Source organism: Eubalaena glacialis, chromosome 2 (genome assembly GCF_028564815.1).
Source record: "Eubalaena glacialis isolate mEubGla1 chromosome 2, mEubGla1.1.hap2.+ XY, whole genome shotgun sequence".
In the NCBI taxonomy this organism is placed as follows: Eukaryota; Metazoa; Chordata; class Mammalia; order Artiodactyla; family Balaenidae; genus Eubalaena; species Eubalaena glacialis.
The window spans coordinates 83118467-83190555 of NC_083717.1; the positions used below are offsets into that span (position 1 = coordinate 83118467).

A 72089-nucleotide genomic window follows, 5' to 3' on the forward strand; every position below is an offset into this window, starting at 1 on the left:
GTTTATATACCATTTTAACAAAGGGTGATAAATTGTGGAGATATGACTAAACAAAGAAAAGGGGTTTGGGCTTCCAGGGGTGGTATATTGTGGGACAGTGACTAGGAAATATATGGGGGAAGCTAATGGAAGATGAGGATTATTTTAGTAAAATTAATGGAGCTTCATCTTGGTATTAACTCCCATCGCCAGTGATAAGAGTGTTCTCCCCTTCCTGGTACAAGAAGGCACCTTTCTCACAGGAAATTTATGGCCTGCTTTTAGGCAGAAAGGGGTCAGAGAGCCCTTCCTATATATGCTATTTCTCAGTTGCCTTCAGCTAAAATAATCAATATGCCAAAGTGGCATATTTGGGGGTAACATGTTCTGATCCCCTTCAGTGGTTAACAGTGAACACAGTTATTCTAGTGCCCGCTGGAATCTGCGTCCATCTGTCCTTTTGGAGCCCACACAGACCCAACCAAGCTTGCTAGCAGCCAGGGGAAAAGCACCTGTGAAGACAAGAAGCCAGCCCAGATCTGTTTCAGCAACATCTTCATGGCCAAAGCTGTTGCTGATGCTATTAGATCAAGACTTGGACCAAAAGGAATGGATAAAATGATTCAAGATGGAAGAGGTGATGTGACCATTACAAATGGTGCTACCATTCTGAAACAAACACAGGCGTTACATCCAACAGCCAGAATGCCGGTAGAGCTAAGGCTCAAGAGAAAGAAGGAAATGGCACCACATCAGCGGTCATCGTTGCTGGCTCTCTCTTTGATTCCTGTAGCGGGTTTTTTCAGAAATGGATTCATCATTTCCAGATCACTTTAGAAGGATTTGGAAAGGGTATTGAAATCTTGACATGCCGTGACCTGTGGAACCGAGTGACAGAGAAGTGTTGTTAAACAATGCAGCCACTTCATTGAGCTCAGCAGTTGTCTCTCAGTATTCAAGTCTTTCTCTTACATGAGTGTAAATGCAGGGAGGAAAGTGATTGATCCAGCCACAGCTACTGGTGTAGATCTCAGAGATGTCAGAATAGTTAAGAAACCTGCTAATGCCCTCGAGGGTATAATGCTAAGTGAAATAAATCAGACAGAAAGACAAATACTGTGTGATCTCTCTTACAGGTGGAATCTAAACAAAAAACAAAAAACAAGCTCATAGATAGAACAGGTTGGTGGTTTCCAGAGGTGGGGGTAGAGGGGTGAGAGAAATGGGTGGGTAAACTGTTCTTGTTTTTGTGCTTGTTTTTAGTTTAAATAAACTGTCATTTAAAAAAAAAAAAAAAAGGAAACTTGGTGGGACAATTGATGATTTTGTGTTGGTGGAAGGGCTGGTTCTCACCCAAAAGGTGGCCAATTCTGACATATCCAGAGTTGAAAAGATTAAGATTGGGCTTAAAAACAGATCATGATAATCAAACAGTTTCTGATATGCCCACGTGGATGGAGCCCTGAGGAAAGACAGACTATATTCTAAATTTAACAAAGCAAATTTTAAAAACGGATGCATTTTCCTTCTCATACAGAAGTCTCTTCTTAAGACATGCTCTTAGTGATCTTGTATTAAATTTCCTGATCAAAATGAAGATTGTGGTAGTTAAGGACATTGAAAGAGAAAATATTGGAACCAAGCCAATTGCTCATACTGACCAACTTAACTGCTGACATGCTGGGTTTGGCTGAATGAGCTGAGGGGGTCAATTTACATGGTTGTGGCACACTGCTCAAGATTACAGGCTATATTATCGCAGGAAAAAGTTACATCTGTTGTTCCTGGTTGTAACACATTGGTGATGGAAGAAGCCGGGCCCTCAGTTCATGATGCCCTATGTGTTATTCATTGTTTAGTAAAGCAGAGAGCTCTTATTGCAGGAGGTAGCACTCCAGAGATAGAGTGGGCCCTGTGGTTAACCGGATATTCACGAACATTGAGTGGTATGAAATCCTACTGCATTCATGCCTTTGCAGATGTTACGGAGCTCATTCCATCTACACTAGCTGAAACTGCTGGACTGAATCCCATGTCTACAGTCACAGAACTAAGAAAACCGGCATGCCGAGGAGAAAAACTATAGGCATTAATGTCCAAAAGGATGGTATTTCCAACATTATGGAGGAACTGGTTATTCAGCCTTTGTTGGTTTCAGTCAGTCTACTGACTCTAGCAACTGAAACTGTGTGGCCCTGCAATAAACCTTTCTCTGCTCCAAACTCTGATGTTTCAGTTTGTTTGTCTTCACTGTATGTGGGACACATGAACTTGCATTTGGTAACAGTATGAAGTAGGACTCACTTCTTATAAAAGAAGAGTTAGGGTGGGTATTTCAGCACTGTTTATAGATGGTCCGTTTTTTCCCAGCTAATTTGAATGTTTTCTCTAGTTTGTTGACTATCTTTTCCTCTATTAATAGCACTCTGTCTCAATTACTATATGTTTATGACATGTTTAAACATCTGGTGTTATAGTCTAATCTACCCCACCATTCTTCTTTTTCAAAAAATAAAAAATATCCTTGGCCATTTCTGTGAATTGTTTAAGTTGAATTCTAAAAACCAGTTTATAAAGAATCCATTAAGACATTGCTTTAGGATTTTGAATAGAATGGGATTGGATTATAAATCAATTTGGAAATAAGTAGTAACTTTACAATATTGTGTCTTCCCTTCTAAGAACATAACTCCTGTTCCACTTATTTAGGTCTCTTACGGTTTTCTTCATACAGGTCCTGTGTTTTTGCCAGGAGTATTCCAACTCTTTGAGTTCTTTTGCCACTGGGAATAGAATCTGGAGAGGATGTTTTGCCTTCCCAGCGGGAGCCTGCCTTGAAGAGAAGAGCTCACAGGACAGAGGTCAGAGATTGGGGGTGGGATGGAGTGTGGAGAAACAGTTTTGATGACATGACTGAAATCTCACAATTTGGCTGTGCCTAAAGCTAGCTGGAGCTCAATAAATTTCCTTTTCTGCTTAAACTGATTTTTAAAAAACTTTTATTTTATATTGGAGTATAGTTGGCTAACAATGCTCTGTTAGTCTCAGGTGTACAGCAAAGTGATTCAGTTATATACATATACATGTATCTACTCTTTTTCAAATTATTTTCCCATTTACATTGTTACATAATATTGAGCAGAGTTCGCTGTGCTATACAGTAGGTCCTTTTTGGGGATCTATTTTATATATAGCAGTGTATACATGTCAATCCCAAACTCCTAATTATCCCTCCCCTCCCCCCACCCTTCCCCTCTGGTAACCATAAATTTGTTCTCTAAGTCTGTGAGTCTGTTTCTGTTTTGTAAATAAGTTCATTTGTATCATTTTTTTAAGATTCCTTATATAAGTGATATCATACGATATTTGTCTTTCCCTGTCTGACTTACTTCACTTAGTACGATAATCTCCAGGTCCATCCATGTTGCTGCAAATGGCATTATTTCATTCTTGTTAATGGCTGAGTAATATTCCATTGTTTATATATACCATATCTTCTTTTTTTTTTTAACATCTTTATTGGAGTATAATTGCTTTAGAATGGTGTGTCAGTTTCTGCTTTATCACAAAGTGAATCAGTTATACGTATACATATGTCCCCATATCTCTTCCCTCTTGCATCTCCCTCCCCCCCACCCTCCCTATCCCACACCTCTAGGTGGTCACAAAGCACCGAGCTGATCTCCCTGTGCTATGCGGCTGCTTCCCACTGGCTATCTATTTTATGTTTGGTAGTGTATATATGTCCATACCACTCTCTCACTTTGTCCCAGCTTACCCTTCCCCCTCCCCATATCCTCAAGTGCATTCTCTAGTAGGTCTGCATCTTTATTCCCGTCTTGCCCCTAGGTTCTTCTGACCATTTTTTTTTCTTTTTTTTTTGATTCCATATATATGTGTTAGCATACGGTATTTGTATTTCTCTTTCTGACTTACTTCACTCTGTATGACAGTCTCTAGGCCCATCCACCTCACTACAAATAACTCAGTTTCGTTCCTTTTTAAGGCTGAGTAATATTCCATTATGTATATGTGCCACATCTTCTTTATCCATTCATCTGTCGATGGACACTTAGGTTGCTTCCATGTCCTGGCTATCGTAAATAGAGCTGCAATGAACATTTTGGTACATGACTCTTTTTGAATTATGGTTTTCTCAGGGTATATGCCCAGTAGTGGGATTGCTGGGTCGTATGGTAGTTCTATTTTTAGATTTTTCAGGAACCTCCATATTATTCTCCATAGTGGCTGTATCAATTTACATTCCCACCAACAGTGCAAGAGGGTTCCCTTTTCTCCACACCCTCTCCAGCATTTATTGTTTGTAGATTTTTTGATGATGGCCATTCTGACAAGTGTGAGATGATATCTCATTGTAGTTTTGATTTGCATTTCTCTAATGATTAATGATGTTGAACATTCTTTCATGTGTTTGTTGGCAATCTGTATATCTTCTTTGGAGAAATGTCTGTTTAGGTCTTCTGCCCATTTTTGGATTGGGTTGTTTCTTTTTTTGTTACTGAGCTGCATGAGCTGCTTGTAAACTTTGGAGATTAATCCTTTGTCAGTTGCTTCATTTGCAAATATTTTCTCCCATTCTGAGGGTTGTCTTTTGGTCTTGTTTATGGTTTCCTTTGCTGTGCAAAAGCTTTTAAGTTTCATCAGGTCCCGTTTGCTTATTTTTGCTTTTATTTCCATTTCTCTAGGAGCTGGGTCAAAAAGGATCTTGCTGTGATTTATGTCATAGAGTGTCCTGCCTATGTTTTCCTCTAAGAGTTTGATACTGTCTGGCCTTACATTTAGGTCTTTAATCCATTTTGAGTTTATTTTTGTGTATGGTGTTAGGGAATGTTCTAATTTCATACTTTTACATGTACCTGTCCAGTTTTCCCAGCACCACTTATTGAAGAGGCTGTCTTTTCTCCACTGTATATTCTTGCCTCCTTTATCAAAGATGAGGTGACCATATGTGCGTGAGTTTATCTCTGGGCTTTCTATCCTGTTCCATTGATCTATATTGCTGTTTTTGTGCCAGTACCATACTGTCTTGATTACTGTAACTTTGTAGTATAGTCTGAAGTCAGGGAGCCTGATTCCTCCAGCTCCATTTTTCGTTCTCGAGATTTCTTTGGCTATTCGGGGTCTTTTGTGTTTCCATACAAATTGTGAAATTTTTTGTTCTAGTTCTGTGAAAAATGCCAGTGGTAGTTTGATAGGGACTGCATTGAATCTGTAGATTGCTTTGGGTAGTAGAGTCATTTTCACAATGTTGATTCTTCCAATCCAAGAACATGGTATAGCTCTCCATCTGTTTGTATCATCTTTAATTTCTTTCATCAGTGTCTTATAATTTTCTTCATACAGGTCTTTTGTCTCCTTAGGTAGGTTTATTCCTAGATATTTTATTCTTTTTGTTGCAATGGTAAATGGGAGTGTTTTCCTAATTTCACTTTCAGATTTTTCATAATTAGCATATAGGAATGCAAGAGATTTCTGTGCATTAATTTTGTATCCTGCTACTTTACCAAATTCATTGATTAGCTCTAGTAGTTTTCTGGTAGCATCTTTAGGATTCTCTATGTATAGTATCATGTCATCTGCAAACAGTGACAGCTTTACTTCTTTTCTGAATTGGATTCCTTTTATTTCTTTTTCTTCTCTGATTGCTGTGGCTAAAACTTCCAAAACTCTGATGAATAATAGTGGTGAGAGTGGGCAACTTTGTCTTGTTCCTGATCTTAGTGGAAATGGTTTCAGTTTTTCACCATTGAGGACGATGTTGGCTGTGGGTTTGTCATATATGGCCTTTATTATGTTGAGGAAAGTTCCCTCTGTGCCTACTTTCTGCAGGGCTTTTATCATAAATGGGTGTTGAATTTTGTCGAAAGGTTTCTCTGCATCTATTGAGATGATCATATGGTTTTTCTCCTTCAATTTGTTAATATGGTGTATCACGTTGATTGATTTGCGTATATTGAAGAATCCTTGCATTCCTGGGATAAACCCCACTTGATCATAGTGTATGATCCTTTTAATGTGCTGTTGGATTGTGTTTGCTAGTATTTTGTTGAGGATTTTTGCATCTATGTTCATCAGTGATATTGGCCTGTAGTTTTCTTTCTTTGTGACATCTTTGGTTTTGGTATCAGAGTGATGGTGGCCTTGTAGAATGAGTCTGGGAGTGTTCCTCCCTCTGCAATATTTTGGAAGAGTTTGAGAAGGACAGGTGTTAGCTCTTCTCTAAATGTTTGATAGAATTCGCCTGTGAAGCCATCTTGTCCTGGGCTTTTGTTTTTTGGAAGATTTTTAATTACAGTTTCAAATTCAGTACTTGTGATTGGTCTGTTCATATTTTCTATTTCTTCCTGGTTCAGTCTTGGAAGGTTGTGCATTTCTAAGAATTTGTCCATTTCTTCCAGGTTGTCTATTTTATTGGCATACAGTTGCTTGTAGTTATCTCTCATGATCCTTTGTATTTCTGCAGTGTCAGTTGTTACTTCTCCTTTTTCATTTCTAATTCTATTGTTTGAGTCTTCTCCCTTTTTTTCTTGATGAGTCTGGCTAATGGTTTATCAATTTTATTTATCTTCTTAAAGAACCAGCTTTTAGCTTTATTGATCTTTGCTATCGTTTCCTTCATTTCTTTTTCATTTATTTCTGATCTGATCTTTATGATTTCTTTCCTTCTGCTAACTTTGGGGTTTTTTTGTTCTTCTTTCTCTAATTGCTTTAGGTGTAAGGTTAGGTTGTTCATTTGAGATGTTTCTTGTTTCTTAAGGTAGGCTTGTATAGCTATAAACTTCCCTCTTAGAACTGCTTTTGCTGCATCCCATAGGTTATGGGTCATCGTGTTTTCATTGTCATTTGTTTCTAGGTATTTTTTTATTTCCTATTTGATTTCTTCAGTGATCTCTTGGTTATTAAGTAGTGTGTTGTTTAGCCTCCATGTGTTTGCATTTCTTACAGATTTTTTCCTGTAATTGATATATAGTCTCATAGTGTTGTGGTTGGAAAAGATACTTGATATCATTTCAATTTTCTTAAGTTTATCAAGGTTTGATTTGTGACCCAAGTTATGATCTATCCTGGAGAATGTTCCGTGAGCACTTGAGAAGAGCATGTATTCTGTTGTTTTTGGATGGAATGTCCTATAAATATCAATTAAGTCCATCTTGTTTAATGTATCATTTAAAGCTTGTGTTTCCTTATTTATTTTCATTTTGGATGATCTGTCCATTGGTGAAAGTGGGGTGTTAAAGTCCCCTACTATGATTGTGTTGCTGTCGATTTCCCCTTTTATGGCTGTCAGTATTTGCCTTATGTATTGAGGTGCTCCTATGTTGGGTGCATAAATATTTACAATTGTTGTATCTTCTTCTTGGATTGATCCCTTGATCATTATGTAGTGTCCTTCTTTGTCTCTTGTAATAGTCTTTGTTTTAAAGTCTATTTTGTCTGATATGAGAATTGTTACTCCAGCTTTCTTTTGATTTCCATTTGCATGGAATATCTTTTTCCATCCCCTCACTTTCAGTCTGTATGTGTCCCTAGGTCTGAAGTGGGTCTCTTGTAGACAGCATATATATGGGTCTTGTTTTTGTATCCATTCAGGAGTCTATATCTTTTGGTGGGAGCATTTAATCCATTTACATTTAAAGTAATTATCGATATATATGTTCCTATGACCATTTTCTTAATTGTTTTGGGTTTATTATTGTAAGTCTTTTCCTTCTCTTGTGTTTCCTGCCTAGGGAAGTTCCTTTAGCATTTGTTGTAAAGCTTGTTTGGTGGTGCTGAATTCTCTTAGCTTTTGCTTTTCTGTAAAGCTTTTAATTTCTCCATCAAATCTGAATGAGATCCTTGCTGGGTAGATTAATCTTGTTTGTAGGTTTTTCTCTTTCATCACTTTAAATATGTCCTGCCACTCCCTTCTGGCTTGGAGAGTTTCTGCTAAAAGATCAGCTGTCAACCTTCTGGGGATTCCCTTATGCGTTCCTTGTTGTTTTTCCCTTGCTGCTTTTAATATTTGTTCTTTGTATTTAATTTTTGATAGTTTGATTAATATGTGTCTTGGCGTGTTTCTCCTTGGATTTATCCTGTATGGGACTCTCTGTGCTTCCTGGACTTGATTAACTATTTCCTTTCCCATATTAGGGAAGTTTTCAACTATAATGTCTTGAAATAGTTTCTCAGTCCCTTTCTTTTTCTTTTCTTCTTCTGGGACCCCTATAATTCGAATGTTGGTGTGTTTAATGTTGTCCCAGAGGTCTCTGAGACTGTCCTCAATTCTTTTCATTCTTTTTTCTTTATTTTGCTCTGCAGTAGTTATTTCCACTATTTTATCTTCCAGGTCACTTATCCGTTCTTCTGCCTCCATTATTCAGCTATTGTTCCCTTCTAGAGAATTTTTAATTTCATTTATTGTGTTGTTCATCTCTGTTTGCTCTTTAGTTCTTCTAGGTCCTTGTTAAACGTTTCTTTTATTTTCTCCATTCTATTTCCAAGATTTTGGATCATCTTTAGTATCATTATTCTGAATTCTTTTTCCAGTAGACTGCCTATTTCCTCTTCAGTTTTTAGGTCTGGTGGGTTTTTGCCTTGCTCCTTTATCTGGTATGTGTTTCTCTGTCTTCTCATTTGCTTAACTTACTGTGTTTGGGGTCTCCTTTTCGCAGGCTGCAGGTTTGTTGTTTCTGTTGTTTTTGGTGTCTGTCCCCAGTGGCTAAGGTTGGTTCAGGGGGTTGTGTAGGCTTCCTGGTGGAGGGGACTTGTGCCTGTGTTCTGGTGGATGAGGCTAGATCTTGTCTTTCTGCTGGGCAGGTCCACGTCTGGCGGTGTGTTTTGGGTTGTCTGTGGCCTTATTATGATTTTAGGCAGCCTGTCTGCTAATGGATGGTGTTGTGTTCCTGTCTTGCTAGTTGTTTGGCATAGGGTGTCCTGCACTGTTGCTTGCTGGTCATTGAGTGAAGCTGGGTCTTGGCATTGAGATGGAGATCTCTGGGAGATTTTCACCGTTTGGTATTACGTGGAGCTGGGAGGTCTCTTGTGGACCAGTGTCCTGAACTTGGCTCTCCCACCTCAGTTGCACAGCCCTGACACCTGGCTGGAGCACCAAGAGCCTGTCCTCCTCACGGCTCAGAATAAAAGGGAGGAAAAAAAGAAGGAAAGAAAGAAAGAAGAAGATGAAATAAAATAAAATAAAATAGTTAAAATAAAAAATAATTAAGAAAAAAATTTTTAAGTCATAAAAAATAAAATAAAATAACGCAGAGACAGAACCCTAGGACATATGGTAAAAGCAAAGCTATACAGACAAAATCACACAGAGAAGCATACACATACACACTCACAATAAGAGAAAAAGGGAAAAAAATATATATATCGTTGCTCCCAAAGTCCACCTCCTCAATTTGGGATGATTTGTTGTCTATTCTGGTATTCCACAGATGCAGGGTACATCAAGTTGCTTGTGGAGGTTTAATCCACTGCTCCTGAGGCTTCTGGGAGAGACTTCCCTTCCTCTTCTTTGTTCGCACAGCTCCCGGGGTTCAGCTTTGGATTTGGAATCGCCTTTGCGTGTAGGTCTCCTGAGGGCGTCTGTTCTTTGCTCAAACAGGACAGGGTTAAAGGAGCAGGTGATTCGGGGGCTCTGGCTCACTCAGGCCGGGGAGAGGGAGGGGTACAGATGCAGGGCGTGCCTGCAGTGGCAGAGGCCAGCGTGACGTTGCACCAGCCTGAGGCGCGCCGTTTGTTCTCCCGGGGAAGTTGTCCCTGGATCACGGGACCCTGGCAGTGGCGGGCTGCACAGGCTCCCGGGAGAGGAGGTGTGGAGAGTGACCTGTGCTTGCACACAGGCTTCTTGGTGGCTGCAGCAGCAGCGTTAGCGTCTCATGCCCGTCTCTGGGGTTCGCACTGATAGCCGCGGCTCACGCCCATCTCTGGAGCTCCTTTAAGCAGCACTCTTAATCCCCTCTCCTCGCGCACCAGGAAACAAACAGGGAAGAAAAACTCTCTTGTCTCTTCGGCAGGTCCAGACTTTTTCCCGGACTCCCTCCCGGCTACCTGTGTTGACCCCTTCAAGCTGTGTTCACGCCGCCAACCCCAGTCCTCTCCCTGCGATCTGACGGAAGCCCGAGCCTCAGCTCCCAGCTCCCGCCCGTCCCGGCGGGTCAGCAGAGAAGCCTCTCAGGCTGGTGAGTGCTGGTCGGCACCGATCCTCTGTGCGGGAATCTCTCCGCTTTGCCCTCCGCACCCCTGTTGCTGCGCTCTCCTCAGTGGCTCCGAAGCTCCCCCGCTCCGCCACCTGCAGTCTCCGCCTGCGAAAGGGCTTCCTAGTGTGTGGAAACCTTTCCTCCTTCACAGCTCCCTCCCACTTGTGCAGGTCCCGTCCCTATTCTTTGCCTCTGTTTTTTCTTTTTTCTTTTTTCTTTTACCGTCCCTAGGTACGTGGGGAGTTTTTTGCCTTTTGGGAGGTCTGAGGTCTTCTGCCAGCGTTCAGTAGGTGTTCTGTAGGAGTTGTTCCACATGTAGATGTATTTCTGATGTATCTGTGCGGAGGAAGGTGATCTCCGCGTCTTACTCTTCCGCCATCTTGAAGCTCCTCCACAACAGATTTCTGTGTATTAATTTCGTAACCTGCAACTTTACCGAATTCATTGATGAGCTCTAATAGTTTTCTGTCATCTGAAAACAGTGACAGTTTAACTTCTTCTTTTCCAGTTTGGATTCCTTTTATTTCTTTTTCTTCTCTGATTGCCATAGCTAGGACTCCCAAAACTATGTTGAATAAAAGTGGTGAGAGTGGACGTCCTTGACTTGTTCCTGATCTTAGAGGAAATGCTTTCAGCTTTTCATTGTTGAGTATGATGTTAGCTGTAGGTTTGTCATAAATGGCCTTTATTAAGTTGAGGTATGTTCCCTTTATACCCACTTTCTGGAGAGTTTTTATCATAAATCGGTGTTGAATTTTGTCAAAAGCTTTTTCGGCATCTATTGAGATGATCATATGGTTTTTATTCTTCAGTTTGTTGATGTGGTGTATCACAGTGCTTGATTTGCAGATATTAAGAAATCCTTGCATCCCTGGGATAAATCGCACTTGATCAGGGTGTGTGATCCTTTTGATGTATTGTTGGATTCAGATTGCTAGTATTTTGTTGAGAATTTTTGTGTCTATGTTCATCAGTGATATTGCCCTGTAATTTTCTCTTTTTTTGTTATCTTTGTCTGGTTTTGGTATCAGGGTGATGGTGGCCTCATAGAATGAGTTTGGGAGTGTTCCTTCCTCTGCAATTTTTTGGAACATTTTCAGAAGGATAGGTGTAACTCTTCTCTAAATGTTTCATAGAATTCGCCTGTGAAGGTATCTGATCCTGGACTTTTTTTTGTTGGGAGTTTTTTCCACCCCAATTTCAATTTCAGTACTTGTGATTGGTCTGTTGTTATTTTCCATTTCTTCCTGGTTCAGTCTTGGGAGACTGTACCTTTGTAAGAATTTGTCCATTTCTTCCAGGTTTTCCATTTTATTGGCATACAGTTGCTTGTAGTAGTCTCTTATGATCCTTTGTATTTTTGTGGTGTCAGTTGTAACTTCTCCTTTTTTTCATTTGTAATTTTATTGATTTGAGTCCTCTCGCTCTTTTTCTTGATGAGTCTTGCTAAAGGTTTATCAATCTTGTTTATCTTTTTAAAGAACCAGCTTTTAGTTTCATTGATCTTTGCTATTATTTTGTCTCTATTTCCTTTATTTCTGCTCTGATCTTTATGATTTCTTCTACTAACTTTGAGTTTTATTTGTTCTTTCTCTAGTTGCTTTAGGTGTAAGGTTAGGTTGTTTATTTGAGAATTTTCTTGTTTCTTGAGGTAAGATTGTATTGCTATAAACTTCCCTCTTAGAACTTCTTTTGCTGCTTCCCATAGATTTTGGATCATTGTCCTTTTGTTTTCATGTGCCTCTAGGTATTTTTTGATTTCCTCTTTGATTTCTTCAGTGATCCATTGGTTGTTTAACAGCATATTGTTTAGCCTTCACGTGTTTGTGTTTTTTACAGTTTTTTTCTTGTAGTTTATTTCTAATCTCATAGCATTGTGGTCGGAAAAGATGCTTGATATGATTTCAGTTTTCTTAAATTAAATGAGGCTCACTTTGTGGCCCAGCATGTGGTCAGTCCTGGAGAACATTCCATGTGTATTTGAAAAGAATGTGTATTCTCTTGTTTTGGGATAGAATGTCCTATAGATATCTGTTAAGTCCAACTGGTCTACTGTGTCATTTAAGACCACTGTTGCCTTATTGATTTTCTGTCTGGATGATCTGTCCATTTGATGAAAGTGGGGTGTTAAAGTCCCCCATTATTATTGTGTTACTGTCAATTTCTCCATTTTGGCTGTTAGTATTTGCCTTATATATTGAGGTGCTCGTATGTTGAGTGCATATATATTTACAATTGTTATATCTTCTTCTTGGATTGATCCCTTGATCATTATGCAGTGTCCTTCTTTATCTCTTATAACAGCCTTTAAAGTCTATTTTGTCTGATATGAGTATTGCTACTCAGCTTTCTTTTGATTTCCACTTGTGTGGAATACCTTTTTCCAACCCCTCACTTTCAGTCTGTAAGTGTCCCTAAGTCTGAAGTGGGTCTCTTGTAGACAGCATATATACGGGTCTTGTTTTTGTGTCTATTCAGCCAGTCTGTCTTTTGGTTGGATCATTTAATCCATTTACATTTAAGGTAACTATTGATATGTATGTTCCTATTGCCATTTTCTTAATTGTTTTGGGTTTGTTTTTGTAGGTCTTTTTTCTTCCCTTCCTCTTCTTTTCTCTTCTCTTGTGGTTTGATGACCATCTATAGTGTTGTGTTTGGGTTGCTTTGTGTGTGTGTGTGTGTGTGTGTGTGTGTGTGTGTGTGTGTATGTATCTATTGTAGTTTTCGGGTTTGCTGTTCCCGTGAGGTTTTGATATAGCAGTCTATATATGTACAAGGTTGTTTTAAGTTGCTGGTCTCATTCCTGCCCAGAGAAGTTCCTTTAGCATTTGTTGCAAAGCTGGTCTGGTGGTGCTGAATTCTCTTAGCTTTTGGTTGTCTGTAAAGCTTTTGCTTTCTCTGTCAAATCTGAATGAGAGCCTTGCTGGGTAGAGTATTCTTGGTTGTAGTTTCTTCCCTTTCATCACTTTAAATATATTATGCCACTCCCTTCTGACCTGAAGTTTCTACTGAGAAATCATCTGATAACCTTATGGGAGTTCCCTTTTATGTTATTTGTCATTTGTTCCTTGTTGCTTTAATATTTTTTCTTTGTCTTTAATTTTTGTCAATTTGATTACTGTGTGTCTCAGAGTGTTCCTCCTTAGGTTTATCCATGCCTGGGACTCTCTTCCTGGACTTGGGTGACTGTTTCCTTTCCCATGTTAGGGAAGTTTTCAGCTATTGTCTCTTCAAATATTTTCTCAGGTCATTTCTCTTTCTCTTCTCCTTCTGGAACCCCTATAATGTGAATGTTGGTGCATTTAATGTTGTCCTAAAAGTCTCTTAGACTGTCTTGATGTCTTTTTCCTTTTTTTAAAATTCTGTTTCATGGCAGTGATTTCCACCATTATGTCTTCCAGGTCACTTATTTGTTCTTCTGCCTCAGTTATTCTGCTATTGATTCCTTCTAGTGTACTTTTCATTTCAGTTATTGTATTCTTCATTTCTGTTTGTTCTTTAGTTCTTCTAGGTCTTTGTTAAACATTTCTTGCATATTCTTGATCCTTGCCTCCATTATTTTTCTGAGATCTTGGATCATCTTCACTATCATTATTCTGAATCCTTTTTCCAGTAGGTTGGCTATCTCCACTTCACTTAGTTGTTCTTCTGGGGTTTCATCTTGTTCCTTCATCTGGGACGTATTCCTCTACCATCTAATTTTGACTAACTTTCTGTGATTGCAGTGTCTGTTCCACAGGCTGCAAGATTGTAGCTCTTGCTTCTGCTGTCTGCCCTCTTGTGGTTGAGGCTGTCTAAGAGGGTTATGTAGGCTTTCTGATGGGAGGGGCTGGTTCCTGCCCATGGGTAGATAGAGCTGCGTCTTGTCCCTCTGTTGGTCACGGCCATGCTCAGGGAGACTTTAAGCAACTTGTCTGCTGATGGGTGGGGCTGTGTTCCCGCCCTGTTGGTTGTTTGGCCTGAGGTGACCCAGCACTGGAACCTACAGGCTGTTTTGTGGGGCTAATGGCGGCATCTGGGAGAGCTCACACCAGTGAGTACTTCTCAGAACTGCTGCTGCCAGTGTCCTTGTCCTCACAGTGAGCCACAGCCACCCTCACCTCTGCAAGAGACCCTCCAATACTAGCAGGCAGGTCTGGCCCAGTCTCTTATGGGGTCACTGCTTTTTTTCCCCTGGGTCCTTGTGCACATGAGACTTTGAGTGCCCGCCAGGAGTGGAGTTTCTGTTTCCTCCAGTCCTGTAGAAGTCCTGTAATCAAACCCCACTGGCCTTCAAAGCCAGATTCTCTGGGGACTCCTCCTCCCGTTGCTTGACCACCAGGCTGGGAAGCCTGACATGGTGCTCAGAACTTTCACTCCTGTGGGATAACTTCTGTGGTATAATTGTTTTACAGTTTGTGAGTTGCCCACCTGGCAGGTATATGATTTGATTTTATCATGATTGCACCCCTCGTACCATCTTGTTGTGGCTACTTCTTTGTCTTTGGATGTAGGGTATCTTTTTTGGTAGGTTCCAGCATTTTTTTATCGATGGTTGTTCAGCAGTTAGTTGTGATTTTGATGTTTTTGTAAGAAGGGGGTGAGCTCATGTCCTTCTACTCCACCATCTTGAGCTAATCTCTAAACTGATTTTTTTTTACAAGTGAAACTCAATTCATTATTGAGTCACAGAATCAATTTTTCCCTGTTACATTTGTTAGTTAGTAATGGCTGTCCTAAGAAGAAACATAATGTGGGTTTTAAATCTGGCTATTTTGAACTCTAACTAGTTGGAACTAATGTTTCTTTCTCAAAATTTATACCTCGCTTTCTTTTTCTTGGATAATTGTATAAATTAGTGAATGATGGGGATAGTTGTTTTCTTTCTACCAGGAATTCCCTTGATTTCTGGTCTGTTGATGGCCTTCTTTTCTTCCAGCATTTTTTTTCATTTTAGGAGGGAGGAGTTGTGGTGTCATTGCTCAGACCATAATTTAACCTAGGATCTCTCAGGTTCTTTGAGTAAATTAAGAATTAGACACACCTATGTTAATCCTCTGTGGTAAGAAAAAAACAGTACCTTAACAGCACTGACAGTGCTGAGTGATGAAGCATTCCAGGTTTCAGATATGTTTTTGACTGGACTATCTAGCCACAAGAGGATGAAATATTTTTCCCATGTGGTAATTTTGTCATTGTTCTTAGCATGTGTATGCTTGTTCCACAAGCTAAGTATTGTGGGCTCATGAGAAGAAGATGAGTAGCATGATGTAGCACTGAATAATGTGACAGTTTAAGACACTCTTGTGGTGCTGGGTTGGAGTGCATTTTCTAGTAATATTCTTACCCATCAGCCTGTAAGCATTGGGTCCCTTAAAATTTTGTCTGATACCCTATCCCTTGTCTACTTGGAAGGATAATATATTTGTTATTATCTTTTCTCAAATTTATCCTGCATTTCTAGCTTCTAGCTGGGCACTTCTAGGTAAATGCTGTTGCTTCAAAGTCATGCATTTTTTCCAGTTGTCCTTTTCCTGTAAACTTTTAGTTCTTTTGGACCCCACTCCACTTCATCTCCCTACTGCTTTTCCCAACCCACACTACTATCATTTTGAGGGTGTATTCTTTCCCTCTTTTAATCAAAATGTTCTCTAATCTTCCTCTAGAAGCCCTTCTCTGCCCCACATGCCCCACATTTATGACCTTAAAACCTCCTTTCCAGCTCTCTTTGACCACTTTTCATCCTTATATATGCCAAATCCATCTGCAACTTTGCTACCTGGAATAACTAGTAAAATGCTTCTCAGGGATGCATCCTTGTTTAACGATCTTTATTGGTTCCTCATGGCCTGCAGTGGAAACAGTCCAGATCCCGAGACCAGCTTTCCCTCATTCCGACCTCATATTCCTGCCAGTCTGTCCCACTGTCCCCTAGATTCATGTTGTCTGTCCTGTCTCTGAACCAGTTTTGTGTTCATGCCATTTCCTCAGCAACAACACTCTTTCCTATCCATCACTTGCTGAAATTCTTCAATACCCGTATTAAATTTTGTCTCTTCAGTGAAATTTCAAGAAAACATCTCCCTCTTACTGCTAAGTTCTCTTTGGCTTAAACTGCCACTTTTTATTATAGTTCTTACCTTACTTACTACTCCCCTTCCCTTCTCTCACCTCCATCAAATGGGCTAAATTATTAAAATAAGCACAAATCCCTGACTTCTACTACCCTCAACTCATTATCAACAGAAAGCCAAACACATAAAGTGTTCAGAATACTTAATAATGGCTCTTCATTAGCTTTACAATGGCTCTCAGGTGCACAGAATCACATCAATCATAATTATTAGTTCAGGACATACACATCATTAATCCATGCCTGCACGGACTGCTTATTTTTAATGAAATAACCATGAATACACCACACAGTATAAAAGCTAGGACCTTAACCAAAACATACCTGGTTCTGTGGTCTTTCCCAAAGGTTTCCTTCTGCAAGCACTTACAACTACGGAAATGCAGTGCTATGAAAGTGGGGCAGTCAGGGCTAATATTTATGTATGTATGTATGTATGTATGTGGGATCTTAGTTCCCTGACCAGGGATTGAACCCGGGCCCTCGGTAGTGAAAGCACAGAGTCCTAACCACTGGACCACCAGGGAATTCCCTTTTTTCAGCTTTTTTTTTTTTTTTGGAGGGCTAATTTAGAATGAGGATTCAAGGAGGGCCTCCCTGTAGAGGTGATGTTTGAGTCGCAGGAGGAGTGGAGAGCCCTGGGGGAAGGGAAGAGAAGAGAGCAGAGAAAAGGAGGAAACTAGGGGTGTGATGGAAACCAAGAGGAGGTGGCGCTTGAAGAAGTCAGGACTCCTTAACCTCACGTGATAGAAACTGCAGCAGTAATTTAGGGCTGAATTGCTTTCTGATTGACTCACATGGCTCCTGCCTGGCATGGGGGTCTTCATTTTCCTCCCTCTGGATGTTTTTTTGGGGGGGTGGGGGAGAACATCACAGTATTTTTTTTCAGTTTTATTGAGATATAATTGACATACATCACTGTATAAGTTTAAGGTATACAACATAATGGCTTAACTTACATATATTATGAAATTATTACTACAATAAAAAGAAAATTTTTTTCCTGTGATGAGAACTCAGGATCTACACTCTTAACAACTTTCCTATATATCATACAGCAGTGTTAACTATAGTCGTCATGTTGTACATTACATCCCTGGTACTTATTTATCTTATAACTGGAAGTTAGTACCTTTTGACCACCTTCATTCAATTCTCCCTCCCCCCAACCCCTACCTTTGGTAACCACAGATCTGATCTCTTTTTTATGAGTTTTTTTGTTTTGTTTTTAGATTCCACATATATGTGAGATCATACAGTATGTCTTTCTCTGACTTATTTTACTTCACATAATGTCTTCAAGGTCCATCCATGTTGCAAATGGCAGGATTTCCTTATTGTTTTTGTATGGCTGTATAATACTCCTGTGCGTGTGTGTGTGTGTGTGTGTGTGTGTGTGTGTGTGTGTGTGTGTAGAAAACCCTGAAGTCTCCACCTAAAAATTATTAGAACTGATAAATGAATTCAGCAAAGATGTAGGATACAAGATTAATATACAGAAGTCTGTTGCTTTTCTATACACTAATACTGAACTAACATACATACACCACAACTTCTTTTCCTATTCATCCATTGACAGACACTTAAGTTTTTTCCATGTCTTGGGTATTGTAAATAATGCTGCTATGAACATGAGAGTACACATATCTCTTTGAGTTAATGTTTTCATTTCTTTTGGATATATTCCCAGAAGTCAAATTGCTAAATCATATGGTAGTTGCATTTTTAATTTTTAAGGTTTCTCCGTAGTGTTTGCCACAGCAGCTGTACCAACAATGCACAAGGGGTTCCTTTTCTCCACATCCTCTTTTTTGTCATCTCTTATCTTTTTGATGACCATTTTTTTATATGGTGTGAGGAAATGTTCTAATCTCATTGTTTTACATGTGACTGTCAGTTTTTCCAGCACCATTTATTGAAGAAACTTTCTCCATTGTATATTCTTGCTTGCTTTGCTGTAAATTAATTGACTGTAAGTGTGTGGGCTTGTTTCTGGGCTTTCTATTCTGTTCCATTGATCTATGTGTCTGTTTTTGTGCCAGTACCATGCTGTTTTTATTACTATACCTTTGTAGTATAGTCTGAAGTCTGAGAGGGTGACACCTCCAGCTTTGTTCTTTTTTCTCAAGATTGCGTTTGCAATTTGGGATCTTTTGTGTTTCCATATGAATTTTAGGATTATTTGTTTTAGTTCTGTGAAGAATGTCATGGGTATTTTAATAGGGGTTGCATTAAATCTGTAGCTTGCTTTGGGTAGTATGGCCATTTTAATATTAATTCTTCAATCAGAGAGCATAGGATAACTTTCCATTTCTTTGTATCATCTTCCATTTCCTTCATCAGTGTTTTATAGTTTTCAGAGTATAGGTCTTTCATTTCCTTGATTGTTTATTCCTAAGTATATTATTATTTTTGATGCAATTTTAAATGGGATTTTTTTTTACTTTCTCTTTCTGCTAGTTCATTATTAGTGTATAGAAAAACAGATTTCTGTATATTAATCTTGTATCCTGCACCTTTGCTGAATTCATTTATTAGTTGTTGTAGTTTTGGGTGGAGACTTCAGGGTTTTCTATATAAAGTATCATGTCTCTGCAAATAGTGACACTTCAACTTCTTCCCTTGAGATATGGATACTATTAATTTCTTTTTCTTGTCTGATTGCTGTGGCTAGGACTTTAATACTGTGTTAAATAAAAGTGATGAGAGTGGGCATCCTTGTCTTGTTCCTGAATTTAGAGCAAAGGCTTTCAGCTTTTCATTGTTGAATATGATGTTAGCTGTGGGTTTGTCATAAGTGGCCTTTATTATGTTGAGATTTGTTCCCTCTCTACCCACTTTAATGAGAGTTTTTAATCACAAATGGATGTTGAATTTCGTCAAATGCTTTTTCTGCATCTATTGAGATGATCATGTGGTTTTTATCCTTTTGTTAATATGGTGTATCACATTGATTGATTTTTGAATATTGAACTATCCTTTCATCCCTGGAATAAATCCAACTTCGATGGTGTATGATCTTTTTTATATATTGTTGGATTCAGTTTGCTAATATTTTGAGGATTTTTGCATCTATATTCATCAAAAATACTGGCCTGTAATTTTGTTTTTTTGTAGTGTCTTTGTCTGGTTTTGGTATCAGGGTAATGGTGTCCTCATAGAACAAACTTGGGAGTGTTCTGTCCTCTTGAATTTTTTTGGACTAGTTTGAGAAGGGTAGATATTAATTCTTCTTATATGTTTGGTAGAATTCCCCTGCAAAGCTGTCTGGTACTGGACTTTTGTTTACTGGGAGTTTGTTTTCAATTACACATTCAATTTCAATTAGTGATTGGTCAGTTCCAATTGTCTGTTTCTTCTTGATTCAGTCTTGGAAGGTTGTATGTTTCTAGAAATTTATCTGTTTCTCCTAGGTTGTCTAATTTTTTGGCATATAATTGTTCATAGTATTTGCTTATGATTTTTTTTGTATCTCTGTGGTATCGGTTATTTCTCCTTTTTCATTTCTTATTTTATTTATTTGGGTACTCTCTCTTCTCTTCTTGGTAAGTTTGGCTAAAGGTTTATCAATTTTGTTTATCTTTTAAAAAACCGACTCTTGGTTTCACAGTTTTCTCTATTGATTTTTTTTTTTTTTGTCTGTGTTTCCTCTCTGATCTTATTTCCTCCCTTCTGCTAATTTTGGGTTTTGATTTTCTTTTTCTAATTCTTTTAGGTGGTAGGTTAGGTTGTTTATTTGAGTTTTTTGTTTGTTTGTTTCTTGAGGAAGACATGTATCACTATAAACTTCTCTCTTAGAACTGCTTTTGCTGTATCCCACAGATTTTGGAGCGTTGTGTTTCCATTTTCACTTGTCTTGAGGCATTTTCTGATTTCCTCTTTGATTTCTTCATTAACCTATTGGTTTTTTAGTAGCATGATGTTTAGTCTCCACGTGTTTGTTCTTTTCCCATTTTTCTTTCTGTAATTGATTTCTAGTTTCATACTGTTGTGTTAAAAAAAATGCTTGATATAATTTCTGTCCTCTTAAATTTGTTGAGAATTGTTTTCTGGCCTAGTGTGTCATCTATCCTGGAGAGCATTCCATGTGTATTTGAAAAGAATGTGTATTCTGTTGTTTTGGGGTGTACTGTCCTATAGATATCTATTAAGTCCAACTCATCTGTTGTGTCATTTAAGACCACTGTTGCCTTAGTGATTTTCTGTCTGGATGATCTGTCCATTGATGTCAGTGGGGTGTTAAAGTCTTCTACTATTATTATTGTCAATTTCTCCTTTTACATCTGTTAGTATTTGCTGTATATATTTAGGTGCTCCTGTATTGGGTGCACATATGTTAATGAGTGTAATAATCTCTTCTTGTGTTGATCACTTTATCATTATATAATGCCCTTCTTTGTTTTTCTTTATGGCTTTTGTTTTAAAGTCTATTTGTCTGATGTGAGTATTGTTACCCCTGCTTTCTTGTTGTTTCCATTTGCAAGAAATATCTTTTTCTATCCCCTCACTTTCAGTCTGTGTGTATTTTTAGCTCTGAAGTGAGTCTCTTGTAGGCAGCATATAGAAGGGTGTTGTTTTTTCATCTGATAAGCCACTCTATCTTTAGATTAGAGCATTTAGTCCATTGACATGTAAAGTAAATGTTGATAAGTATGTACTTACTGGCATTTTATTACTTGTTTTCCAATTATTTTTGTAGTTATTTTCTGTTTATTTCTTCTTATTTTGTTCCCTTGTGGTTTGATGATTTTCTTTAGAATATGCTTGTGTTCTGTTCTTTTTAGCTTTTGTGTATCTATTGTAGGTTTTTGATTTGTGGTTACCATGTGGATAATATATGTTGACCTATAACTATATCTATTTGTTTTAAACTGGTACTCATTTAAGTCCAAACACACCTGAGAGATCTACATTTTTTTTACTCCCCTCCACCATATTTTTTGGTTTTGATGTCATATTTTACACCATGTTTATCCCTTAACTGTTTATTGTAGTTATAATTGCTTTTACAATTTTTTGTCTTTTAGTGTTCAGGCTGGCTTCTTTAAATGGTTAATCCTCAGTCCTTGCTCTATATTTGCCTTTCCTATTGGTATTTTCCCTTTCCTCTGGATTCTTACTTCTTTTCATGTAGAGAGGGCCCTTTAACACTTCTTTTACAGTAGGTTTAGTATTGATAAACTCCTTTAGTTTTTGCTTGTCTGAGAAGTTCTTTATCTCTCCTATTCTAAATGATAATTTTGCTGGGTAGAGTATCCTAGGTTGCAGATTTTCCCGTTTCTGCACTTGAATATATCATGCCCCTCCCTTCTGGACTGCAATGTTTCTGCAGATAAGTCAACTGATAGCCTTCTAGGGGGGGCGGTTCTCTTGTATATGACTCTTTGTTTTTCTCTTGCTGACTTTAGAATTCTCTTTTTAGCTTTAACTTTTGCCATTTTAATTATGATATGCCTTGGTGTCGGTCTGTTTGGGTTCATCTTTTTGGGACCCTCTGTGCTTCCTGTACCTGGATACCTATTTCCTTCTTCAGGTTTGGGAAGTTTTCAGCCATAATTTCCTCAAATACATTTTCAATACCCTCTGTCTCTCTTCTCTTTCTGGGACCCCTATAATGCAAATGTTGGTATGCTTAATGTTTCCCAGAGATCTCTTAAATTGTTTTCATTTTTTTAAATTTTCTTTTTGTTGTTCTGATTGGGTGATTTCCATTATTCTATCTTCCAGAGGATTTATGCATATTTCTGTATCACTTAGTCTGCTATTCATTCCTTCTAGTGTGTTTTTTATTTCAGCTATTGAATTCTTCATTTCTGATTGGGTCTTTTTTATATTTTCCAGTTCCTTGTTAAATTTTTCACTGTGTACATCTATTCTCTCTAATTCAGTTAACATTTGTATTACCAATGCTTTGAATTCTTTATCTGGTAAATTGTTTATTTCTGTTTCATTATTTTTTTCAGGGGTTTTCTCTTGCTCTTTCAATTGAGAGCAATTCTTCTGCCTTTCCATTTTGCTTAACTTTCTCTGCCTCTATAAATTTAGGTGAAACAGTTACCTGTTGCATCTTAAAGGGGTGTTATTAAGTGGGAGTGTCCCTGTACAGACTGTGTGTGCCCAATGCCTTTGATGGGAGAGCTGGATTAGACATGGATGCATGCTACCTCTTTCCTCAGGGTGTGCTGACAGCTATCACTTGGTAGGGGGTGGGGCTGGAGATGAAGGGCCTGGAGCTGGAGCTTAGTATAAGGCAGGACTTCCCCTCTGCTCAGTGGCTGTCACCACCCTATCACGGGCAGGGTCTGATCCCAAGGTGCTGGAGCAGAAGCCCTGAGGGTTGGGCTGACCTGGCTGTGTTCCCTTTAAGTGTGTGTTTTCCCTTCTTCCCAGATGGGGATACTTGCCCCAGAGCAAGGGAGTGCTGAAGCAAATGGGGCCCATGTGGAGCCACACCGCAGGGCAGGAGGGGCATGTATTGGGGGGTAAGCTGTGGAGGAGCAGCACCATCAAAATCTGGGCTGCTTCTGGTATGCCGCTTGAGTTAAGCACCAACAGTGGCCACCGCTGCCCTACCCAGGCTCCACCCCAGGACCAGGTCACCTCTATATCCCACAGTCAAGTCTTCTCCCTGGTGATGGCCACCCCAGATCCAGTGCTGCACTGTGACATGGAATGAACAGGGGGCTGACCATTCACTTGGTTCAGGCTGGGGTGCACAGCACCATGGTTTCAGGAAACCCAGCAGCTACTAGAGCAGACCTCTCTCTGCCCTGCCTCAGGGGCAAGCCAGCACATGTGTGCTCCCCTCAAGTGGAGTCCAGGCTTCCCATAGCCCTTCTATTAGTCCCAGCAGTCCTCCAACCAGCAAAGGAGGCTCTTCTCTTCCTTCTGGTGTAGGACCCCAGGACTGGGATGCTCAATCTGTGGCTCTCACCACTCACTCCCTAGGGTGGGTGTCCACCCATGTAATCTCCCTTTTCCTCTGAGTTCCCTTCCAGGGGCATAGGTCCCTACCCAATTTCTATTCTTCCCTTCCTACCTGATTACAAGTGTATCTTTCTTACATCCTTGGTTGTATAGGAGTCCTCCTGCCAGTTTCCAGTTAGTCTTCAGTGAGAATTGTTCCACATGTAGATGTATTTTTGATATGTTCATGGCAGGAGGTGAGCTCCACATCCTCTTACTCCACACCGTGATTGATCCCCCCCGCACATATAATTGATTGTATGTATTTTGCAGTGTGTCAGTTATCTAACACTCACCTGATTAGTGTGCTCAGCCTTCATGGATTAAGGCCTATGTCCATGATTATTATTTACAACATCTAAAACTTAGAGTAAACACTTGTATTAGTCCGCATGGGCTACTGTAACAAAATGCCATAGGCTAGATGTCTTAAACAACAGAAATTGATTTCTCACAGTTCTGGAGGCTGTAAATCCAAGATCAAGGTGTTGGCAGCATTGGTTTCTCCTGAGGCCCCTCTCCTCGGCTTGCAGATGGCCATCTTCTCATGTCCTCACATGGACTTCTCTGTACAGCCATCCTTGGTTTCTCCCTTCTCATAATGACACCAGTCTTACTGGATTAAAGCCCCACCCTTATAACCTTATTTACCACTAATTACCTCTTTAAAGTTCCTATCTCCAAATACAATCACATCAGGAGTGGGGGGTAGGATTTCAATATACAAATTTGTGGGGGCCAATTTAGTCCATAACAGCTGTCAGTTCCTCATCCCCTTTGAAGCAGGACCCAAGAAGCTCAACCCTCCTAATAGTCTTCCATGTGGCAGCCAGAAAGCTCTTTCTTTAAAAGCCAGCCTAATGGTGTCCAGCTTCCCAGCTTTCAGATACAGTTTAGACTATCTAAATTAACCCATAAGTGTCTAAGCCATTGGCATCTTGCTTAGCTCTCTGACCTTATATCCTGCTATGTACAAGCCACCCACCCAATGCTCTGCCTTTTCCTACCCCTTCTCTGCCGTGTTCCTTCTTTATGGAAGTGATTATAACTTGCTACCTTCAGGTTTTATCCTGTGGGCTTCCATCTGCTCTCCTATCTGTATCCTTTATGCAGCTGAATCTTATTTGTTGTTCAAGACTCAGCTCAAATGTCTCCTCTTCTAGAAGCCTCTTTACAGGACACTCTCCTGTACAACATCCTATCTTGTGTGCATATTTATAGCTCAAACTGTGGCTCTTGGCTTGTCTCACCTCATCTGAACCATAACCTCTTTGAGGGCAGGGACTGTGTCCTACTTATTCCATTTGTACTCCCAGCACTTCACACAGTGCCTGGAATGATATAGAGGAAGAAATCTATGGAACTATTTGAATAGTGATGCAAATCAGATACTGTCGTTCCATCTCCTAAGCAAATAGCTCTGTTTGAGGCTGTTGTGGATTCCCATTCAGATGATCATGGGGGCATCCTTTCTTACTGATTATGCTGACATATTACTAGTTGGCCCAGGCTTGGAAGCTGTTTTGCTAACGGTCCCCACAAAGAACTAGAAAAAGAACAAATTAAGCCCATAATTAGTAGAAGGAAGGAAATAAAGATCAGAGTGAAAGAAATGGAAACCAGATAAAAATAGGAAGAATCAACAAAACTAAAAACTAATTCTTTGAAAAGATAGCTAGACTATATATGTGTTGATTGCTAAAACTTTCCTCTCAGAACCTCTTTGGCTGCATCCCACAAGATCTGATATGTTGTATTTACATTTTCTTTTGTTAAATAACTTTTTATTTCAATTGCAATTTCTTCTTTGACCCATTGGTTGTTTAAAAGTGTATTGTTTAGTTTTCACATGTTTGTAGATCTCACTTTCCTCTTGATCTAGATTTCTACTTTTATGCCATTGGGGACAGAAAAGGTAGCTGGTATGATTTCAGTCTTCTTAGATTTGCTAGGATTTGTTCTGTGCCCTATCATATGCTCTATGCTGTAGAATGTTTCTTGTGCACTTGAAAAGAATGTGTATTCTGCTTTTGGATGGAATGTTCTATGTATATTTATTAAGTTCATCTGGTCTAATGTGTCCTTTAAGGCCAGTGTTTCCTTATTGATTTTCTGTCTGGATGGTCTACCATTGATGTAAGTGGGGTGTTAAAGTCCCCTACTATTATTGTGTTACTGTCAGCTTCTCCCTTTATGTCTGTTAATATTTCCTTTATGTATTTGGTGCTCCTATGTTGGGTGTATTTATGTTTATAATTTTTATATGTTCTTGGTGTATTGACCCTTTTGTCATTATTTGTCACTTCTTACCATTTTTTATTTCAAGTCTATTTTGTCTGATATAAATATTGCTACACCCACTTTCTTTTTGTTTCCAGTTGCTTGGAATATCATTTTCTGGCCCTACATTTTGAGCTTCTGTATTAATATGTCTTTAGAGCTGAGATGAGTCTCCTTAGGCAGCATATAGTTGGGTCATTTTTTTAATCCATCCAGCCACTCTGTACTTTTTGATTGCTGAGTTCAATCCCTTTGTATTTAGGGTGATGTTGATATGTAAGAACTTACTACTGCCATTTAATCTTTTGCCTTCTGGTTATTTTGTTGCTCCATTGGGTTTTTTTTTTAATTAAAAAAAAATTTTTTTGGAGTATAGTTGACTTACAATATTGTGATAGTTTCTGGTGTACAGCAAAGTGAATCAGTTATACATACACATATATACAATCATTTTTAGATCCTTTTCCCATATAGATCATTACAGAGTATTGAGTAGAGTTCTCTGTGCTATACAGTAGCTCCTTATTAGTTATCTAATCTTATATATAGTAGTGTATATATGTCAATCCCAACCTCCTAATTTATCCCTCCCTCCATTTCCCCACTGGTAACCATAAGTTTGTTTTTTACATCTGTCACTCTATTTCTGTTTTGTAAATAAATTCATTTGTACCATTTTTTAGATTCCACATATAAGTGATATCATACGATATTTGTCTTTCTCTGTCTGACTTACTTCACTTAGTATGATAATCTCCAGTTTCATCCATATTGCTGCAAATGGCATTATTTCATTCTTATTATGGCTGAGTAATATTCCATTGTATGTATGTATCACATCCTCTTATCCATTCCTCTGTCGATGGACACTTAGGTTGCTTCCATGTCCTGGCTATTGTGAATAGTGCTGCAGTGAACATTGCATGTATCTTTTCGATTTATGGTTTTCTCAGGATATATGCCCAGGAGTGGGACTGCTGGATCACATGGTAGCTCTATTTTTGGTTCTTTAAGGAACCTCCATACTGTTCTGCATAATGGTCATACCAATTTACCTTCCCACCAACAGTGTAGGAGGGTTCCCTTTTCTTCACACCCTCTCCAGCATTTATAGTTTGGAGATTCTTTGATGCTGGACATTCTGACCAGTGTGAGGTGATACCTCATTATGGTTTTGATTTGCATTTCTCTAATGATTAGTGGTGTTAAGCATCTTGGCATGTGCCTCTCGGCCGTCTGTATGTCTCCTTTGGAGAAATGTCTGTTTAGATCTTCCAGCCATTTTTTTTTTTCACACACACACACACTGTATTTTATTTTTACAAGAGATAAATAAACTGACACCAAGCATTGTAAATGGATGACCACAACAAAAGCAACAATGATTGCAATTACCAAACATGAAACACACTCATACTATGTCATAATATTGACATTCAGTCCAGTAATCCTCCACTGTAACAGCTCCTTTACTTTGCAGTGAAAATTGATTTGTATATTTTTTGCCTCTGAGTCCTTGTGGGATTTTTTTTTTTATTATTGAAACAGAAAGTCACAAAAATTATAATCATCCTCATCAGTTCACTCAGTCCCATGTAATTAATTTTTTTTCATCTTGATCTTTTGTTAGCACTTTTATGAGTTCATCAGTTTTCCATTAGAGTTCTGAAAATGCTTATTCATTCAGTTCAGCAGTATAGTCAGTTACCAGAAACCTGTACTTGTCAGAGTCTTTTCCATGAGTTCCTTGAAGATGAAACCCTTTTATAGGAACATTTTTGCAAAAGCATCAGAGTACACCCAGAACTGTGTGTAAATGACAAAAGACTTAAAAATGACCACGGTTAAAGATTTGATGAAAGTTCATAATAATGCAGTTGACAAGAAAATTAGTTATTTCTGAGATATGCATTTTAAAGTAATAACTAGAATTATGACATAACATTATACCAGAACATATAAGATTTTTAGAAATTTCATGTAATGTCTGAAACATTTATATTAACGTATTTCCATACAAATAACCCAAAGAAAGTTTAGTATTAGTTGTTTTGTGTGTTTGTTTGTTTGTTTATACTGCAGGTTCTTATTAGTCATCAGTTTTATGCACATCAGTGTATACATGTCAATCCCAATCGCCCAATTCAGCACACCACCATCCCCAGCCCACCGTGGTTTTCCCCCCTTGGTGTCCATACATTTGTTCTCTACATCTGTGTCTCAACTTCTGCCCTGCAGACCGGTTCATCTGTACCATTTTTCTAGGTTCCACATACATGCGTTAATATACGATATTTGTTTGTCTCTTTCTGACTTACTTCACTCTGTATGACAGTCTCTAGATCCAACCATGTCTCAACAAATGACTCAATTTCGTTCCTTTTTATGGCTGAGTAATATTCCATTGTATATATGTACCACAACTTCTTTATCCATTCGTCTGTCGATGGGCATTTAGGTTGCTTCCATGACCCGGCTATTGTAAATAGTGCTGCAGTGAACATTGGGGTGCATGTGTCTTTTTGAATTATGGTTTTCTCTGGGTATACGCCCAGTAGTGGGATTGCTGGATCATATGGTAATTCTATTTTTAGTTTTTTAAGGAACCTCCATACTGTTCTCCATAGTGGCTGTATCAATTTACATTCCCACCAACAGTGCAAGAGGGTTCCCTTTTCTCCACACCCTCTCCAGCATTTGTTGTTTGTAGATTTTCTGATGATGCCCATTCTAACTGGTGTGAGGTGATACCTCATTGTAGTTTTGATTTGCATTTCTCTAATAATTAATGATGTTGAGCAGCTTTTCATGTATTTCTTGGACATCTGTATGTCTTCTTTGGAGAAATGTCTATTTAAGTCTTCTGCCCATTTTTGGATTGGGTTGTTTGTTTCTTTAATATTGAGCTGCATGAGCTATTTACATATTTTGGAGATTAATCCTTTGTCCGTTGATTCATTTGCAAATATTTTCTCCCATTCTGAGGGTTGTCTTTTGGTCTTGTTTATGGTTTCCTTTGCTGTGCAAAAGCTTTGAAGTTTCATTAGGTCCCATTTTTTAGTTTTGTTTTTATTTCTATTACTCTAGGAGGTGGATCAAAAAAGATCTTGCTGTGATTTATGTCAAAGAGTGTTCTTCCTATGTTTTCCTCTAAGAATTTTATAGTGTCCGGTCTTACATTTAGGTCTCAAATCCATTTTGAGTTTATTTTTGTGTCTGGTATTAGGGAGTGTTCTAAGTTCATTCTTTTACATGTAGCTGTCCAGTTTACCCAGCATCACTTATTGAAGAGACTGTCTTTTCTCCATTGTATATCCTTTCCTCCTTTGTCATAGATTAGTTGACCATAGGTGCGTGGGTTTATCTCTGGGCTTTGTATCTTGTTCCATTGATCTATGTTTCTGTTTTTGTGCCAGTACTGTATTGTCTTGATTCCTGTAGCTTTGTAGTATAGTCTGAAGTCAAGGAGTCTGATTCCTCCAGCTCCGTTTCTTTCCCTCAAGACTGCTTTGGCTATTCGGGGTCTTTTGTGTCTCCATACAAATTTTAAGATGATTTGTTCTAGTTCCGTAAAAAATGCCATTGGTAATTTGATAGGGATTGCATTGAATCTGTAGATTGCTTTGAGTAGTATAGTCATTTTCACAATATTGATTCTTCCAATCCAAGAACATGGTATATCTCTCCATCTGTTGGTGTCATCTTTAATTTCTTTCATCAGTGTCTTATAGTTTTCTGCATACAGGTCTTTTGTTTCCCTAGGTCGGTTTATTCCTAGGTATTTTATTCTTTTTGTTGCAATGGTAAATGGAAGTGTTTCCATAATTTCTGTTTCAGATTTTTCATCATTAGTGCATAGGAATGCAAGAGATTTCTGTGCATTAATTTTGTATCCTGCAACTTTACCAAATTCATTAATTAGCTCTAGTAGTTTTCTGGTGGCATTTTTAGGATTCTCTATGTATAGTATCATGTCATCTGCAAACAGTGACAGTTTTACTTCTTCTTTTCCAAATTGTATTCCTTTTTTGTTCTTCTCTGATTGCCATGGCTAGGACTTCCAAAACTATGTTGAATAATAGTGGTGAGAATGGACATCCTTGTCTCATTCCTGATCTTAGAGGAAATGCTTTCCGTTTTTCACCATTGAGAATGATGTTTGCTGTGGGTTTGTCATACATGGTCTTTATTATGTTGAGGTAGGTTCCCTCTATGCCCACTTTCTGGAGAGTTTTTATCATAAATGGGTGTTGAATTTTGTCAAAAGCTTTTTCTGCATCTATTGAGATGATCATATGGTTTTTATTCTTCAATTTGTTAATATGGTGTATCACATTGATTGATTTGCATACATTGAAGAATCCTTGCATCCCTGGGATAAATCCCACTTGATCATGGAGTATGATCCTTTTAATATGTTGTTGGATTCTGTTTGCTAGTATTTTGTTGAGGATTTTTGCATCTATATTCATCAGTGATATTGGTCTGTAATTTCCTTTTTTTGTAGTATCTTTGTCTGCTTTTGGTATCAGGGTGATGGTGGCCTCATAGAATGAGTTTGGGAGTGTTCCTTCCTCTGCAATTTTTTGGAAGAGTTTGAGAAGAATGGGTGTTAGCTCTTCTCTGAATGTTTGATAGAATTCACCTGTGAAGCCATCTGGTCCTGGACTTCTGGTTTTTGGAAGATTTTTATCAGTTTCAATTTCAGTGCTTGTGATTGGTCTGTTCATATTTTCTGTTTCTGCCTGGTTCAGTTGGAAGGTTATACCTTTCTAAGAATTTGTCCATTTCTTCCAGGTTGTCCATTTTATTGGCATAGAGTTGCTGGTAGTAGTCTCTTAGGATGCTTTGTATTTCTGTGGTGTCTGTTGTAACTTCTCCTTTTTCATTTCTAATTTTATTGATTTGAGTCCTCTCCCTCTTTTTCTTGATGAGTGTGGCTAATGGTTTATCAATTTTACCTTCTCAAAGAACCAGCTTTTAGTTTTATTGATCTTTGCTATTGTTTTCTTTGTTTCTTTTTCATTTATTTCTGCTCCGATCTTTATGATTTCTTTCCTTCTGCTAACTTTGGGTTTTGTTTGTTCTTCTTTCTCTAGTTCCTTTAGGTGTAAGGTTAGATTGTTTACTTGAGATTTTTCTTGTTTCTTGAGGTAGGCCTGTATAGCTATAACCTTCCCTGTTAGAACTGCTTTTGCTGCATCGCATATATTTTGGATCGTCGTGTTTTCATTGTCATTTGTCTCTAGGTATTTTTTGATTTCCTCTTTGATTTCTTCAGTAATCTCTTGGTTGTTTAGTAACGTATTGTTTAGCCTCCATGTGTTTGTGTTTTTTACGTTTTTTTCCCTGTAATTCATTTCTAATCTCATAACGTTGTGGTCAGAAAAGATGCTTGATATGATTTCAGTATTCTTAAATTTACTGAGATTTGATTTGTGACCCAAGATGAGATCTATCCTGGAGAATGTTCCATGTGCCCTTGAGAAGTGTAATCTGCTGTTTTTGGATGGAATGTCCTATAAATATCAATTAAATCTATCTGGTCTCTTGTGTCATTTAAAGCTTCTGTTTCCTTATTTATTTTCATTTTGGATGATCTGTCCATCGGTTTAAGTGAGGTGTTAATGCCCCCCAGTATTACTGTGTTACTGTCGATTTCCTCTTTTATAGCTGTTAGCAGTTGCCTTATGTATTGAGGTGCTCCTATGTTGGGTGCGTATATATTTATAATTGTTATATCTTCTTCTTGGATTGATCCCTTGATCATTATGTAGTGTTCTTCCTTGTCTCTTGTAACATTCTTTATTTTAAAGTCTATTTTATCTGATATGAGTATTGCTACTTCAGCTTTCTTTTGATTTCCATTTGCATGGAATATCTTTTTCCATCCCCTCACTTTCAGTCTGTTTGTGTCCCTAGGTCTCAAGTGGGTCTCTTGTAGACAGCATACATTTGGGTCTTGTTTTTGTATCCATTCAGCAAGCCTGTGTCTTTTGGTTGGAGCATTTAATCCATTCACGTTTAAGGTAATTATAGATATGTATGTCCCTATGACCATTTTTTTAATTGTTTTGGGTTTGTTTTTGTAGGTCCTTTTCTTCTCTTGTGTTTCCCACTTAGAGAAGTTCCTTTAACATTTGTTGTAGAGCTGGTTTGGTGGTGCTGAATTCTCTTAGCTTTTGCTTGTCTGTAAAGCTTTTGATTTCGCCGTCAAATCTAAAGGAGATCCTTGCCGGGTAGAGTAATCTTGGTTGTAGGTTCTTCCCTTTCATCACTTTAAGTATATCATGCCACTCCCTTCTGGCTTGTAGAGTTTCTGCTGAGAAATCAGCTGTTAACCTTATGGGAGTTCCCTTGTATGTTATTTGTCATTTTTCCCTTGCTACTTTCAACAATTTTTCTCTGTCTTTAACTTTTGCCAATTTGATTACTATGTGTCTCGGCGTGTTTCTCCTTGGCTTTATCCTGTATGGGACTCACTGCGCTTCCTGGACTTGGGTGGCTATTTCCTTTCCCATGTTAGGGAAATTTTCGACTATAATCTCTTCAAATATTTTCTCTGGTCCATTCTTTCTCTCTTCTCCTTCTGGGACCCCTATAATGTGAATGTTGTTGCGTTTAATGTTGTCCCAGAGGTCTCTTAGGCTGTCTTCCTTTCTTTTCATTCTTTTTTCTTTAGTCTGTTCCGCAGCAGTGAATTCCACCATTCTGTCTTCCAGGTCACTTATCCGTTCTTCTGCCTCAGTTATTCTGCTATTGATTCCTTCTAGTGTAGTTTTCATTTCAGTTATTGTATTGTTCATCTCTGTTTGTTTGTTCTTTAATTCTTCTAGATATTTGTTAAACATTTCTTGCATCTTCTCGATCTTTGCCTCCATTCTTTTTCCAAGGTCCTGGATCATCTTCACTACCATTATTCTGAATTCTTTTTCTGGAAGGTTGCCTATCTCCACTTCATTTAGTTGTTTTTCTGGGGTTTTATCTTGTTCCTTCATCTGGTACATAGCCCTCTGCCTTTTCATTTTTCCTATCTTTCTGTGAATGTGGTTTTTGTTCCACAGGCTGCAGGATTGTAGTTCTTCTTGCTTCTGCTGTCCACCCTCTGGTGGACGAGGCTATCTAAGAGGCTTGTGTAAGTTTCCTGATGGGAGGGACTGCTGGTAGCTAGAGCTGGCTGTTGCTCTGGTGGGCAGAGCTCAGTAAAACTTTAATCCACTTGACTGTTGATGGGTGGGGCTGGGTTCCCTCCCTGTTGGTTGTTTTGCCTGAGGCAACCCAACACTGGAGCCTACCTGGGCTCTTTGGTGGGGTAATGACAGACTCTGGGAGGGCTCATGCCAAGGAGTACTTCCTGGAACTTCTGCTGCCAGTGTCCTTGTCCCCACGGTGAGCCACAGCATCCCCCCTGCCTCTGCAGGAGACCCTCCAACACTAGCAGGTAGGTCTGGTTCAGTCTCTCCTGGAGTCACTGCTCCTTCCCCTGGGTCCCGATGCACACACTACTTTGTGTGTGCCCTCCAAGAGTGGAGTCTCTGTTTCCCCCAGTCCTGTCGAAGTCCTGCAGTCAATTCCCACTAGACTTCAAAGTCTGATTCTCTAGGAATTCCTCCTCCCATTGCCGGACCCCCAGCTTGGGAAGCCTGATGTGGGGCTCAGAACCTTCACTCCAGTGGGTGGACTTCTGTGGTATAAGTGTTCTCCAGTCTGTGAGTCACCCACCCAGCAGTTATGGGATTTGATTTTACTGTGATTGTGCCCCTCCTACTGTCTCATTGTGGCTTCTCCTTTGTCTTTGGATGTGGGGTATCTTTTTTGGTGAGTTCCAGTGTCCTCCTGTCAATGATTGTCCAGCAGCTAGTTGTGATTCTGGTGTTCTTGCAAGAGGGAGTGAGAGCACGTCCTTCTACTCCGCTATCTTGGTTCCTCCCCTGCTCCATTGGTTTTATTCCTCTGTTTCTACCTTTCATGGTGATTTGCTCATTATCCACTTTTTAAATATTTTGTGTCTCTGATATAGATTTTTACTTTGGGGTTACCATGAAGTTTACAGACATCATCTCATAGATAAATTACTATCAGCAGAAAAAGGACAATTTTATCTTTTCTTTTTTAAAATTTATTTATTTTTATGAAAGTATAGTTGATTTACAATGCTGTTAATTTCTGCTGTACAACAGAGTGACTCAGTTATACATATATATACATTCTTGTTTTATATTCATTTCCATTATGCTTTATCACAGGATACTGAATACAGTTCTGTGTGCTATACCACAGAACCTTGTTGTTTATCCATTCCATATATAATTGCTTACCTCTGTTAACCCCAAACTCCCAATCCATCACTCCCCCAAACCCCTACACTTTGGCAACCAAAAGTCTGTTCTCTATGTCCGTAGGTCTCTTACTGTTTCGTAGATAGGTTCATTTGTGTAAAATTTTGATTCCATGTATAAGTGATATCATATGGTATTTGTATTTCTCTTTCTGACTTACTTCAGTTAGTATGATAATCTGTCAGTCCACCCATGTTGCAGCAAATGGCATTATTTTCATTCTTTTTATGGCTGAGTAGTACTCCATAGTTTATATGTACTACATCGTCTTTATCCATTCATCTATTAATGGACATTTAGGTTGTTTCCGTGTCTTGGCTATTGTGAATAGTGCTGCTATGAACATAGGGGTGCATGTATCTTTTTGGATTAGAGTTTTGTCTGGATATATGCCCAGGAGAGAGATTGCTGGATCACATGGTAATTCTATTTTTAGTTTTCTGAGGGACCTCCGTACTGTTTTCCACAGTGGCTGCACCAACTTACATTCCCACCAACAGTGTAGGAGGGTTCCCTTTTCTCCACAACCTCTCCAGCATTTGTTCTTTGTAGATTTTTTCATGATGACCATTCTGACCAGTGTGAGGTGGTACTTTATTTTACTTTGGTTTGCATTTCTCTAGTAATTAACGATGTTGAACATCTTTTCATGTGCCTATCGGCCATCTGTATTTCTTCTTTGGGGAAATGTCTCTTTAGGTCTTCTGCCCATTTTTCGATTGGGTTATTTGTTTGTCTGTTGTTGAGTTGTATGAGCTGTTTGTATATTTTGGAAATTAAGCCCTTGTTAGTCGCATCATTGGCAAATATTTTCTCCTGTTCTGTAGGTTGTCTTTTCGTTTATTTTTTATGGTTTCATTTGCTGTGCAAAAGCTTGTAAGTTTGATCAGGTCCCATTTGTGTATTTTTGTTTTTATTGCCTTGGGAGACTGACCTAAGAAAACATTGGTATGATTTATGTTAGAGAATGTTTTGCCTATGATCTCTTCTCGGAGTTTTACAGTGTCATGTCTTTAAGTCTTTCAGGCATTTTGAGTTTATTTTTGTATATGGTGAGAGGGTGTGTTCTAACTTCAATGATTTACAAGCAGCTGTCCAATTTTCCCAACACCACTTGCTGAAGAGACTGACTTTTTCCCCTTGTATATTCTTGCCTCTTTGGTCGAAGATTAATTGACCATATGTGTGTGGGTTTATTTCTGGGCTGTCTGTTCTGTTCCATTCATCCATATGTCTGTTTTTATGCCAATACCATGCTGTTTTGATTACTGTAGATTTTTAGTATTGAAGGACTATTTTATCTTAATTGGCTTATAAAGGTTTCATTCTTTTATGCTTCCCCTATTATAGTTTTGGCATTACAGTTTCTCTTTTTATGCTGTGAATTTATTTCCAAATTATAGTAGCTATAGTTATTTTCAGTGTTCTTGTCCTCTAGCATATCTGCTATAATTATTTAGTATTTTAAACTAGAGTTACAGCTTTCTATTTATCACTTTAATCAGAGTTTTGTGTACTTTCAGTTTTTTGTTTCATCTTGAAAAGCTCCTTTCAATATTTCTTTAAGGCAGGTCTAGCGGTGGTGAAACTGCTTTAGCTTTTGTCTGGGAAAGCCTTGGTTTCATCATGTCTGAAGGATAACTTTGCCAGATAGAGTATTCCTGGCTGGCAATTTTTATCTTTCAGTATTTGAATATGCCATTGCCCTCTCTCCTGGCCTGTAGAGTTTCTGTTGAGAAATCTGTTGAGAGCCTAATGGGTGTGTGTTTGTTTGTTTGTTTGTTGGTAGATTACTGTCTTTTTTCCCCCAATTGCATTTAAAATTCTTTGTCATTGACTTTTGACACTTTTATTATAATATATCTTATAGGGTCTCTTTGCATTAAGATAAGGTGTTCTCTTAGTGTTGTGGACATGTGTATCCAGTTTCTTCTCCAGGTTTAGGAAGTTCTGGGCTATTATTTCCAAATTTTTTCTATTTTTGTTTTATTGAGATATAATTTACATAAGGCACTGTATAAGTTTAAGGTATATAGCATAATGATTTGACTTACATATATATGATAAAATGACTATCACAGTAAGTTTAGTTAACATCCATTATCTCACATAGATACAAACTTAAAAGTAGAAAAAAACTTTTCTTGTGATTAGAATCTTAGGATTTACTCTTACAAAGTTCATATATATCATACAGCAGTGTTAATTATATTTATCATGTTGTACATTACATCCCTAGTACTTATTGATCTTATAACTGGAACTCTGTACCTTTTGACTGCCTTCATCTAATTCCCCCTCCTCCATCTCCTGCAACTGGTAAACAGAAATCTGACCTCTTTTTCTATGAGTTTGTTTTTGAAGTATAATTGACCTACAGCACTGTGTTAGTTCATGTTCCACAACATAGTGATTTAGTATCTCTATACATTTCAAAATGATCACCACAATAATTACAATATGTCACCATACATAGATGTTACATAGAGATTGACTGTATTCCCTACACTGTACATTTCATACCTGTGACTCATTTATTTTGCAGCTGGAAGTTTGTACCTCTTGATATCCCTCACCTATTTCTTTCCTCCCCCTCCCATGCCATGAACACCTGTTTGTTCTCCATATCTATAACTGATTTGTTTGATTATATTTGTTGATTTGTTTTGTTTTTATAGATTTCACATACAAGTGAAATCATACAATGTTTGCCTTTCTCTGTCTGGCTTATTTCACTTATCATAATACCCTCTAGGTCCATTCACGTTGTTGCAAAGGGCAAGATTTCATTCTTTTTTGTGGTGGAATACTACTCCATTGTGTGTATATACATATACATCTTTATTCATCTATTGATGGATGCTTCGGTTGCTTCCATATCTTTTATTTTCATTTTCTTAAAACTGTCTCTGTATTTATTTATTTATTTTTTAGTCAAAGTATAGTTGATTTCCAGTGTTGTGTTAATTACTGCTGTACAGTAAATTGACTCAGTTATATATATATATATACACACACACACACACACACACACACACACACACACACATGTTATATACACAGACACACACTCTTTTTCATATTCTTTTCCATTATGGATTATCATAGGATATTGAATATAGTTCCCTGTCCTATACAGTAGCACCTTGTTGTTTATCTTTTCTGTATATACCAGTTGGCATCTGCTAATCCCAAACTCCCAATCCATCCCTCTCTCACCCCCACTCCTTCTTGGCAACCACCAGCCTGTTCTTTATGTCCATGATTCTGTTTCTGTTTCATAGGTTCATGTCCTATTTTTGATTCCACATGTAAGTGATATTATATGGTATTTGTCTTTCTCTTTCTGACTTACTTCATTTAGTATGATAATCTCTAGGTTCATCTGTGTTGCTACAATGGCATTATTTCACTCTTTTTATGGCTGAGTAGTACTCCATTGTTTATATGTACTACGTCGTCTTTATCCATTCATCTATTGATGTACATTAAGGTTGTTTCCATGTCTTGGCTATTGTGAATCATGCTGCTGTGAACATAGGGGTGCATGTATCTTTTTGGATTAGAGTTTCATCTGGATATATGCCCAGGAGTGAGATTGCTGGATCATATGGTAATTCTATGTTTAGTTTTTTTTTTTAATTTATTTATTTATTTATTTTTGGCTGCATTGGGTCTTCTTTGCTGTGTGCAGGCTTTCTCTAGTTGCGGCGAGCAGGGGCTATTCTTCATTGTGGTGCGCAGGCTTCAGTAGTTGTGGCACGTGGGCTCTAGAGCGCAGGCTCAGTTGTTGTGGACACAGGCTTAGTTGCTTTGCGGCATGTGGGATCTTCCCAGACCAGGGCTCGAACCCGTGTCCCCTGCATTGGCAGGTGGATTCTTAACCACTGTGCCACCACGGAAGTCCCTATTTTTAGTTTTGAGGGACCTCCACACTGTTTTCCGCAGTGGCTGCACCAACTTACGTTCCCACCAACAGTATAGGAGGGTTCCCTTTTCTCCACAACCTCTCCAGCATTTGTTATTTGTAGATTCTTTCACGATGGCCATTCTGACCAGTGTGAGGTGGTACCTTATTGTACTTTGGTTTGCATTTCTCTAATAATTAGCAATGTTGAGCATCTTTTCATGTGCCTATTGACCATCTGTATTTCTTCTTTGGGGAAATGTCTCTTTAGGTCTTCTGCCCATTTTTCGATTGGGTTATTTGTTTGTCTGTTGTTGAGTTGTATGAGCTGTTTGTATATTTTGGAAATGAAGCCCTTGTTGGTTGCATCGGTGGCACATATTTTCTCCTGTTCTGTAGGTTGTCTTTTCGTTTATTTTTTATGGTTTCATTTGCTGTGCAAAATCTTGTAAGTTTGATCAGGTCCCATTTGTGTATTTTTGTTCTTATTGCCTTGGGAGACTGACCTAAGAAAACATTGGTATGATTTATGTTAGAGAATGTTTTGCCTATGATCTCTTCTAGGAGTTTTACAGTGTCATGTCTTTAAGTCTTTCAGGCATTTTGAGTTTATTTTTATGTATGGTGAGAGGGTGTGTTCTAACTTCATGGATTTACATGCAGCTGTCCAATTTTCCCAACACCACTTGCTGAAGAGACTGTCTTTTTCCCATTGTATATTCTTGCCTCTTTTGTTCAGGATTAGTTGACCATAAGTGTGTGGGTTTATTTTGGGGCTGTCTATTCGATTGATGTAGGTTTGTTTTTATGCTGGTACCATGCTGTTTTGATGTCTGTAGCTTTGTAGTATAGTCTGAAGTCAGGGAGCCTGATTCCTTCAGCTCTCTTCTTTTTTTAAGGTTGTTTTGTCTATTTGAGGTCTTTTGTTTTTCCATACAAATTTAAAAATTTTTTGGACTTCCCTGGTGGTCCAGTGGTTAAGACTCTGCACTCCCAATGCAGGGGGCCTGGGTTCAATCCCTGGTCAGGAAACTAGATCCTGCATGCTGCAACTAAAAGAGCCCACTTGCCACAACTAAAAGAGCCTGCATGCTGCAACTAAAGATCCTGTGTGCCACAACTAAGACCCAGCGCAGCCAAATAAATAAATAAAAAATTTAAAAACTAAAATTTTTTTTGTTTTAGTTCTATGATAAATGCCCTTGGTATTTTGATACGGATTGATTGAATCTGTAGATTGCCTTTGGGAGTATGGTCATTTTAACAATATTAATTCTTCCAATATCAGAGTGTATCTTTTTTTTTCTTTCATTTATTTTTGGCTGCGTCGTGTCTTAGTTGCAGTACATGGGCTCTTCATTGAAGCATGTTGGCTCCTCTCTAGTTGTGGCATGCGGGCTCCTGAGTGCACTGGCTCAGTAGTTGCAGCGCGCAAGCTCAGTAGTTGTGGCATGTGGGCTTAGTTGCTCCGTGGCATGTGGGATCTTAGTTCCCCGACCAGGGATCAAACCCACATCCCCTGCATTGGAAGGTGGATTCTTAACCACTGGACCACCAGGGAAGTCCCAAGCATGGTGTATCTTGCCATCTGTTGTTGTCATCTTCAGTTTCTTTCATCAGTGTCTTATATTGATAGTTTTCTGAGTTTAGGTCATTTACCTTTTTTAGGTAGGTTTATTCATAGGTATTTTATTTTTATGATGTGGTTTTAAATGTGATTGTTTCCTTAATTTCTCTTTCTAATATTTCATTGTTACTATATAGAAATGCAACAGATTTCCATATATTAATTTTGTATCATGCAACTTTACTGAATTCATTGATGAGCTCTAGTAGTTTTCTGGTGGTGTCTTTAGGATTTTCTTGTATAGTATCTCTCATCTGCAAACAGTGACAGTTTTACTTCTTCCTTTTCAATTTGGATTCCCTTTAGTTGTGTCATCTGATTCCTGTGGCTAGTACTTCCAATACTATGTTGAATAAAAGTGGCAAGAGTGGGCATCCTTGTCTTGTTCCTGATCTTACAGGAAATGCTTTCAGATTTTCACTTTTGAATATGTTGTTAGCTGTGGGCTTGTCCTATATGGCCTTTATTATCTTCCTTCTCTGCCCCCTTTCTGGAGTTTTTATCATAAATGGGTGTTGAATTTTCTCAAAAGCTTTTTCTGCATCTATTGAGATGATCATATGGTTTTTATTCTTCAATTTGTTAATGTGGTGTATCACTTTGATTGATTTGCAGATATTGAAAAATCCTTGCATCCCTGGGATAAATCCCACTCGATCATGGTGTGTAATCCTTTTGATGTATTGTTGGATTCAGTTTGCTCATATTTTGTGAGGATTTTTGCATCTATGTTCACCTGTGATACTGGCCTATAATTTTCATTTTTCTGTGATATCTTTGTCTGAGTTTTTGGTATTAATTTGATCATGGCCTTGTAGAATAGTTTGGAAGCATTCATTTCTCTGCAATTTTGGGGGAATGGTTTGAGAAGGATAGGTGTTAACTCTTCTCTAAATGTTTTGTAGAATTCACCTGTGAAGACATCTGTTCCTGGACTTTTGTTTGGGGGGAGGTTTTTTTTTAAATTGGTCTGTTCATATTTTTTATTTCTTCCTGGTTTAGTCTTGGGAGATTGTACATTTCCAGGAATTTCTCCATTTCTTCTGTGTTGTCCAATTTATTGGCATATAGTTATTTGTAGTAGTCTCTTATCCTTTATATTTCTGTGGTGTCAGTTGTAATGTCTCCTTTTTCATTTCTGATTTTATTGATTTGGGCCCTCTCTTTTTCTTGATGAGTCTGGATAAGGTATGTCAATTTTGTTTAGCTTTAAAAAAAAAACAACCCTTAATTTCATTGATCTTTTTAATTTTTTTTGTCTCTGTTTCATTTATTTCTGCTCTGATCTCTACCATGTCTTTCCTTCTACTAACTTTGGGGTTTGTTATTTTTTCTAGCTCCTTTAGGTGTAAGGTTAGGTTGTTTTTTTATTTCAGTTTTTTTGTTTCCTGAGGTAGGCTTGTATTGCTATCAACTTCCCTCTTAGAACTGCTTTTGTTGTTCCCATAGAATTTTGGATTGTTGAGGTTTGGTTTTGTTTTCATTTGTGTACAGGTATTTTTTAATTTTCTCTGATTTCTTCAGTGATCTATTGGTAGTGTAGTAGTATATTGTACAGCCTCCACATGTTAGTGTTTTTTGTAGTTTTTTTTTCTTATGGTTGATTTTTAGTCTAATGCTGTTGTGGTCAGAAAAGATGCTTCATAGAATTTCAATTTCCTTAAATTTACTGATGTTTGCTTTGTGTCCTAGCATGTGATCTATTCTGGAAAATGTTCCATGCACACTTGAAAAGAATGTGTATTCTGCTGTTTTGGGATAGGATGCTCTATATATATCTATTAAGTTCACCTGATCTAATGTGTCTTTTTTTTATTTTTTATTTATTTATGGCTGTGTTGGGTCTTCGTTTCTGTGTGAGGGCTTTCTCCAGTTGTGGCAAGCGGGGGCCACTCTTCATCGTGGTGCATGGGCCTCTCGCTATCGCGACCTCTCTTGTTGCAGAGCACAGGCTCCAGACGCACAGGCTCAGTAACTGTGGCTCACGGGCCCAGTTGCTCCGCGGCATGTGGGATCTTCCCAGACCAGGGCTCGAACCCGTGTCCCCTGCATTGGCAGGCAGATTCTCAACCACTGCGCCACCAGGGAAGCCCTAATGTGTCTTTTAAGGCCAGTGTTTCCTTATTTATTTTCTGTCTAGATGATCTTTCCTTTGGTATAATTGGGGTGTTAAAGTCCCCTACTATTATTGTGTTACTGTTGATGTCTCCCTTTGTGTCTGTTAATATTTCCTTTATGTATGCTTCTATCTTGGGTGCATATATATTTACAGATGTTATATCTTCTTGGATTGATCCCTTGATCATTAGGTATTATGTAGTGTCCTTCTTTGTCTCTTATAACAGTCTTTATTTTAAAGTGTATTTTGCTACCCCAGCTGTCTTTGGATTTCCAGTTGCATGGAATACCTTTTGCCATCCAACTTTCAGTCTGTGTGTGTCTTTAGATCTGAAGTGAGTTTCTCATAGGCAGCATATTTATAGGTCTTGATTATTGTATCCATTCAGCCACTCTGTCTTTTGATTGGAGCATTTAGTCCATTTACATTTAAAATGACTATTGATGTACATGTTCTTATTGACATTTTGTTAATTGTTTTGGATTTGTTTTTGTAGGCCTTTTGTTCCTTTTGTCTTTTGTTTCTTGTGATTTTACTATCTGTAGTGTTATGTTTGGATTCATTTTTCTTCTTTGTGTATATCTATTATAGATTTTTGATTTATGGTTACAATGAGGTTCACATACAGCTAGCTAGCAGATAGATAGATAGATATGAATGACTGTTTTAAGTTGCTGATCTCTTAATTTCACATGCATTTTAACAACCCTGCATTTGTACTCGCCTCCCCTCACAATTACTGTTTTTGATATAATATTTTACATCTGATTGTTTTGTCTTTCCCTTAACTGCTTAATGTGGATATAGATTATTTTACTACTTTTATCTTTTAACCTTCCTACTAGCTTTATGAGTGAATGATTTCCTACGTTTACTATATGTTTGCCTTTACCAGTGAGCTTTTTCCGTTTGTAATTTTCATGTTTTCTTGTTGTGGTCTTTTCTTTTTCACTTAGAGGTTCCTTTAACATTTCTTGTAAAGCTGCTTCGGTCATCCTGAACTCTTTTAGCTTTTGCTTGTCATTAAAGCTTTTGATCTCTCCAACAAATCTGAACAAGAGCCTTGCTGGGTAGATTATTCTTGTTTTAGGTTTTTCTCTCTCACTACTTTAAATATATCATGTCACTCCCTTCTGGCCTTCAGAGTTTCTGCTGAAGAGTCAGCTGATAGCCTTATGGGAGTGCCCTTGTGTGTAACTTGCTGCTTCTCCCTCGCTGCCTTTAATTTTTGCCATTGTAATTAAAAAGAGAATAGTAAAGATAATGTTTCTTGCTGTGTTCCTCTTTGGGTTAATCCTGTATGAGACTCCCTGAGCTTCATGGACTTGGATATCTATTTCCTTTCCCAAATTAAGGAAGTTTCCAGCCATTATGTCTTTAAGTATGTGCTCAGTCTCTTTCTCTTCTCCTTCTGGACCCCTTATAATGCAAATATTAGTGCATGTAAGTTGTCCCAGAGGTCTCTTAAACCATCTTCATATCTTTTCATTCTTTTTTCTGTTCAGTTTCAGTGATTTCCACTACTGTCTTCCAGCTCACTGATCCATTCCTTTGTATCATTTGGTCTACTGTTGATTTCTTCTAGTGTGTTTTTCATTTCAGTTACTGTATTCTTCATCTGTTTGGTTTTTCTTTGTATATGCTCTTTGTTAGAAACATCTAATCTCTCTCTCTGTGCATCCATTCTTCTCCCAAGTTCTTTGATCATCTTTACAATCATGACCCTGAACTCTTTCTTGGGTAGATTGCCTATCTTTACTTCACTTAGTTCTCCTGGGGTTTTATCTTGTTCCTTTGTTCACAACATATTCATCTGTTGCCTCATTTTGCCTAATTTGTTCTTTACATTTCCCAGCCTAGGAGAAGTGGCCTTTTGTAAGAGACGTTCTATGCATCTGAGCAGTGCACTCCCCTCTTGCCACCAGAGCTATATGTGCTAGGGGTTCCTAGAGAGCTGTGTGGGGCTTTCTGTCTTGGTAGGCTGACTGTGTGGTCAGTCTGGTAGGCTTGGTTGGCCCCTAGCCTGGTTGGTTGCCAGGTCCTACCTTTTGTGGAGGCTGCCAGCTGCTGGTTGGCAGGACTGGGTCATGAGGCGGCTGACTGTGGAACCCCACAGGTTCTCTAGGCTAATGCTGGGTTACTGGTGGGCAGAGTCAGGGTCCAGGAGACCCCAGGGCTGTTGTCCACCCACTGCTATGTGAAGCTGGGTCCTGGGGCTAGTGCCAGCCTCCTGGCTGATAGAGGTGGGTCCTGGGGTCTGGTTGCAGGTCCCAGGGGTCCCAGAACTGGTGTCAGATAACTGGTAAGTGGGGCCAGTTCCTGACACAGTTGGCTGTGGGACCTGGGGTGTTTTGAAGCTTGTGTTGGCCTGCTGGTGGCCAGGGCCCAGCTGGTCCCTGGGCAGAGTCTGGCCTGCTGGATCTGCAAGCTGCAGGGCTACAGTCTTCTTGCAGCTGGTGTCTGTGCCCTAGTGGGTGAGAGTCGGTCCTGGGGCTTTGGCTGGAGGGTCCTGGGGGGCCTCGGCTAGTGCCTGCACACTGGTATGTGGGGCTGGGTCCTGGGCCCTGTCATGGACAGGGCCGTGTCCAGAGGCAGCTGTGGGCTCAGAGGGTCTTAAGGCAGCCTGTCCACTGGTGGGTGGGACTGTGGTCACACCCAGTTAGTTGCTGGGTCCTGGGGCCAGCAAGCTAGAGGGAGGATTCCAAAATGGCACTTGCCAGCACCAGTGTCCATGTGGTAGAAGGAGCTCCCAAAGGTGGCTACCATCAGTGTCTATGTTTCCAGGATGAGCTGCAGTTGTTTCTTGCCTCAAGGAGACTTTCCAAGATGAGCAGGCTCCTATCAAATTACTGCTTCTCCCTGAGTCCTGGAGTGTGTGATATTTTGTGCACACCCTTTAAGAGTGAAGTCTCTATTTCCTACAGACTCTGGGACTCCTGAAAGTAAGCACTGCTGGCCTTCAAACCCACATGCTCTAGGTGCTCATCTTCTTGGTGTAGAACCCCTGGGCTAGAGAGTCCAACATGGAGCTCAGACCTCTCACTCCTTTGGGAGAACCTCTGCAATTGTAATTATTCTCCCTTAGCTCTGTGCTTTGTGACCACCTAGAGGGGTGGGATAGGGATGGTGGGAGCAAGACTGCAAGAGGGAGGGAATATGGGGATATATGTGTATGTATAGCTGATTCACTTTGTTATACAGCAGAAACTAACACACCATTGTAAAGCAACTGTACTCGAAGATATTAAAAAAAAAACAATTGTAATTATTCTCCCATTTGTGGGTTGCCAACCCCTATGTAGGAGACTTGACTATATTGCGACTCTGCCCCCTCCTAACTGTTGTGGTTCCTTCTTTATATCTTTAGTTATAGAAGACCTTTTTTGGTAGGTTCTTCTTTTTCATTGATGGTTGTTTTGCAGATAGCTGTGATTTTGGTATGCCTGTGAGAGGAGGTGAGCTCAGGGTTTTTTTACTCCACCATCTTGACTGCTTCCCTCACCTGAATCATTTCCAAAGTCCTATCCTCTGGCTTGCTAAGTCTCTCTTCCATGCGATCTGCTCTATTTCCAATGTTTCTAATGCAGCCTTCGTCTCATTTCCTGAGTGAGTTCCTCAGGTCCAGAATTTCTGTTTGGTTCTTTAGAATTTCATTCTCTTGGTAAAGTATTCCTTCTGTTCGTTAATTTCATTCCTCAGTTCACTGAAAGTTCGTTGAATTTCTTCATGACAACTCTTTTGAATTCTTTATAAGGTAGATCACAGTAGTCTGTGTCTTTGGGTTCAGTTGCTGAAAAACTGTCATTTTATTTTTACTTTTGCTATATTACGACGATTTTTTCATAGTGTTTGATGAAATGTGCCTCTGCACATTTTCATTTGAAGTAACAAATACCTTTCTTACTTAGGTAAGGCTTTGTTTGCTTTGATTCTAATAAACAGGTTGGCAATAAGAAACCTTTCTTTTGCTTTCCAGAAGGTGGCAATATAGCACAAGTTTTTGCCTTACTGGAGCTAAGTTGGGAGCATGTGCATAAAAAAGCTGGCGTTAAAAAAAGAACAAAGGCTGGTGACAGACTGGGGGGTGGGGGGGGTATATAATAAGCACTTGGAGCTTTGGGTATGCCCATGGCCTGGTAGGGGGATCTTCCACTGGGGAAGTTCCAGAAGTGTGTAGCGGGACTTCTTGATGGAATTCCAGGACAGATGGCAGGAAACCCATACCTTCGGTTGTCTTTGGCTGCCTTCTTTCCTTTCCATCCTCCTGGTTACAGAGGTCTCTCTTCAGGACTCAGGTGTTGCTAAAGAACAATAGGGCCCTCCTGCTGCCACTCACATTGCCAGGCAGACTGTCACCCCTTTCACTTTCCACCTCCTCTGCCAGAGAGACTGTTGCCACCACCACTGCAACTCCGTTGGCTCTGTGGTCTTCTCCAAGATCCAACCCACCCACTTTCAGATGCACAGGTGGATGCATCTCTTGGGTGTCTTGGTGTGTATGCAGCGGCACCTTCTGTTACAGATGTCTAATAATTGTAGGTTGAAGGGGAGAGAAAAAAGGAACTCATGCCACCATGATACTTCTCTCACTCCCAGCCTCACTCTTGTGACCAGCTGCCAACATTGCATTGTGCCCTTGAGCACATCCTTTCCTTGTATGTAATTACCACCAGATGGAAATCAAATCTATTCAGAAACCATTTTTACTCATTGGAGTTAATGAGCTAAAAGAAAGAATAATATCAGTACTGTTGACAACTGCAAGTCCCCCACAGGCTGAAGTCCTGGAAGTCAGGTGGAGAAAGTGTTTCAAGGAGGAAGGAGTGATCAGCTGTCAAATCATGCTTGATGGGTCATGTAGGATGAAGACTGAGAAATGACCACTGGATTTAACAATGTGGAGGTCATTAGTGGTCTTAAGCAAGTTTGCTGAAATGGTAAGGGAAAAAAGCCTGAATAAAGGAGGTTCAAGAGAGAATAGGAGGGAAAAAAATAAGAGTCAGTGAATATACTATTTCAAGGAGTATCACCGTAAAGGGAAGCAAAGAGTGTAATAGCTGGAGAGAAAGTGGAATTAAGATGATTTTTTTTAACCTTTTCCATGTATATTTTCAAGCATACACAACAATAGAGGGAAAAGTAAAATGGACCTATTGATACATGTACTCGTTTCCCAGTTTCAATAGCTATTGATATTTTGACAATCTTGTTTCATCTACAACTTTCTGATTGGAGTATTTTAAAGAATCATTGTTTCACCTCTGATAACTTTAGTATATATTGTTTTTAGATGAGAACTTAAAAATTATAATCACAGTGATAATATTAACAATAGTGCCTTAATGTCATAACTCATCTGTGTTTATCTTTTTCCAATAGAAAAGAGAATTTTTTTAAGGGAAAAATAACAGCATGTGTATATACTGATGGGACTAATCCAAGAGATGGAAGGAACGAGATGCAGGAACAAGAGGAGATGGGCCCTTATGCCCGGATGGAGGAGTGGCCTTACAGAGATGCAGAGTGGTCTCCCTGGTTAGAGGAGAGAAGGCCGAGTGTGCACACAGATGCACAGCATGGGGGAGATGTGGTGGAGAGAACATGTGGTGGTTCTATTCAGATGTTTCCGTTGTCTCAGTGAAATAAGAAGCAAGATCCTCATCTGGAGTAAGGATGGAAGAGAAGGTGTTGGAGGTTTCAGGAGGAGAAAGTGTGTGATAGCAGGAGCTGAGCACTACTTATCCAGAATGGATCCTTCGCAGGAGAAGGAAGGCAAGTCACTTTGCTTGGCCATCATTAAAAAATACAAAGGAAGCATCTGAAGTAACTGGTACAGAAGCAAAACTTCATTGTTTCCAGGTTCAGGAATTTATCTTTATATCCAAAGCAATCTGAATGCCAGGTCACTAGACATTCTAGTTCTGAAGACTCAGTGTTAATGAGTGGTCCATTTCAAGGCCCAATGCAGTAGTCACTGTAGAAGTGAAAGAATTCTGAGCCAGAAAGAGAAACTGCTGTTGTCCCCACCTTCTGTCTTATCCCTGAGCTTCTGCTTTCTGATTTGAAACTTTGCATTATCAATTGGGAATTTAAAAATTATTCAAAGTATAGTATGATGTTTCCTCTCCTTTACCTTTATCTAAGCTCTCCTCTCTGTATATTCACTCCTGCCTGCTTTCACAGCTATTTATACTAGTTAATTAACATTTATTCATTATTCACTCTATGCTTTGTACTCATTTGAGGAAACAGACTTTGAGAGGTTGAGTGACTTGCCCAAAGACACATTATAGGTAAGGGGCCAGTTCTTGAACCAAGGTCATATGACTTCCAAGACCTCTATCCCAGCCACAGTACTGCACCCACCTGGTTATCACTCAGTTAGTTTCCCCCACAGCCATTAGCACAATGACATGCTGAAAAGCAAACTAAGACGACTGGCCGGCCCCCTGACCCTGCCTGGTCTAATCTCAGCTCTGCCACTTTTTAATTGAATGACACTGGACAAATTATTTAGCCTTTTGTAACATCTATTACCTCTTTAGTACAGAAAAATACCTATTAATAGATTTACAACATAAGGTTGTTTTGAAGATTGAATTATATGAAACATATAAGATACTTAGAGCCTGCCACATAACAAGTACTAACTAAATGTTACCTAAAAAATATTGTTCTTACCACTCATCAGCTTTGGCCAAGTGACTTCACATCTCTAAATATCATGTTCCACTTCCCTGATTTGCTTTGATAGAGCTCTGGGAATCACTGAACCATGTAAGGTATACCTTGGGGGATGATGTTCCTGGTTTTGCCCTATTAGGGAAAATTGGGTGTTCTTATAATTTATCATTCTTTCTCTGACCATCCCACAAAACTCCTTTCTCCTTTTCTTGCAGTGACTGCATTTGTTCTGGGAAGCTGTTACATGCTATCTGCCTTTTATTTATTTGGGACAACAGTACAGAGACTTCTTATATTTTTGTTACTGCTAATTTCCTACAGAAAAACTGTAAAAATAGGCCACACAAAAATGATAAAAACAAAACAAAAAAATTGTATTTTTAGGGTGAGAAGTAAATAATATTTATTTCTCCAGAGCTTAAAAACCTAAAAGACAAGTTCATTAGCATACAGTTCTGCCCAGTAGTCAGAGAAGCAGGGAGTAGAAGGGCTTTGGGTTCAGGGGTGAGGGGATTTGTCTAAAGTCAGTTGTTCTTCTACAATGAGGTATCACCTCACACCAGTCAGAATGGCCATCATTAAAAAGTCTACAAATAGCAAATGCTGGAGAAAATGTGGAGAAAGGGAACCCTCCTACACTGTTGGTGTGGAAAGTAAGTTGGTGCAGCCACTATGGAGAACAGTATGCAGGTTCCTCAGAAAACTAAAAATAGACTTGCCATATGACCCTGCAATCCCACTCCTCACCATATATCCAAAGAAAACTCTAATTCAAAAAGATAGATGCAACCTGTGTTCATTGCAGCACTATTTACAATAGCCAAGACATGGAAGCAACCTAAATGTCCACTGACAGAGGAATGGATAAAGAAGATGTGATACATAGAAACAATGGAATATTACTCAGCCATAAAAAAATAAAATAATGCCATTTGCAGCAACAAGGTTGGACCTAGAGATTATCATACTAAGTGAAGTAAGTCAGAAAGAGAAATACCATGTGACATCACTTATATGTGGAATCTCAAATATGACACAAATGAACTTACCTACAAAATGGAAATAGACTCACAGTGAGACACATAGTAATCAAATTGGCAAAAATGAAAGACAAAGAAAAATTATTGAAAGCAACAAGGGAAAAATGACAAATAACATACAAGGGAACACCCATAAGGTTAACAGCTGATTTCTCAGCAGAAACTCTACAAGCCAGAAGGGAGTGGCATGATATACTTAAAGTGATGAAAGGGAAGAACCTACAACCAAGATTACTCTACCTGGCAAGGATCTCATTCAGTATTGATGGAGAAATCAAAAGCTTTACAGACAAACAAAAGCTAAGAGAATTCAGCACCACCAAACCAGCTCTACAACAAATGCTAAAGGAACTTCTCTAAGTGGGAAACACAAGAGAAGAAAAGGATCTACAAAAACAAATGAAAAACAATTAAGAAAATGGTCATAGGGACATACATATCTATAATTACCTTAAACGTGAATAGATTAAATGCTCCAACCAAAAGACACAGGCTTGCTGAATCGATACAACAAGACCCATATATATGCTGTCTACAAGAGACCCACTTCAGACCTAGGGACACATGCAGACTGAAAGTGAGGGGATGGAAAAAGATATTCCATGCAAATGGAAATCAAAAGAAAGCTGGAGTAGCAATACTCGTATCAGATAAAATAGACTTTAAAATAAAGAATGTTACAAGAGACAAGGAAGGACACTACATAATGATCAAGGGATCAATCCAAGAAGAAGATATAACAATTATAAATATATACGCACCCAACATAGGAGCACCTCAATACATAAGGCAACTGCTAACAGCTATAAAAGAGGAAATCAACAGTAACACAGTAATTAATACTGGGGGGCATTAACACCTCACTTAAACCAATGGACAGATCATCCAAAATGAAAATAAATAAGGAAACAGAAGCTTTAAATGACACAAGAGACCAGATAGATTTAATTGATATTTATAGGACATTCCATCCAAAAACAGCAGATTACACTTTCTTCTCAAATGTGCATGGAACATTCTCCAGGATAGATCTCATCTTGGGTCACAAATCAAGCCTCAGAAAATTTAAGAAAATTGAAATCATATCAAGCATCTTTTCTGACCACAATGCTATGAGATTAGGAATCAGTTACAGGGAAAAAAATGTAAAAAACACAAACACATGGAGGCTAAACAATACGTTACTAAACAACCAACAGATCACTGAAGAAATCAAAGAGGAAATCAAAAAATACCTAGAGACAAATGACAATGAAAACACGACGATCCAAAACCTATGGGATGCAGCAAAAGCAGTTCTAAGAGGGAAGTTTATAGCTATACAAGCCTACCTTAAGAAACAAGAAAAATCTCAAGTAAACAATCTAACCTTACACCTAAAGGAACTAGAGAAAGAAGAACAAACAAAACCCAAAGTTAGCAGAAGGAAAGAAATCATAAAGATCAGAGCAGAAATAAATGAAATAGAAACAAAGAAAACAATAGCAAAGATCAATAAAACTAAAAGCTGGTTCTTTGAGAAGATAAACAAAATTGATTCATCAAGAAAAAGAGGGAGAGGACTCAATAAAATTAGAAATGAAAAAGGAGAAGTTACAACAGACACTGCAGAAATACAAAGCATCCTAAGAGACTACTACAAGCAACTCTATGCCAATAAAATGGACAGCCTGGAAGAAATGGACAAATTCTTAGAAAGGTATAACCTTCCAAGACTGAACCAGGAAGAAACAGAAAATATGAACAGACCAATCACAAGCACTGAAGTTGAAACTGTGATTAAAAATCTTCCAACAAACAAAAGTCCAGGACCAGATGGCTTCACAGGTGAATTCTATCAAATATTTAGAGAAGAGCTAACACCCATCCTTCTCAAACTCTTCCAAAAAATTGCAGAGGAAGGAACACTCCCAAACTCATTCTATGAAACCACCATCACCCTGATACCAAAAGCAGACAAAGATACTACAAAAAAAGGAAATTACAGACCAATATCACTGATGAATATAGATGCCAAAATCCTCAACAAAATACTAGCAAACAGAATCCAACAACACATTAAAAGGATCATACACCATGATCAAGTGAGATTTATCCCAGGGCTGCAAGGATTCTTCAATGTACGCAAATCAATCAATGTGATACACCATATTAACAAATTGAAGAATAAAAACCATATGATCATCTCAATCGATGTGGAAGAAGTTTTTGACAAAATTCAACACCCATTTATGATAAAAACTCTCCAGAAAGTGGGCATAGAGGGAACCTACCTCAACATAATAAAGGCCATATACGACAAACCCACAGCAAACATCATTCTCAATGGTGAAAAACGGAAAGCATTTCCTCTAAGATCAGGAATGAGACAAGGATGTCCATTCTCACCACTATTATTCAACATAGTTTTGGAAGTCCTAGCCATGGCAATCAGAGAAGAACAAAAAAGGAATACAATTTGGAAAAGAAGAAGTAAAACTGTCATTGTTTGCAGATGACATGATACTATACATAGAGAATCCTAAACATGCTACCAGAAAACTACTAGAGCTAATCAATGAATTTGGTAAAGTTGCAGGACACTAAATTAATGCACAGAAATCTCTTGCATTCCTATACACTAATGATGAAAAATTTGAAAGTGAAATTAAGAAAACACTCTCATTTACCATTGCAACAAAAAGAATAAAATATCTAGGAATAAACCTACCTAAGGAGACAAAAGACCTGTATGCAGAAAACTATGACACTGATGAAAGAAATTAAAGATGATACCAACAGATGGAGAGATATACCATGTTCCTGGATTGGAAGAATCAATATTGTGAAAATGACTATACTACCCAAAGCAATCCCTATCAAATTACCAATGGCATTTTTTACGGAACTAGAACAAATCATCTTAAAATTTGTATGGAGACACAAAAGAAAGACCCCGAATAGCCAAAGCAGTCTTGAGGGAAAGAAACGGAGCTGGAGCAATCAGACTTCCTGACTTCAGACTATACTACAAAGCTACAGGAATCAAGACAATATGGTACTGGCACAAAAACAGAAACATAGATCAATGGAACAAGATAGAAAGCCCAGAGATAAACCCACGCTCCTATGGTCAACTATCTATGACAAAGGAGGCAAAGATATACAATGGAGAAAAGACAGTCTCTTCAATAAGTGGTGCTGGGAAAACTGGACAGCTACATGTAAAAGAATGAAATTAGAACACTCCCTAACACCATACACAAAAATAAACTCAAAATGGATTTGAGACCTAAATGTAAGACCGGACACTATAAAATTCTTAGAAGAAAATATAGGAAGAACACTCTTTGACATAAATCACAGCAAGATCTTTTTTGATCCACCTCCTAGAGTAATAGAAATAAAAACAAAACTAAAAAATGGGACCTAATGAAACTTCAAAGCTTTTGCACAGCAAAGGAAACCATAAACAAGACCAAAAGACAACCCTCAGAATGGGAGAAAATATTTGCAAACGAATCAACGGACAAAGGATTAATCTCCAAAATATGTAAACAGCTCATGCAGCTCAATATTAAAGAAACAAACAACCCAATCCAAAAATGGGCAGAAAACCTAAATAGACATTTCTCCAAAGAAGACATACAGATGGCCAAGAAGCACATGAAAAGCTGCTCAACATCACTAATTATTAGAGAAATGCAAATCAAAACTACAATGAGGTATCACCTCACACCAGTTAGAATGGGCATCATCAGAAAATCTACAAACAAATGCTGGAGAGGGTGTGGAGAAAAGGGAACCCTGTTGCACTGTTGGTGGGAATGTAAATTGATACAGCCACTATGGAGAACAGTATGGAGGTTCCTTAAAAAACTAAAAATAGAATTACCATATGACCCAGCAATCCCACTACTGGGCGTATACCCAGAGAAAACCATAATTCAAAAAGACACATGCACCCCAGTGTTCATTGCAGCACTATTTACAATAGCCAGGTCATGGAAGCAACCTAAATGCCCATCGACAGACGAATGGATAAAGAAGTTGTGGTACATATACACAATGGAATGTTACTCAGCCATGAAAAGGAACAAAATTGGGTCATTTGTAGGGACGTGGATGGATCTAGATACTATCATACAGAGTGAAGTAAGTCAGAAAAACAAATATCATATATTAACGCATATATGTGGCACCTAGAAAATGGTACAGATGAACCGGTTTGCAGAGCAGAAGTTGAGACACAGATGTAGAGAACAAATGTATGGACACCAAGGGTGGAAAGCGGCGGGGGGTTGGGGTGGGGGTGGTGGTGTGATGAATTGGGCGACTGGGATTGACATGTATACACTGATGTGTATAAAATGGATGACTAATAAGAAAATAAATAAATAAACATTAAAAAAATATATATATGTACATAATTAAGTCTGCTGATTTCATTATGTATTTTCCAATACCAAAATATAAAATAAAATGAAAACTGCAGAAAAAAATAAAAAACAAAACTATGGAATAATGCCAAGATCAGAAGCAGCAAAGACATCAAAAGAGGGAGTAGTGGGCTTCCCTGGTGGCGCAGTGGTTAAGAATCTGCCTGCCAATGAAAGGGACCCGGGTTCCAGCCCTGGCCCAGGAAGATCCCACATGCCGCGGAGCAACTAAGCCCGTGCGCCACAACAAGAGAAGCCACCGCAATGAGAAGCCTGTGCTCCGCAACGAAGAGCAGCCCCTGCTCACCGCAACTAGAGAAAGCCCACGCGCAGCAATGAAGACCCAATGCAGCCAAAAAGAAAGAAAGATTCTTAAAAAAAAAAAAAGAGGGAGTAGTGCCTGGAAGTTGGCTGGGCATTAAATAAGGAGTGAAGCACAAGGGCCAGTTTCAAACCCCCAAACATCTGACTCTAGCTTATTCTCCAGTGGATAAAAGCACAATTACAGTTTCTTGAAATTAGAGTTCTGGCAAGGGAGCCACCAAGTGAGAACTGAAGCCAGGAAAGCAGCAGAGCTGAGGTCACAATACACCTGGGAGCCTAGATGTGTAGGCAGGCTAACTGGACCCCTCGCATGGTGGTTTTTCTCAACTCCACCCTCCAAAAAACCTAAGGCTGACATAAGGTAGAGTTTCCTGGCCCCCACAATCTCCTAAGGTGGAGTTTCCAGAGCCCCTTCATTCACCAAGAAGGAATTTCCTGGGGCCCCACACTCTCCTAAGTTTGACTTTCCTGGGCCCACACAATCATCTTAACTAGTTTACTGGGCTCTCACATCACCTAAGGTGGAGAGTATCCTGACTCCATCAACACTGAAAAAAACAGAGAAACCTCAGATAGAGTCAGGAAACCAGAAGGGGGAACTCTCATGTCCTGTGATGATAACAGAGCCCAACAGGAAGAAGACAGACTTCTTTCCTGGCAAGGACTCAGCCAATGAAAAGCCATGGACTCTGTTTACTCTAGTCCTCCCAACTTGCTTTTCTCCTCTGTAAGAGTTCTCCTTGCCTTGCTGTGTGGGGACATGCAAGTAGCTCCACATAGTTGCACACCCTGAATTTTAATTTTCTGCAGATCCCGAATAAACCTATTCTTTTGCTGAAGAAATAACTGACAGTCTATTTTAGTTCAACATCACCAAAAGGTAGTTTGTGGACCCCCACAATAACCTAGAGTGGAATTTCATGAGCCCCCTACAATCACTAAGGTGGAATTTCCTAGTCCCCTCACAATAAGCCAGATTTCCTGGGCCCGCACAATTACCATATAGAGTGTTCTGGCCCTCCAGTCACGTTAGGTAGCGTTTCCTGGGCCCCCACAATCACTAAGGTAGATTTTCCTGGAAACAAATTCATCTAAAGTAAGTTTTTAGTCCCTCAGAATCACATATGGAAAAATTTCCTGCCCCGCCCCGACACTAACCTAATGTAGATTTTCTTCACCCTCACTCTCATAAGGTAAAGTTTCCTATGCCCCAAAAGTCATCTAATATAGAGCTTCCAGGGCCCCCAGTATCACCTAAGGTAGATTTTCCTGGGACCCCAAATCACTAAGGGTTAGATTCCTATCCCTCACAATGAACTATGGTAGTTTCCTAGACCCAAATCACCTAACATACAGTTCTTAAGACCCCTTACAATTGATCACCTAAGATACATTTTCCTAGGCACCAACAATTACTAAGGTAGAATTTCCCCACAACCATTTAAGGATGAATTTCCTGCCACCCTGTGATTACCTAAGCTTGATGATTTCCTGGGCCAAAACAGTCATCTTAACTTCCTGGGACCCCACAATCACCTGAGCTAGAGTTTCTTAGACCCCAAATCACCTAAGCTTGATTTTCCTGGACCCCCCAAATTCACCTAAGATAGAGTTTCCTGGGCCCCCACAATCATTTAAGGTAGAATTAGTTTACTAGGCCCCCCAAATCACCTAAGGTGGACTTTCCTGGCCACAGAAAACCTTAAGATGGAATTTTCTGGGGACCTAAAATCATTAAGATATAGTTTCCAGGCCCCCAAAATCACCTAAAGTAGAGTTTGGGCCACAGTCATCTATTTTAGTGTGTCCTGGGCACCTACCATAACCTAAGGTAGAGTTCCCTGGCCCCCACAATGAACTAAGATAGTTTCCTGGACCCACAATCATGTAGGGTGGCGTTTCCTTGGCCTTCACAATCCACTAAGGTAATTTCTAGGGCCTCCACAGTCACCTTAGGTAAACTTCCTGGGCCCACATGACCTAAAGTAGTAGGTGATTTGGGCTCCTGAGAATCACATAAGGAAGATTTTCCTGGTCCCCCACAATCACCTAAGGTAGAGTTTCTTTGACACCCTCCCCCCCACAATCACCTAACAGTTTCCTGGGCCCCAAAACAACCATAGGTAGAGTTTCCCAGGCCTCAAAACCCACAAAGTGTACAGTCCTTGGCCCCCTAAGTCACCTAAAGTAGAACTTCCTTGGGCCCTAAATTCAGTATAGTTTCTTGGCCCCCACGATGAAATGACAGTTTTCTGGGAACCTGCAAATAACTGAGGTAGAGATTCCTGAGAACTCACAATCACCTAATAAAGAGTTTCCTGGAACCCCACTAACACCTAAGATAGGTTTCTTGGTCTTCCACAATCACCTAAATTAGATTTTGCTGAGGTACCACATTTCCCTAAGGTAGTTTCCTGGGCCCCCAAAATCACATAAACTAGAGTTTACTGGCTCCCACAATCACATAAAGTAGATTTTCCTGGGCCCACACAATCGTCTAAGCTAGTTTCCTGGGCACCCATAGTCACTAAGCTAGAGTTTCCAGGGTCCCCCCAAATTACCTAAGGTAGAGTTTCATGGGCCCCCAACATTCACAGAAGCTAGAGTTTCCTGGGCCCCCAATTTTTGTAAGTTTCAAGTGCCACCACAATCACCTATGGTAGAGTTCCTGGGACTTACAATCAACTAAGTAACAGTTTCCTAAGCCCTCATAATCCCCTTACATAAAGTTTCTTGGGCTCCCAAAATATTGTAAGGTAGGTTTCCTGGCCCCCCACAATCACCTAAGGAAGAGTTTCCAGCCTTCCACCATCACCTGAGCTAGAGTCTCCAGGACCCCCACAATGACCTAAGCTAGAGTTTCCCCAACAATAACCTTAGGTAGATTTTCCTGGGCTCATGTCACCTAAAGTAATAGTTTTGGGCCCCCCAGGATCACATAAGGAAAAACTTCCAGGCTCCCAGAGCTACCAAAGGTAGAGTTTCTTCTATTCCCACAATCCCCTAACAGAGTTTGCTGGATCCCCAAAATATCCTAAGGTAGAGTTTCATAGGCATCAAAAATCACATAAGGTACAGTTTCATGGGCCCCTCAATCACCTGAAATAGAGTTTCCTAGGGCCCCAAATTTACAAAGGTAGAGTTTCCTGGGCCCCACAATGAAATGAGGTAGAGTTCTGGGCACCTACAGTCACCTAACCTCAAGTTTCTGGGTGCCCAACAGTTACCTAAAGGTAGTATTGCCTGGGCAGCAATAACTACCCAAAGCAGAGTTTCCTGAGGCCCACAATCACCTAAAGGTGAATTTCCTGGGTCCACAAACACCAAAGATAGATTTCCTTGGCCCACAATAGCTTAAAGTAATAGTTTTAGGTTCCCCACAGTCTCATAAGGACGATTCACTGCCCCCCCTTCAATCACCCAAGCTAGAGTTTCCTGGGTCCCTACAATCACATAAGTTACAGTTTATTGGGTCCCCACAATCACCTAAGTTACAGTTTACAGCGTCTCCACAATCTTCTAAGGTAGAATTTCCTGGGCTCCCACAATTATCTAAGGTAGACTTTCCTGGCCCCTCAATCAACTTAGGAAGAATTTCCTAGCCTCCTGTATCACCTAAACTAGAGTTTCCCTATCCCCCACCATAATCTAAGGCAGAATTTCCTGGCCACCCACAATCCCCAAAGCCAGAGTGTCCCAGGCCCCCACAATCACCTAATTTAGAGTTCTTATCCACCCCCATAAACATCTGAGGTACAGTTTCATGGGCCCCCAACATTCACCAAAGGAGAGTCCCCTGGGGCCCTAGAAACACCGAAGCCGATGTTTTGAGGGTTGCCCAGTCACCTAAGGTAGTGCTGCATGAGGCCTCAATCATGTGAAATAAATTTCCTGGGATTACATCACCTAAACTAATCGTTTGTTTTTTCTTTTTAAAGTAATAGTTTTTGACCACGAAAATCAAATAAGGAAGAATCAAATTAATTGTGACAGACTGCGTTGGGACACACGTTCCCCTAAGCAAGTTTCCTAGAACCAAAATCACCTAAGGCAGAGTTCCTTGCTACACCCCGCCCCCCCCACCCCCCGCCAAGGGAGAGTTCCTGGGACACAGCATCACTTAAGTTAGATTTTATCTGGACCCTCAAAATCACCTAAGGTGGAGTGTCCTGGGTCCCCACCATCAATTATGGTATAGCTTGCTTGGACTACACTCACCTAAGGTACCATCCCCTGGAGCCCCACACTCACCTAAAGCCGTCTTTCCTGGGCCCACAGTCACCTAACTAATAGTTTTGGGCCCCACAATTACCTAAGGGAGAGACTCCTGGGCCCCCAATCACTTATGGTAGAGGTTCCCGGGCCATCAAAATCACTTAAGGTAGACTTTCCTTGACCCGACAATCACATAAGCTACTACCTTTGCCTCCACAATCACCGGGGTGCCACAGTCACATCCACAAGGATTTTCTGAGCCCCCACAATCACCTAAGGTAGAATTCCAGAGACCCCCAACATCACCTAACATAGGGTATCACGAGCCCCCAAGAATCACATAAGCTAGGTTTCTGGGCCTCCTAAATAACGTAAAGTAAGATTTCCTAGGGCACAAAATCACGCTTATACTTCCATGGCCCCCACGGGGAACTCAGGTAGAATGTCCTGCTCCTATAATCACCTAAGCTCGAGTTTCCTGGGCCCACAATAACCTAAGATAGTTTACTGGGTGTCCACACTCTGCTAAGCTCAAGTGTTTAAGACCCCAAAGTCACCTAAGGCAGGGTATCCTAGAGATACAATCACCTAAGGAAGAGATTTATGGCCCACTACAATCACATAACGGACAGTTTGGGGCCACTAGTATAGCCTTTCCTGGGTAGAATTTCTTGTAACAATCATCTAAGGTAGCCTTCCTGGGCCCACACACTCACATAAAGCAGAGTTTCAAGAGGCCACAATCACCTAAGATGGGTATTCTTGGGTTTACAATCACCTAAATAATTGGTTTTGGCCCCCACAATCACATAGGGAAGAATTTCGAGGCACCCCACAATGAATGAAGACAGGGCAAGCAAAGACGTACAATCACCTGAGCTAGTGTTTCTTGGGACCCCACCATAGCTTACGAGTTGTCTGGGCTCCCAATCACCTAGAGTTTCCCGGGCCCCCAAAGTCGACTAAGGTAGAATTTGATGCCCTCCCCAAATCAACTACGTTACACTCTCCCGGCCCCCCCAATCATCTAAGGTCGAGTGTCCTGGGCCCCAACAACGTCTAAGGTCAATATTCATGGACCCCAGTAGCACCTTTGGCAGAATTTCCCTGTCCTTTGGCCCCACAATCAACTAAGGTCAATTTTCCTGTCCTGCCACAATAACCTAAGATAGATATATGTTCCCCTACAATCACCTAAGGTCGAGTCTCTGGGGGCCCCACTATCACCGAAGTCAAGTTTCCAGCACCTCCCTGAGCTCCAGAGCTCGAGCTTCCAGGGTCCCCACAGTCACCAAGAAGGAGTTTTCTGGGCCTCCACAGTCTCCTAGTGTCCAGGTTCTTGGGCCACCATCGTCTCATAAGGTAGAGTTTCCCAGGCTCATAATCACCTGAGGTCAAGTTTGGGGGGACCCCACAAACACATAAGATAGAGTTTCTCTGGCCAACACTCTCCTCAGTAGAGATTCCTGGATTCCCACAATCACCTAAGGTCCAATTTTCAGCGTCCCCACAATCACCAAGGAAGAGTTTCCTGGGACCCCACTGCCACCTCAGGTTGAGTTTATGGGTCCCACAATCACTTAAGGTTGAATCTCCCAGGTGCCCACAATCACCTAAGGTATAGTTTCCTAGGTCCCCGTCATCAAATAAGGTAGATTTTCCCAGGCCCCCACTATCTTCTGAGGGTGATTTCATGGACCCCCACAATCACTTAAGGTAGTGTCCTCACAAACAACAGGGTAGAATTGCCTAGCCCCTCCATGATCCAGTCAACTAAGGCAAACCATTCTGGCCCCCCACAAATACCTAAGGTTGAGTTTTCAGGGCCCACACCATCACCAAAGGTAGAGATTCCTAGCCTCACCACCACCACCCCCCAAGATCACCTAAGGCTGAGTTTCCAGGTGAGTTGAGACACATCACCTAAGGTTGATATTCATAGGGCCTTACAATCTCCTAAGGGGGAGTTCCCTAAGCCCCCACAATCACCTCAGGCAAGTTTCCTGGGGGTCCTCGTCAACTATGGTAGACAATCCAGGCCCCGCACGACCGACTGTCGTAGATTATCGTGGCTCCCACAGTCACTTCAGGATGAGGTGATTACCTAAGGGTGAACTTCCTGTACCCCACATTCACATAAGGTAGAGATTCCTGGGCCCCCGTAATCACCTATGGTAGATTCTCCTAGCCCCCTCAAGATTAACTAAGGTGGACATCCTGGCCTCACACAATCACCTAAAGTCCATAGGCATGGTCCCCCACAAACATCTAAGGTAGAGTTTCCTGAGCCCTCACAATCACCTAACATGGACTTTCCTAAGGCCCCTGGGATCACCTAAGGTCGAACACCTCAGGTCCAAAAATACCTAAGGTTCAATAATCTGGGCCCCCACAATCAAGTAAGGTCAAGTTTCTTGGGTCTCACAGTCACCTACAGTCCAGTTTCCTGGGCCACCTCAATCACCTAAGGTCTAGTTTCCTGGGGCCCCACAGTCAACTAATAGGCAGAGGTCCCTGGCCCACAATCAACTAACGTACAGTTTCCTGGGACCCCGCAACCACCTAAGGGAGACTTTACGGGGCAACCACAATCACTGACATAGCGGATCCTGGCCTCACAATCACTTAAGCTAGTTCCCTGGGCCCCTAGAAGCAGTAAGGTATAGTTTCTTGGGCACCCACAGTCATGCAAGCTAGGGTTCCCTGGCCCCCGTAATCACCTAAGGTAGTTCCATGGACCTTCACAGACAACTAACCTAGAGTTTTCTGGGACCCCATAATCACCTGAGGGAGGATTCCTGACCCCCTACAATCACTTAAGCTAGAGCATGCCAGGACCCAACACTCGCCTAAGCTAGAGTTTCCTGGACCCACAATCACCTAAGGTACAGGTTTCTGGGCCCCCACAATCACCTAAGCCAGCATTTCATGGGTCCCCAAATCCCCTAAGGTAGAGTGTTCTGTGACCCCACAATCATCTAACCTAGAGATTCCTAGGCACCCCAAATCAACTAAGATCATTGCCTGAGCCTCTACAAACACATAAGGTAGAATGTCCAGGCCCCCCCATAATTACCTAAGGTATAGTTTCTTGGGCACCCACAATCACCTAAGCCAGCGTTTCACGGGTCCCCAAATCCCCTCAGGTAGACTGTTCTGCGACCCCACAATCATCTAAACAAGAGACTCCTAGGCCTCCCAAATCAACAAAGATCATTTCCTGAGCCTCTACAAACACATAAGGTAGAATGTCCAGGCCCCCCCATAATTACCTAAGGTATAGTTTCTTGGGCACCCACAATCACCTAGGATTTGTTTCCTGGGCCTCCAAAATCCCCTAAGTTAGAGATAGGGGTCTCGAAAAATCACCTAATGGAGAGTTTCCTGGCCCCCCACAAACACATACTAGTCTCCCGGGCTCCGACAATCACCTAAGGTATTATTTCCCGGGTCCCCTCAGTGACCTAAGACCGAGTTTCTGACTCCCCAAATCACCTAAGTTAGAGTTTCCTGTGCTCCCACCATTACCTAATGTAGAGTTCCTTGGGACCACACAGTCCCCTAAGGCTGGGTTTCCTGAAACGCCACAATCACCTCGGGTAGAGTTTAGGCCATGATCACCCACTAGAGAACTTCTGAAGCCCACAACACCTCAGGTAGAGTTTTCCAAGCCCCCGCAATCACCTAAGGTGGAGTATCCTGGCCCCATAATCAACTCAGCTCGATTTTCCTCGTGTACCCACAGTCACCCACATAGAATTTACTCAGCTACCGTCATCACATAAGGTATAGTTTCCTGAACGCCCCAACGCCTAGGTCGAGTTTCCAGGGCCTCATAACGCCTTAAAGGTAGATTTGATTAGGCCCCCACCATTGCTTGCACAGAATTTCCAGGCACCCACATCACCTAGGTAGAGTTTCCTGGGCCCCCACCATCACCATAGCTAGATTTTCCTGAGGTCACAATCACCTAACGTAATAAGCTTTCAACCCCACGGAATTACTTAAGGAAGACTATCCTGGTCCCCCACAATCACTTAACACAGAATTTATTGGCCCTCCGCACTCCCATGGGGTAGAGTTTCTTGGGCACCAACAATCACCTAAGCTGGAGTTTTCTGGCCCTGCAATCACCTAAGTTAGACCTTTCTTGGTACACCCCCCCGAATCAACTAAGGTAAATTCCCTGTGCCCCTCAATCGACTCAGATAGGGTTCCTGGGCCACCAAAATAACCTAAGTTAGAGTTACCCAAACCACCATGATCACCTATGGTCGAGTTTTTAGGGCCCACATAATCACGTACACTAGAGCTTCCTGGGCACCACAATCACAGTAGATTTTCTAGGGTCCCCACAGTCACCTAAGGTACAATTACCTTTGGCCAAACGATCACCCAAGGTAGAATTTCCTTGGTCCACAACCACCGATCACCGGAACTAGAGTTTCTTAGGCCCACACTCACTGCAGGGAAATACTCCTAGTCCCAACAAAATCACCTAAGGTAAGAGCCTCCTGAGCCCACAATCACCTAAGGTAAAGTTTCCCGGGACCACTTCCACCCGAGGTAGAGTTTCCCGGGCCCCCAACACCTAAGGGAGAGTTTCCTGGGCCCTCACTATCACCTGTGGTAGTTACCTGGCCCAATTGGCCAGCTAGAGATTCCTTTCAGTTAGACATTCCTAGGCTCACAGGCACCTAAGGTAGACTTTTTGGCCCACCACGTCCACCTCGGTAAAGTTTGCGCCACAATCACCTTCTTTCGAGTTTCCTGGTCTCCCACAATCCCCTACGGCAGAATGTTCTGCACTCCCTACCATCAATTCTAAGGTAGAACTTTGGGACCCCCACAATGAACTAAAATAGATTTTCCGGAGTACCCACAAACACCTAAGCTAGAATTTCCTGGCCCGCCCCCCCGTCAACGGAGAGTTCCTGGGCCCCCACAATCAAGTAAGGTAAGCATCACTTAAGTTAGATTTTATCTGGACCCTCAAAATCACCTAAGGTGGAGTGTCCTGGGTCCCCACCATCAATTATGGTATAGCTCGCTTGGACTACACTCACCTAAGGTACCATCCCCTGGAGCCCCACACTCACCTAAAGCCGTCTTTCCTGGGCCCACAGTCACCTAACTAATAGTTTTGGGCCCCACAATTACCTAAGGGAGAGACTTCTGGGCCCACAATCACTTACGGTACAAGTTCCCGGGCCATCAAAATCACTTAAGGTAGACTTTCCTGGGCCCCCACAATCACATAAGCTACTACCTTTGCCTCCACAATCACCGAAGCTAGACTTGCCTGAGACCGAAAGCACCGAACATAGAGACTCCTGGGCCCCCCGAATCACCTAAGCTAGAGTTTCCAGGGTGCCACAGTCACATCCACAAGGATTTTCTGAGCCCCCACAATCACCTAAGGTAGAATTCCAGAGACCCCCAACATCACCTAACATAGGGTATCACGACCCCCCAAGAATCACATAAGCTAGGTTTCTGGGCCTCCTAAATAACGTAAAGTAAGATTTCCTAGGGCACAAAATCACTCTTATACTTCCATGGCCCCCACGGGGAACTCAGGTAGAATGTCCTGCTCCTATAATCACCTAAGCTCGAGTTTCCTGGGCCCACAATAACCTAAGATAGTTTACTGGGTGTCCACACTCTGCTAAGCTCAAGTGTTTAAGACCCCCAAATCACCTAAGGCAGGGTATCCTAGAGATACAATCACCTACGGAAGAGATTTATGGCCCACTACAATCACATAACGGACAGTTTGGGGCCACTAGTATAGCCTTTCCTGGGTAGAATTTCTTGTAACAGTCATCTAAGGTAGCCTTCCTGGGCCCACACAGTCACCTAAGGCAGAGTTTCAAGAGGCCACAATCACCTAAGATGGGTATTCTTGGGTTTACAATCACCTAAATAATTGGTTTTGGCCCCCACAATCACATAGGGAAGAATTTCGAGGCACCCCACAATGAATGAAGACAGGGCAAGCTAAGAAGCACAATCACCTGAGCTAGTGTTTCTTGGGCCCCCACCATAACTTACGAGTTTTCTGGGCTCCCAATCACCTAGAGTTCCCTGGGCCCCCAGAGTCGACTAAGGTAGGATTTGATGCCCTCCCCAAATCAACTACGTTACACTCTCCCGGCCCCCCCAATCATCTAAGGTCGAGTGTCCTGGGCCCCAACAACGTCTAAGGTCAAGATTCATGGATGCCAGTAGCACCTTTGGCAGAATTTTCCTGCCCTTTGGCCCCACAATCAACTAAGGTCAAGTTTCCTGTCCTGCCACAATAACCTAAGATAGATATATGTTCCCCTACAATCACCTAAGGTCGAGTCTCTGGGGGCCCCACTATCACCGAAGTCAAGTTTCCAGCACCTCCCCGAGCTCCAGAGCTCGAGCTTCCAGGGTCCCCACAGTCACCAAGAAGGTGTTTTCTGGGCCTCCACAGTCTCCTAGTGTCGAGGTTCTTGGGCCACCATCGTCTCGTAAGGTAGAGTTTCCCAGGCTCATAATCACCTGAGGTCAAGTTTGGGGGGACCCCACAAACACATAAGATAGAGTTTCTCTGGCCAACACTCTCCTCAGTAGAGATTCCTGGATTCCCACAATCACCTAAGGTCCAATTTTCAGCGTCCCCACAATCACCAAGGAAGAGTTTCCTGGGACCCCACTGCCACCTCAGGTTGAGTTTATGGGTCCCACAATCACTTAAGGTTGAATCTCCCAGGTGCCCACAATCACCTAAGGTATAGTTTCCTAGGTCCCCGTCATCAAATAAGGTAGATTTTCCCAGGCCCCCACTATCTTCTGAGGGTGATTTCATGGACCCCCACAATCACTTAAGGTAGTGTCCTCACAAACAACAGGGTAGAATTGCCTAGCCCCTCCATGATCCAGTCAACTAAGGTAAACCATTCTGGCCCCCCACAATCACCTAAGCTTGAGTTTTCTGGGCCCACACCATCACCAAAGGTAGAGATTCCTAGCCTCACCACCACCACCCCCCAAGATCACCTAAGGCTGAGTTTCCAGGTGAGTTGAGACACATCACCTAAGGTTGATATTCATAGGGCCTTACAATCTCCTGAGGGGGAGTTCCCTAAGCCCCCACAATCACCTCAGGCAAGTTTCCTGGGGGTCCTCGTCAACTAAGGTAGACAATCCAGGCCCTGCACGACCGACTGTCGTAGATTATCGTGGCTCCCACAGTCACTTCAGGATGAGGTGATTACCTAAGGGTGAACTTCCTGTACCCCACATTCACATAAGGTAGAGATTCCTGGGCCCCCGTAATCACCTATGGTAGATTCTCCTAGCCCCCTCAAAATTAACTAAGGTGGACATCCTGGCCTCACACAATCACCTAAGGTCCATATGCATGGTCCCCCACAAACACCTAAGGTAGAGTTTCCTGAGCCCTCACAATCACCTAACATGGACTTTCCTAAGGGCCCTGGGATCACCTAAGGTCGAACACCTCAGGTCCAAAAATACCTAAGGTTCAATAATCTGGGCCCCCACAATCAAGTAAGGTCAAGTTTCTTGGGTCTCACAGTCACCTACAGTCCAGTTTCCTGGGCCACCTCAATCACCTAAGGTCTAGTTTCCTGGGGCCCCACAGTCAACTAATAGGCAGAGGTCCCTGGCCCACAATCAACTAACGTACAGTTTCCTGGGACCCCGCAACCACCTAAGGGAGACTTTACGGGGCAACCACAATCACTGACATAGCGGATCCTGGCCTCACAATCACCTAAGCTAGTTCCCTGGGCCCCTAGAAGCAGTAAGGTATAGTTTCTTGGGCACCCACAGTCATGCAAGCTAGGGTTCCCTGGCCCCCGTAATCACCTAAGGTAGTTCCATGGACCTTCACAGACAACTAACCTAGAGTTTTCTGGGACCCCATAATCACCTGAGGGAGGATTCCTGACCCCCTACAATCACCTAAGCTAGAGCATGCCGGGACCCAACATTTGCCTAAGCTAGAGTTTCCTGGACCCACAATCACCTAAGGTAGAGGTTTCTGGGCCCTCACAATCACCTAAGCCAGCGTTTCACGGTTCCCCAAATCCCCTCAGGTAGACTGTTCTGCGACCCCACAATCATCTAAACTAGAGACTCCTTGGCCTCCCAAATCAACAAAGATCATTTCCTGAGCCTCTACAAACACAGAAGGTAGAATGTCCAGGCCCCCCCCCCATAATTACCTAAGGTATAGTTTCTTGGGCACCCACAATCACCTAGGATTTGTTTCCTGGGCCTCCAAAATTCCCTAAGTTAGAGACAGGGGTCTCGAAAAATCACCTAATGGAGAGTTTCCTGGCCCCCCACAAACACATACTAGTCTCCTGGGCTCCGACAATCACCTAAGGTATTATTTCCCGGGTCCCCTCAGTGACCTAAGACCGAGTTTCTGACTCCCCAAATCACCTAAGTTAGAGTTTCCTGTGCTCCCACCATTACCTAATGTAGAGTTCCTTGGGACCACACAGTCCCCTAAGGCTGGGTTTCCTGAAACGCCACAATCACCTCAGGTAGAGTTTAGGCCATGATCACCCACTAGAGAACTTCTGAAGCCCACAACACCTCAGGTAGAGTTTTCCAAGCCCCCGCAATCACCTAAGGTGGAGTATCCTGGCCCCATAATCAACTCAGCTCGATTTTCCTCGTGTACCCACAGTCACCCACATAGAATTTACTCAGCTACCGTCAACACGTAAGGTATAGTTTCCTGAACGCCCCAACGCCTAGGTCGAGTTTCCAGGGCCTCATAACGCCTTAAAGGTAGATTTGATTAGGCCCCCACCATTGCTTGCACAGAATTTCCAGGCACCCACATCACCTAGGTAGAGTTTCCTGGGCCCCCACCATCACCATAGCTAGATTTTCCTGAGGTCACAATCACCTAACGTAATAAGCTTTCAACCCCACGGAATTACTTAAGGAAGACTATCCTGGTCCCCCACAATCACTTAACACAGAATTTATTGGCCCTCCGCACTCCCATGGGGTAGAGTTTCTTGGGCACCAACAATCACCTAAGCTGGAGTTTTCTGGCCCTGCAATCACCTAAGTTAGACCTTTCTTGGTACACCCCCCCGAATCAACTAAGGTAAATTCCCTGTGCCCCTCAATCGACTCAGATAGGGTTCCTGGGCCACCAAAATAACCTTAGAGTTACCCAAACCACCATGATCACCTATGGTCGAGTTTTTAGGGCCCACATAATCACGTACACTAGAGCTTCCTGGGCACCACAATCACAGTAGATTTTCCAGGGTCCCCACAGTCACCTAAGGTACAATTACCTTTGACCAAACGATCACCCAAGGTAGAATTTCCTTGGTCCACAACCACCGATCACCGGAACTAGAGTTTCTTAGGCCCACACTCACTGCAGGGAAATACTCCTAGTCCCAACAAAATCACCTAAGGTAAGAGCCTCCTGAGCCCACAATCACCTAAGGTAAAGTTTCCCGGGACCACTTCCACCCGAGGTAGAGTTTCCCGGGCCCCCAACACCTAAGGGAGAGTTTCCTGGGCCCTCACTATCACCTGTGGTAGTTACCTGGCCCAATTGGCCAGCTAGAGATTCCTTTCAGTTAGACATTCCTAGGCTCACAGGCACCTAAGGTAGACTTTTTGGCCCACCACGTCCACCTCGGTAAAGTTTGCGCCACAATCACCTTCTTTCGAGTTTCCTGGTCTCCCACAATCCCCTACGGCAGAATGTTCTGCACTCCCTACCATCAATTCTAAGGTAGAACTTTGGGACCCCCACAATGAACTAAAATAGATTTTCCGGAGTACCCACAAACACCTAAGCTAGAATTTCCTGGCCCGCCCCCCCGTCAACGGAGAGTTCCTGGGCCCCCACAATCAAGTAAGGTAAGCATCACTTAAGTTAGATTTTATCTGGACCCTCAAAATCACCTAAGGTGGAGTGTCCTGGGTCCCCACCATCAATTATGGTATAGCTCGCTTGGACTACACTCACCTAAGGTACCATCCCCTGGAGCCCCACACTCACCTAAAGCCGTCTTTCCTGGGCCCACAGTCACCTAACTAATAGTTTTGGGCCCCACAATTACCTAAGGGAGAGACTTCTGGGCCCACAATCACTTACGGTACAAGTTCCCGGGCCATCAAAATCACTTAAGGTAGACTTTCCTGGGCCCCCACAATCACATAAGCTACTACCTTTGCCTCCACAATCACCGAAGCTAGACTTGCCTGAGACCGAAAGCACCGAACATAGAGACTCCTGGGCCCCCCGAATCACCTAAGCTAGAGTTTCCAGGGTGCCACAGTCACATCCACAAGGATTTTCTGAGCCCCCACAATCACCTAAGGTAGAATTCCAGAGACCCCCAACATCACCTAACATAGGGTATCACGACCCCCCAAGAATCACATAAGCTAGGTTTCTGGGCCTCCTAAATAACGTAAAGTAAGATTTCCTAGGGCACAAAATCACTCTTATACTTCCATGGCCCCCACGGGGAACTCAGGTAGAATGTCCTGCTCCTATAATCACCTAAGCTCGAGTTTCCTGGGCCCACAATAACCTAAGATAGTTTACTGGGTGTCCACACTCTGCTAAGCTCAAGTGTTTAAGACCCCCAAATCACCTAAGGCAGGGTATCCTAGAGATACAATCACCTACGGAAGAGATTTATGGCCCACTACAATCACATAACGGACAGTTTGGGGCCACTAGTATAGCCTTTCCTGGGTAGAATTTCTTGTAACAGTCATCTAAGGTAGCCTTCCTGGGCCCACACAGTCACCTAAGGCAGAGTTTCAAGAGGCCACAATCACCTAAGATGGGTATTCTTGGGTTTACAATCACCTAAATAATTGGTTTTGGCCCCCACAATCACATAGGGAAGAATTTCGAGGCACCCCACAATGAATGACGACAGGGCAAGCTAAGAAGCACAATCACCTGAGCTAGTGTTTCTTGGGCCCCCACCATAACTTACGAGTTTTCTGGGCTCCCAATCACCTAGAGTTCCCTGGGCCCCCAGAGTCGACTAAGGTAGGATTTGATGCCCTCCCCAAATCAACTACGTTACACTCTCCCGGCCCCCCCAATCATCTAAGGTCGAGTGTCCTGGGCCCCAACAACGTCTAAGGTCAAGATTCATGGATGCCAGTAGCACCTTTGGCAGAATTTTCCTGCCCTTTGGCCCCACAATCAACTAAGGTCAAGTTTCCTGTCCTGCCACAATAACCTAAGATAGATATATGTTCCCCTACAATCACCTAAGGTCGAGTCTCTGGGGGCCCCACTATCACCGAAGTCAAGTTTCCAGCACCTCCCCGAGCTCCAGAGCTCGAGCTTCCAGGGTCCCCACAGTCACCAAGAAGGAGTTTTCTGGGCCTCCACAGTCTCCTAGTGTCGAGGTTCTTGGGCCACCATCGTCTCGTAAGGTAGAGTTTCCCAGGCTCATAATCACCTGAGGTCAAGTTTGGGGGGACCCCACAAACACATAAGATAGAGTTTCTCTGGCCAACACTCTCCTCAGTAGAGATTCCTGGATTCCCACAATCACCTAAGGTCCAATTTTCAGCGTCCCCACAATCACCAAGGAAGAGTTTCCTGGGACCCCACTGCCACCTCAGGTTGAGTTTATGGGTCCCACAATCACTTAAGGTTGAATCTCCCAGGTGCCCACAATCACCTAAGGTATAGTTTCCTAGGTCCCCGTCATCAAATAAGGTAGATTTTCCCAGGCCCCCACTATCTTCTGAGGGTGATTTCATGGACCCCCACAATCACTTAAGGTAGTGTCCTCACAAACAACAGGGTAGAATTGCCTAGCCCCTCCATGATCCAGTCAACTAAGGTAAACCATTCTGGCCCCCCACAATCACCTAAGCTTGAGTTTTCTGGGCCCACACCATCACCAAAGGTAGAGATTCCTAGCCTCACCACCACCACCCCCCAAGATCACCTAAGGCTGAGTTTCCAGGTGAGTTGAGACACATCACCTAAGGTTGATATTCATAGGGCCTTACAATCTCCTGAGGGGGAGTTCCCTAAGCCCCCACAATCACCTCAGGCAAGTTTCCTGGGGGTCCTCGTCAACTAAGGTAGACAATCCAGGCCCCGCACGACCGACTGTCGTAGATTATCGTGGCTCCCACAGTCACTTCAGGATGAGGTGATTACCTAAGGGTGAACTTCCTGTACCCCACATTCACATAAGGTAGAGATTCCTGGGCCCCCGTAATCACCTATGGTAGATTCTCCTAGCCCCCTCAAAATTAACTAAGGTGGACATCCTGGCCTCACACAATCACCTAAGGTCCATATGCATGGTCCCCCACAAACACCTAAGGTAGAGTTTCCTGAGCCCTCACAATCACCTAACATGGACTTTCCTAAGGGCCCTGGGATCACCTAAGGTCGAACACCTCAGGTCCAAAAATACCTAAGGTTCAATAATCTGGGCCCCCACAATCAAGTAAGGTCAAGTTTCTTGGGTCTCACAGTCACCTACAGTCCAGTTTCCTGGGCCACCTCAATCACCTAAGGTCTAGTTTCCTGGGGCCCCACAGTCAACTAATAGGCAGAGGTCCCTGGCCCACAATCAACTAACGTACAGTTTCCTGGGACCCCGCAACCACCTAAGGGAGACTTTACGGGGCAACCACAATCACTGACATAGCGGATCCTGGCCTCACAATCACCTAAGCTAGTTCCCTGGGCCCCTAGAAGCAGTAAGGTATAGTTTCTTGGGCACCCACAGTCATGCAAGCTAGGGTTCCCTGGCCCCCGTAATCACCTAAGGTAGTTCCATGGACCTTCACAGACAACTAACCTAGAGTTTTCTGGGACCCCATAATCACCTGAGGGAGGATTCCTGACCCCCTACAATCACCTAAGCTAGAGCATGCCGGGACCCAACATTTGCCTAAGCTAGAGTTTCCTGGACCCACAATCACCTAAGGTAGAGGTTTCTGGGCCCTCACAATCACCTAAGCCAGCGTTTCACGGTTCCCCAAATCCCCTCAGGTAGACTGTTCTGCGACCCCACAATCATCTAAACTAGAGACTCCTTGGCCTCCCAAATCAACAAAGATCATTTCCTGAGCCTCTACAAACACAGAAGGTAGAATGTCCAGGCCCCCCCCCCATAATTACCTAAGGTATAGTTTCTTGGGCACCCACAATCACCTAGGATTTGTTTCCTGGGCCTCCAAAATTCCCTAAGTTAGAGACAGGGGTCTCGAAAAATCACCTAATGGAGAGTTTCCTGGCCCCCCACAAACACATACTAGTCTCCTGGGCTCCGACAATCACCTAAGGTATTATTTCCCGGGTCCCCTCAGTGACCTAAGACCGAGTTTCTGACTCCCCAAATCACCTAAGTTAGAGTTTCCTGTGCTCCCACCATTACCTAATGTAGAGTTCCTTGGGACCACACAGTCCCCTAAGGCTGGGTTTCCTGAAACGCCACAATCACCTCAGGTAGAGTTTAGGCCATGATCACCCACTAGAGAACTTCTGAAGCCCACAACACCTCAGGTAGAGTTTTCCAAGCCCCCGCAATCACCTAAGGTGGAGTATCCTGGCCCCATAATCAACTCAGCTCGATTTTCCTCGTGTACCCACAGTCACCCACATAGAATTTACTCAGCTACCGTCAACACGTAAGGTATAGTTTCCTGAACGCCCCAACGCCTAGGTCGAGTTTCCAGGGCCTCATAACGCCTTAAAGGTAGATTTGATTAGGCCCCCACCATTGCTTGCACAGAATTTCCAGGCACCCACATCACCTAGGTAGAGTTTCCTGGGCCCCCACCATCACCATAGCTAGATTTTCCTGAGGTCACAATCACCT

General features: G+C 41.3%; 1 pseudogene; it reads left to right on the forward strand.

Annotated features, from left to right (window-relative positions):
* The first annotated feature begins 951 nt into the window (after positions 1 to 951).
* LOC133084626 (T-complex protein 1 subunit delta-like) lies at positions 952 to 22978 on the forward strand (annotated as a pseudogene).
* Positions 22979 to 72089: the final 49111 nt, after the last annotated feature.